Source organism: Pongo pygmaeus, chromosome 14 (assembly GCF_028885625.2).
Source record: "Pongo pygmaeus isolate AG05252 chromosome 14, NHGRI_mPonPyg2-v2.0_pri, whole genome shotgun sequence".
Lineage (NCBI taxonomy): Eukaryota > Metazoa > Chordata > Mammalia > Primates > Hominidae > Pongo > Pongo pygmaeus.
In genome coordinates this window covers 121,418,136-121,490,224 of record NC_072387.2, presented here as the reverse complement: position 1 = coordinate 121,490,224, position 72,089 = coordinate 121,418,136, and positions in this window count along the sequence as shown.

Here is a 72,089-nt window from a genome sequence, read left to right as displayed (position 1 = left end):
TGCAAGGCAGCCCTGAAAAGAAAGAGAAGGAGAGGCCAGAAGACCACAAGGCAAAGCATCTTGAGAGGAAACAAGACCTGGGGATTTTCCCTGCCACATGCCTCCTCACCCTGCAGGTAAGCGCCTCTGTTACATGCCCACAGCCCCTTGCCACAATGACCTGTTCACCATCTCTTTGCCCCACGGGACCGTGGTGCTCCCTGAGAGCAGGAGCTGTGCCGGGCATGTGCAGCACTTTACCTCCAGAGCCTAGCCCAGAGCAGGTGCTCAGCAAGCATTGTGAATGTATGGGCAAGAGAAGCCAGGCCCAGGAGCTCTGTGCTGATGACGTAGAGTGAACCTGGGGGTACCACATACTCCACCAAAAGCTTCTGACTTCAAGAAGAGAGCCGACCCAAAGTAGGCGCTCCAGCCAAAGTTTGAAATGTTTAACTATTATTCATGTTTATTTCTTCAGGAGAATTATATTGAGCCAAGGCAATTATATTCAATTTATATCTTGCTATAGTTTACACTTCAGAGTTTAATATGCCTCATAAAGTTCAGCAAATGCAGATTTTTATTGGAAATTTCTTAGAAGAAAGCATTTCTTAACAAAGGCTTCCTCTCTCTTACGTCCTTTGGAGTTGAGCTCTCTATCCTCCGTCACTCCGTGCACTGCCATCCACTGGCAGCACCCGTCACATTTAGATGCACAGAAACAGGGATGAGCTGACCAATTCCAGCAACGTCCAACCAAATCCAGTCTTTGAACAAGGCCCTTGCTGGGTGTGGTGGCTCACACCTATAATCCCAGCTCTCTGGGAGGCCGAGGTGGGCAGATCACCTGAGGTCAGGAGTTTGAGACCAGCCTAGCCAACATGATGAAACCTCATCTCTACTAAAAATACAAAAATTAGCAGGCCGTGGTGGCACATGCCTGTAGTCCCAGCTATTCTGGAGGCTGAGGTAGGAGAATCACTTGACACCAGGAGGCAGAGGTTGCAGTGAGCCGAGATCATGCCACTGCACTCCAGCCTGGGTGACAGAGCGAGATTCCATCTCAAACAACAACCAAAAAAAATAAAAAAGGCCCATAAGCAGTCATGCGCTGTCTCACACTTCCAGGGGCAAATCCCAGTATGGAGATGGCCCTGAGTTAGGGGACTAGAAACCTAATGTGAGTTTTGGTTGGACCACTAACCATCTTTTGACTTCAGGTTTTTCTGGCCCCATAGATTCATTGGGAGAAAGGAAGGGCTGAGAAGATCACCGTGGCCCTTCTCAATGTTCAAGCTCCATGATTCTAAGTTCGCCCAGACCCCACTGATACCGTAACACAGGTTGGGCTCTGGGCCCTGAACATAATGAAGCAGCTTCAGCCTCCATCCCACGCTGGGATACACAATGGGACTATTTGTCTTTTTGGCAATGTGCCATTATCCAGGGCTCCCTTTGAGGAGCAAGCTTGGAAAGCACATTTTCAGGGGGCTCTGCAAACCTGGAGTTGCTGGTGGCCAAGAAAAACCGCATGTGCAACTATCAGGTTGTGTATCACCAAGGGCAGGAAGAGACTCTGAATTTGAGTGTAGATGACAATGACGTAACCCCGCCAGTTTGCCCATTGGAAATGGCAGATAAAGCAGGTTGAACAGCATTGGAAACTCAACATGCAACGGCCTTGGCGTTCATGAGAGACTGTGTTTGTGACGACCACAGCACAGCACTGAAAAGGGAGTGACTTGTTGGACAAAGAGCATCTTGACACCCTCTGCCTCTCAATACGGCCTCAGGAAAGCTGCATCCCACAATTATGTGCTTCATTCATTAGTACCACATCACTGACGACAACATGAAAGAAATGACAAATTAGCAATTTCGCGGCAACAGCATAATACTATCATTTGTATCACAAAGTCAGCAAAATCCAGCCTCTAATAACTCAGCTCACCATTCTAACCCAAGACTGGCCATCAATATGGTTTTATGTGCCTTGTACTAATCACTAAAGTCAGATAATATGCAAGGTTAATGGCTGCAGACAGTCTGGGGAAATATCTAGGATCTGATAAGACCACCCCTCCTGATTGCAATTTCTGCATGTATATCCCAACCAAGAATCAACGAAGGAAGGAAATCAATGCTTAAGGCAGCCATAATACATCTCCCGGCACAACATATAAATGGGCCCTTCATTTGCCCATTCACGTTTCAGTTAATAAATAGTTCAGACATGGCCACCCTGATGCCGCGGGAGTGTGGTCATTGTGCGCCTGTCACCCCCTGGAGATTTATGCTGCACGGGACAAGGGACCCGGCCCGGCCTTTCCAATCACCTTGCTGGTCTCTTAAAGGAGACAGAAACAATGTCGCAGAGTTACGATGAGGACTTTAAAATCTCCCTATATATCAAGGCCTCGAAACTAGGAGCTGCACTTTCCTCTTCTTCTGCAGCACTTTTATTGAACTCTGACTAGACAAAGCCCAGCCAGGGGACCCTTTGTCCTGGTATCGACTATGGGGGTAAATGGAGAGCCTCAGAACAACTGCATGAACTCACACATTTCCTCTGCCACTGACTCGGAGACGCACAATGGCTTCCCCAGCAAGACCTGGAGAAACTTCTGTCGTTTCCAACATTTCGTGATGATTTTAACGTTCCCCATCATCCTTCAGATGCTCCGGGAAGACTTGCTAGCAAAAAAGCATTGGTTAATTTTGGCATGTTCACCTTGAGAAAGGGAGCACCCATTTGCAAATATAGCTCCCTCGGTGCAATGCACGTATGCCAAGTCATCCCTAAATGACAGATTCAAGCCTTGGCAATGTGTTTCTCCTCCAATTTAAGTATGCATTCCTGTGTCCCAATATAATTACTACAATTTACCTTCCCAAACCAAAATAAAGCATGCTGGCAACGTGTTTAATTTGTAGCTAAAGTACTAATGCAAATGTGGTATTGGCAGCTTGGCTGTGGTAGCATTCGGGGAAGTTTATCTCACCCATGACAGTGGGAAAGACACTCTCCGAGGACCATGAGTTTTGACAGTCCCTCCAGCAAATGAAAAATCATCTCCACACAGCTGCCACTGTGAGGTTTATGCTCATCTCTGGCGAGTCCACTCCGGCACTTGAAGCCGTGCTTTTGCAAGCAAGATGTGAGCAGCTTATTTTCCCGAAGCCCAGAGCTATCGCAGCCCTGTGATTCCAGGAGTGATGACTATGTCCACTCTCTAGGTTTTATATGACATAGAAACTTTGGCAAAAGGGGCTGGGTATGGTGGCTCACACCTGTAATCCTAGCACTTTGGAAGGCCGAGGCGGGCTAATCACTTGAGGTCAGGAGTTCGAAACCAGCCTGGCCAACATGGTGAAACTCCATCTCTACTAAAAATATAAAAGAAAAGTAGCCAGGCATGGTGGTAGGCGCCTGTAATCCCAGCTATTCAGGAGGCTGAGGCAGGAGAATCGCTTGCACCCGGGAGGCAGAGGTTGCAGTGGACCGAGATCATGCCATTGTACTCCAGCCTGGGCAACAAGAGTGAAACTCCATCACAAAAAAAAAAAAAAGAGAGAAAGAGAGAGAGACTGAGAGATGGGGAGAGAGATGGGGAGAGGGAGAAAGGGAGGGAGGGAAACTTTAGCAAACCACACCCTTCAGTTGAAAACATGAGAGAAGCAAAAAGAATAACCGAATGAGCCACTCACAAGGCCTGACTCTCCTGCTGGAGTAGAGTAATGTGCATCTGCTCATAGCTCTCAAGCCCAGAGCCCGGGGTGTCTGCTGTGTGCCCGGTGCCGGACTAAGCTGGGGCCTTCTGCCATCAGCTTCTGAGGCACTCCCAGCCCCAAGCTGGATGGAGCAGGTATCTCAGCAGGACGTGACCCGCATTCCAGCTCCTTCCCAGGGGACAGAGAAGGGAGAAATGAACGCAGCTGGTGTGAGGGAAGGGAGAGGGCAGCGAGGAAAGCTTTCCCAGAGAAACCTGGGATATACTCAGGAAGGGGGCCCAGAGGGAAAAGTTGCCTCACAGCACCGTGCCATGGGCAAGCCAGGAAGTCACAGCACAGACTGGAGAAAGCTGATTCTAATACACACTGCCTGAACCCAGATCCATGGAATGGAGCCAGCCTTACATCGTAGTCCACAGCCTAGCGTGTCTTTAGGATGACACCTGTCACGTATGTTCACAGTCCCCGTTTAATAGAGTGACTGCCGCCATCATGACACTCGGCGGGGACAGTCCTGTTTTCTCGCCGTGCATGTGACTGAACTGCTCAGCAGGCCATGGTGTACCTGCAAGTCAGGTAAGAGCTGAAAACCCACATGCTGGCCAAGGTGCTTTTTGATTCATAGAAAGAGGAGACTTACCAGGTGTGTCCTCGAGAGAACAAGAGAAAAAAAGGAAATTTTATTTTCTCTTTTGTTATAGACTTACAGAATTCTTTATTTATGTAATTTTATGAGGACTCCCTGCCAAACTTCCACCAGGAGAATTTCAGGGCACCCCTTGCCATACCTGCTGGGACACTGCAAATCTCTGATCTGCCTCAGGCTCAACTGGCTGGTTCCCTCAGTTACGCGTCTGTGTTAAACCTGCTCTTATCTGGATAAAAGAGTTCTCCATTCCCACCCTCCCAAATGCTCAGACTTTACATTCTAGAAAATAGTTTTATTGAGATAGCATTGACATCTAAAAACCGTATATATTTAAGATGTACAGCCTGATGTTTTGATGTACGTATCCATATGAAATGACACTACGTTCCAGCTAATTAGCATGTCTATCACCTCTGTGTAGTTATCCTGTTTGTGTCCACGCTGAGAAGATTTAAGATCTTTTTTTTTTTTTTGAGATGAAGTCTCACTGTCGCCCAGGCTGTTTTTTTGAGATGAAGTCTCACTGTCGCCCAGGCTGTTTTTTTGAGATGAAGTCTCACTGTCGCCCAGGCTGGAGTGCGGGGGAGCAATCCTGGCTCACTGCAACTTCTGCCTCCTGGGTTCAAGCGGTTCTCCCGCCTCAGCCTCTCAAGGAGCTGGGATTACAGGCACCCACCACCACACCCAGCCACATTTTTGTATTTTTAGTAGAGATAGGGTTTCATAATGTTGGCCAGGCTGGTCTTGAACTCCTGACCTCAAGTTATCCTCCCACCTTGGCCTCCCAAAGTGCTGGGATTAAGAGCTATCCTTTTAGCAAATTTCAAGTGTACACTACAGATTTCCTAAGGTTTGCTCTCACTGGCCCACACAATGCAACAATTCTGTTCAGACCACATCATCATTGATTCCATTCAATCTTTGCCCCCTCCAAAAAAAAAAAAAAAAAAAAAGGAAAATTGAGTTTCCTAATGGAGCTGAGCAGTAATTCCAACCTAAGAAGATATCACCAATATCTATCTACAGGTGGCCCTTTGTAGCTGGAAGCAAGCCTCATGGCACATTCTTTCTCAGATTAACAATAGAAATGGCCCTTCTGTACAGGAGGCACACAGGTTTTCCCCAGCGGGGAGCAGCCCTGGTATTTCACTTTGTTCCTGTTGTGACTGATGCATTGAGCACCCCCGGTTGCTCAGCCCTAACTGTTGCACCTGGCCCACTTCCAGGACCTTCTCCACTTCCAGGACCTTCTCTGGTGAGGCATGGCCTATGAGCGGGGGGCTGGCGGTGAGGCCCATGCTCACCCTCGGCAGCCCCTCGGGCAGGTGCTTGCTGCCTGGAGGCTGTACTGAGCCCTCCTCCTCCTCTTCCTCTCCCCTCGCCTCCTTGCTCTTTCACAGCTCACCTAGGGCAGATGCAAGAAACAGAGGGTCTCCAGTGCTACCCTTGTGCTGCACAAAGTTTGTCCTGGCTGCCAGCTGATACCAGCCACACACATTTCACAGAAGGGATGTTTTGGCTGCCCCGGTAACTCAGAAATGCCAGAAAAAACAGCAAGTGCAGCAGTGGGCAGCTGTCTCCTCCTTTCTCCTGACACTTAGTGAAGGGACAGAGACGTGTCTGCTTCTCCTCTTACCTCATGGCCTGTATGGCAGGAGAAATGCACCCAGAGTCCTTTTGTCCTTTAAACCAAGTCACCCATGGCCCACCGTGAGTCTCTTTCCAGGGCAGCTGCTTGGGGAAGGCCCAGGTGCCCCTGGGGCAGCTGAGGACTAGCCGGGTTAGGGGAGGGCTGAGCATAGGACAGACACCCCTCACGCTATAGGAAAAGAAGCTCGGGGCTCTGGCCCACACCTGGTAGCAGCTGGCTGTCAACAGAAACTCGTGAGCTCTGGGAGGTCCACCAAAGCCCAGCCCTGGAGTTGACCTCAGCATATCCAGGGAGGGTTTCCCCCCGCAGGTTGTGCAGAGAGAGCGAGAACCACTTCACATGCAAAGTGAGGAAAGGAGCCGCTGTGGGCCAGGTGGGAGGCTTCCTGAGTACCCGCCCTGCCCTCGTGTGTGGAGGAAGCTGTATTTCTGCATCCTCATCACATCTTTGCACAGGAACAGTTAGAAAGCTAGAGCAATGGCCACTGAGCTTCAGCGTACATTCGAACACCTGGGAAGTTAGAACATGGAGAGCTGTGCCCAGCCCACCTGCTGATGCTGCTGCCTGGGGACCTCACTTGCAGAGCAGTGCCCTCAAGAAGCAGCTGTGCTTCCTTACATGAGAAGATGTGAAGGGACACAAATGCACAGCCCGGGAGAGAAAGCCGGAGGAGCTGAGGGGTTTTACTCTGAAGAAGACTTGAAATGGACAGGGTAGCTGCCTTCAAATGCCTGAAGACATGCTGTTATCGAGTCAGGATCCAATGTTTCTGAGCTGGGGCCAAGACCAACAGTCAGGGGACTACAGGGCGATGGAGCCCTGCTTCATCTAAGGAACCATTCACTTATAGATTTCGCCACTGAAAGATGGCGGAAGCTCTCAGGAGGTGGGGGGAATGGACCATCACAGAGATGCTAACAGGAAGAAGAACCTCAGCAAGGGGCTGGCAGGAGGAGAGTCTGAGTCCGATGGCCTTTAAGGCTCAGTTCAACCTGAGGTCTCTGGAGTTTCTAAAACGTGTCTCTGCTCTTTCGTTCCTGCACCATTTTCTAAAGCGTGTTGGCACATCAAGCCCCTCCGTCAACCTCAAGGGTCAGCTCCAGTGCCTCCAGGTTCCTGAGTGGGTGTGGGAGCAGCCATCTAGCGGGGAAGTCCCTCCAGACCCAGGCGCATCCCTGAAGCCAGTCCTGGTTTTCAATGCATGACATTTGAGTTTTTAAATAATAGGTTCAGAAGCAGTGATGAATCACTCCCGCTATGGGAAGACATTGCCGGTATTAACTCTAATGTGTCTTTAATTGGTATCGTTCCTGAAAAAGAGAGATTTTTTTTCAGCGTGCCTCAGCAATAAGAAAGCTTTCAAGAAACATCCCAAATTTTCATACCCCAACTCCTTTCAGCTCTAATTTGTGTTAATTCAATTAAGGGCATGTAATTTGGCTGTCACCAAAATTAAATATAAAGAAAAATGTATATTAATGCAAAGGTTGAAGAGTTAGGCACACACAATCCAAGAAGTTTTTAAAAAGTTCTATTTCCTCCTATAGCAAGAACTTAGTAGGAAAGAGAGGGAGGGAAGAAAGGAAAAGGAAAAAGCAGTGAGCAAACCCTACACAGCCGTGCTTGCAAATTGCTTTATTGTACAAGAAGATGGAAAATCAGACATGCTACAAAATTTAAATAGGCAAATTGCAGTCAGAATTGGTTGTCTCTAACTTCCTAATTTATACATGTAACTCCTATTCTGTGTATCCACAATACCACCATGCTCTTGTATGACAATCCTTCTTATTAAGCACCACACCATATTCCAAAAGTGGACCCAGGGATGACTGGGCTTTGCTCTCGCTGAGCACATGCTCATGCAGGACCAAAACAGGGACTGCCACAAACATGGCCACAAGGATGCCATCCTAGGCTCTTACAGGATGTGCTTCTAGTTAAAAGAGATGCAGTAAAAGGCAAGGCTCACATAGCACAGCTCCCAGAGATGTCACTTTTAGTAAAGTGGCCTTCTGAAAATGCAAGGCGCCTCTGAGTTTCACCCAGGCAGTTGTGGGGGTCCTGGTCCCCCAGTTCAGGCCCAGTGGGGTGGATGCAGCAATGGGATGTGAATCCCCTCGGGGAGGGTGCATGCCACGGTTTTCAGGGTTACCTTCCTGAGTTCACTTCGTTAGTTCACAGCAGATCCCCAACACCAAGAATCGTGCCTGGGGTGCAGCAGGAGCTCTGTAAACTCCAACTGCTAACTGTAGTTTTTATTTATAAAAATAAGTTTAACTTTCACTTTATTCCCATGAGAATTCCCTGACAGCCAGCAGTGCTCTCTCTTACTGATGAGGAAACTGAGCTTTAGGAAGTGGCAGAGCTGAGGGCACTTGCCCCACAGGGATCTGGCAGAGACAGGGCATGAGCTGTTGTGAGGGGTGTGTTAGGAAATCGGGTTTCCTAGCAGAAGCGGGCTGGGAGCTGGACTGGGAGGAGGGACGGTGCTGGGGGCAGGAGGAAGCCAGGCCGGATGCTCAGGGCTCACAGAGCCCAGCTGTTGGCAGTAGCTTCTGGAGGCCAAGACTGACCCGGGTCTGCCTGGGAGGCCTCAAAGTTTGACTTGGCCCTGGCGAAGCAAACCAGGCACGGGCCTGGGCGGAGGCACAGCGGAGATGTTGTTTTGGTGACCTCACAGAAAAGGCTGGACAGAAGCAGGGGGACTACGAGGAGAGCTCTTCAGCAACTCCCGAAAAAGGCACTTGGGGCTGGAATAAGGCAAGTCATACCCCAGAAACACACAAACATACTTTTATAATTAGCAAAACTTCGTGGCAGATCAAATAAAATCAGGGGCCACTCTCTGCACTAACAGGACTCATCCTGTAAACTCAAGTCGCCCAGTGTAAACCTGGGGTGTCCTTGGTGCCCAAGCCCAACCTTAAAGGGGTGCAGAGGGAGCATTTCTGGTGGGTGTCCCCTCACGCTGTTGCTCCCAGCATGGACCCCCAGCCACCCCATGCTGGGTGATCACATGGCCATAGTGTGTCCTCTGAGATACCACTCATGGTCCGTGACAAGCCGCCCATCCCGCACCTGACTCCCCCAGCGAATGCCGGCAGGCTCTGCTCGGTCTCCGTTCAGGCTGTGTTTAGCTCCCCACGCCTGTCCCTTGCCACTCGCCAAAGGCAGCAGGACACTTTAATTTGGAGCCCACCTCGATGACTTTAAAACATGACTCTCGAGAATGCTGTCTCTTCCCTATCTTTTGGGCATAGAACTGTGGAAAGAATGAAAATTAAATTCAAAAATCCGTTTTCCTATGATAGTGCATTTACTAATTTCAACACGAAGCAATCAGGCAATGCAGAAGTCGAGCACTTTATACTCATTATCTCCCCCACACTGCGAGTAGTGCCTATTAAGCCATCATTTCAAATAGTTTAACTTGTGATCGGAATGCCACGAGCCATGAGGATGAATTCTGTTTCCATGAAAGCCTCCGTTTCCTAACTCTAGTGTTCACTCATTCTTAAACTTCTTGCATTGTATATACGTATATTTGGATTCTGAAAATAACTACTGCCTTTTGGTAGAATGTTCACGGGGCTTGAGGAGAAGCTGACGTTGAAATAAATACCCAACTTGCTAAAAACCTGAACTTTGAAATCAGATAAATTAGGAGATAAGGATTCATTACATAAAAAGAATTATTACTGGTTCCTTTGTAAATAACAAATTCCCAATGCTAACTTATTTACAAAAAGAAATAACCTTTAACATAATCACTAAGTGGGTAAGTTTATCCAACCACACAGTAGGTCTTCAAAAATATTTAAAGAGCAAATTCAGAGACACTGAGATGGGACAGTGGGCTTGTGGACATCTTGTTGCGTGGTGTCTTTGTCAGGACATTGTTACCCACAAACATAACACACGTGCCTGCTCCCGCACATGCTCCCCGGCGAGGTCAGCCCCTGCCTTCTTCTTTGTCAGCGGGATTTGTATTCTGAAGTGGAAGCCCCATGAACATGCCACCATCTCTGTCCCCACCGGACCCCAACGCAGAAAATAAATGCCTACTGGCAATACACATGCTCCATCCCCCCAACACTGGGATCTTTGAAACATCAGGCTTTTTTCCCCAAGATTTCAATTAACATGCTTACCTATCACTTATCAGCTGACCATGTAAATAGCCCGCAGCCTAGTAACAAGGCAGGTGGTAATCTGATGGGATAATAGTTCAGGGAAAAATACCCCATTAGCCCTGTCGGACTGCTCGTAGCAAGCAGCCCCTTTCACCCTGCGGCCACGAATAGCTCTCCAGCCAGCCGGGTACTGCCTGCTCGGGAACGGTTGGATGCCTCCCCTGAGACAAAGCCCTTCTCGGGCCCACAGACAGCCCCCAGCCAGGGCCAGGCAGAGCAGTTTCAAAGTAACAACAACTATGGAAGCAGAGATATGCTGCGAGGGGTGAGGGGGGCAGAAAGGCCATCAAAGCAACGCCCTGGGGAGCTGGGTAAGCAGATCTCAGGTCTGCTTGTGTGGGAAGCTGGCCATGAGCAGGAAGAGCAGGGGCTTCTGCTGAGCTGCTGGAGACAAGGAATATGTGTCCACAGTGCGGCTGCCGCCTGTGCGTCCATTTCCGCACCGCAGGTGTCACATGAAGCTCATGCATTTGGCAAACGTCTCCTGGGTGTGCTCCACACTCCAGGCACCAGCTCCTGAGCACCAGGAGTGGGAGGGCAGCTTCTGATCACCACTGCTCCTGGTCTCATGTCTGGACAAAACACAGAGTATCTCCCAAACAATTCCTTTGCCCAGACCTGGGCAGCCATCACGCGCAAGGCCTCTTAGGCCTGGTGTGGGCCCTGCGGGCCTCCTACTCTCAGCAGCTGAACAAGGACCACTGCAGTCAGGTGCCAGCCAGCCCTCCCCCACCGACAGCCTCAACAAGACACTGCCCGTCCTCCTCCACCCCCGCCCCAAGCCTGTTCATTTCCTACCTCCAGATTTCTCAGAAGTAATCCCTTCCTTCTTTCAACCCTTCTAGCTTCAAACATCTATAGACGTGTGACCTTTGCAACTTGATCCTAAGCTCCCAGAGCAGGAGGTGGGTTTGTGGCTTCTCTGTGCCTCACACAGAAGCGTTCATGGGAAATGTGTCTAACGGTCCACATGTCCATGGGGTCGGGGGCTGAATATTTAATTATCCCGGGACTCCATGGATCAAGAATGCCTGTGAAGTCATTGAGCCCTTAGCAGTTGGATTGGGCTTTGCACTGGGTAGGGCTGCACTGTCTAATGGGGTGACCACTTGACCCACATGGCCAGGAGCACATGTGTGTGGCCAGGCCACGTGTGCAATACACTTATATGGAGAAAAAAGAACATAAAATAACTCAGGAGTTTCTTCATTGGTGACATACAGCCTTCAGGTGGCCCAGTGCTGTGACATTCTTCATGTGGAGACCTACTGTGTGCTGGGCACATTGCATGCAACATAAGAAAGCTTCCTGAAGAGACGCAGAAAGCCAAGAGCTGAGCAAGTCCTATACACACCTGGGACCTGCTCCCGGAGACCACACCCCAAGCCTTCCCCAGGCCAGCGCCCCAAGCCTTTCCCGGGCCACTCCTGTCAGGGCTCAGAGAGGAAGCAGGACCCCGGCAGCTGTGCCCAGAGCAGAGCAGGGCCTCCCGTTAGTCTCCCGGGGCTGCCATCACAAAGGCCACAGGCCAGGTGGCTCGCAACAGACATGTGTTCTCTCTCAGTTCTGGACAAAGAAGGCCAACATCCAGGTGGGCTGGCTTCTTCTGGGGTACAAGGGAGACTCTGGTCCCTTCCTCTCCCCATCTCCAGGGGCCCCACGTGCTCCTCATCTTCCCTGCGCTTCTGTGGACACAATCCACCTCCTAATGCTGCCTGAATAACAGACCTGCGGGCGTCTCCAGCCCCCTTTCATCCTCTCCGTAGCAGTCACCAAAAACCACCTTTCTTCAGCTCCTTCACCCACTACTCTGGGCTTCCCCCCGGAAGCTTCTTCTGAAAATAAAGTCCCAAAGCAGTGCACTCCTGCCAAGTCACACACTCCCTGCACCAAGCGAGGTGCATAGCGGCTGAGCCTGGCCCCGGGAGCTGCAGACTCACACCTGCTCAGCCAGCTCCTCGCCCCAAGGCCTGCACACCGCCCCCGACCCCTCTCATGATGGTGGGGGCATGTGTCCCTCCCCTCTTACAGGCTTAGAGAAGGTCTGTGATGGGTGCGAACTTGTGCAGCCTGGCCCAGGGTTCCAGGATGGTGTCTCCATAGGGAAAGGCCAGCGTGCCAGGGAGCAGCATGGTGGATGAAGGCCATGCTGGATGACAGCAACCTCTACGTCATCATGCTGGCCTTTGTTTAGGAAGTCTACTCTCCATTTCTGGCCTTCAATATGCATTGAATGGTTACCATCTTTTCCCTCACAAGGACATAAGGGTTCAGGTGCTACCCAATCTGAAATGACCTCCTCACTCCCCTGTTACATATCAGGTGGTGATAACCCAAGGGTCTGACTCTAGACCCTAAATCTTATGATTTCCTAGCGCCAATCCATTACTAATTAATTGCTAAGATTTATTGCCCAATTTCAAGGGGATCTTAGTAGGCACAGCTCTTGGAGTATCTCATTTAATTCTCCTACAACACCCTGCCATGGGTAACAGGAAGGTGAGTCTGTGGCAAGTCACGACATTTGGATGTGGCTCCTCATGGGCACGGTTCTGGGGAACCCAAGCTGAGAGCTGGTTTCCAGCACTGGCGTCACCACCCCTCCCTGACCGAGGTAGGAGTCACTGTTGCAACCTAAGAGCCAGTGATGTGCTCCCAGCCCAAGTGCCACAGGAAACACAAAGCATTACAGATTTATGATTGTTTAAAATCTTGTACATTTTCTATAACATTTGATTGACACAAAAACAATGACTAATGTGGCCGGGCATGGTGGCTCACATCTGTAATCCCAGCACTTTGGGAGGCTGAGGTGGGAGGATCACCTGAGGTCAGGAGTTCAAGACCAGCCTGGCCAACATGGTGAAATCCCACCTTTACTAAAAATATAAAAATTAGCTGAGCATGGTGGCAGGTGCCTGTAATCTCAGCTACTTGGGAGGCTGAGGCAGGAGAACTGTTTGAACCCGGGAGGCAAAAGGTTGCAGTCAGCCAAGATCGCACCACTGCACTCCAGCCTGGGCGACAAGAGCGAAACTCCGTCTCAGAAAAAAAAAAATTACTAACTGACTAACTGCAGGAGATTTTAGAAAGGGTGTTTCAAGTTTGTAGAAAAGAAGTCCCAGTTTATAATAAGCATTTTACAGAACTCAAATTTCCACACATCTAAACAAAAGGAAAAATGTAAAATAGTTCCTCATGGAAGCACTCAAGTCATGCTGATCTGGGCACAGAAAGTCAAGGTTTGAAATATGCAAAGATTTAATTATGACACGAGGAAACTGACATCCTGGGAGAGGTCCTTTGGAAAGTTTCTCTCTTCAGCTGTAATTGCTTTGGGCTGGTATAAAACGGCTGCCCTGGAAAGTGTTCATAAAATAGAACCCATAGCTGCTCACTCCCACCAGGACAGGTTCTAATTTGTTTCCAAGCCCGCACCTAAAACTCCATGCAGACAAAGCTTCAAAAGCAACCTGAGGGCGTTGCTACCAACAGTCACCATCTCTATTTCCAGACACCACTCGGGGATGCTGAAGCGTAATCCTAGATGATGATGTGACTTCATATTTTAATAACTGGCCATCATGTTTACTCTGGTTTCTCCTGGGGTTTCAGCACCAGCAATGTCCCCCAGTGGGTGTTTGCTCAGCTGGGAAGGGCCTCCAGATCTGCCTTACAATGAGCCAAGCCGGCCCTCTCCTGCGACCGTGTTTACAGACGCTATCACTCATCCCCACCTAGCTGGCCAGCGCCCACCCTCACCACATGCGCATCTTCCCTGGCAGCTGGGCAACGGGGGCCGTCTGTGGGTGAAGCCAGCTCCTTTTTCCCCAGGGTGCAGTTCACGCAGTCCCTGTGAACCTCATCCTGGGAGAGCCCCCCAGAAGACTTTCCTACATCCACTTCCTGCCATCTGGGCTTCTCTCCCTGGCGGTCCCATTCTAATCCAAAGGTGCTTTCGGAGAATGCTTTCTCCTCCTGGTTGAGTCTCATAAACCAGGCTGTAATAGGCCGAGGCGGAATGGGGAGCCAGAAGAAGGGGGGGGCAAAATACCAGAAAGGTGCCCACAGGATGGGAGGAGGATGCTGCACTGCCGGACAGGGCAGCAGGATGGACACCGCCCGGAATGGCCACCACCGTCATTGTCTTCACTTCTGACGACAAGCACCAACTGCCCCTGCTGACATGTTATTACATCATTTTGTGCAAATCCTCTAAAAGTGATGTGTCTGAGTAATCTCTTTCCCAAACACAAGTCAGTCCCCTCCTTTTCTCATGGTGCACACCCTGCCCACACCAGCCTGTTGGTTTGGAAGGAGAGGAGCGGAGGTGCTCCTGGCCTTCGAAAGGGGTTGGGGGGCCTCCTAGGAGGCTTCTCGGTTGTCAGCCCCTGTGACGAGGTTTCGCTGCTGTTTCACAGACAGGTGTCTGGTCTCCTGAGGGGAGCACCGGACCTCAGGAGCTCCAAGTTGGGCACATGTGGCTCACCCGGCCCGCCCAGGGCACCCCCAGCATCTCCCTAAGCCTCATGTGCTGCCACGTGTGCAGGGTAAGGGACACGCATGGGGACATGGGGACATGGGGACACGGCGCCCCAGCCTGCAGGTCTGTAGCCACCCTTCCTAGTTCCCATCTCCACAAGGCTTCTCCGCACCATGAGCAATTTCTTCAAATGCCAGCAGATTCTCCCTTCAGCTAGATGCAATTCCCCTCTAACCCCGTCACTTATGTTTTGATTGAAGTCGTGTTTCTAGTTGCTGAAAGCTCTGCCTGGTTCTTCTTCGAAGCTTCCCATACCTTCTTCCCAGTGGTTTTCATGGACCTCTGTTTCAGTTTCCTCTTGGGAAGGTTTGGGTCTCGTCGCCTCTCTCTGGGCTCTGTCACGTGACGATCCTGCATCCTCCTCCTATTTGACGCACCTGACAAGAGTTCCCCTCAGAGCTGAAAGTGGGCAATCTCTGCGTCACGACATGGAAGACTTGGCAGAAAATTCTAGAAGCCACTGGCTTACCCAGCACTTCTGGAATTTCTCAGAAATGAAGAGAACCGGCACGCCAGCTTCCTCAGCAAATTCTGGGTGAGTTGGTTCCTCCTGGGCTTCGTATCTGGGGAGGATGAGCTCCTCTTCAGCAGGATTCGATCTGCGGGAAACCTGTGAGGTGCGGCCTCCGGGCATGTCTAGGGCCTGCATCTGCAAGGCCTCAGAGGGGGATGCCCCGTCCCGGGATGGCCTGGGTGACTTCTTTTCCGGGGGTCCGCAGGCTGTGCTGGCAGCACAGTCCAGCCAGGACAGGAGCGGAGCTGGGGCTGGAATCCAAACACCACCATCCCCTGTAGTCCAGCCTCCTGGCCACCAAGCACCAGTGCAGAGATGATTTCCAGAATGTGCTTTTACCAAGAATGGAGCTTTTAGCAAAGATCCTGGCTTTATGTTGGGGTGGGGGAAGTGATATCGCGTTCAATATTCTACTTGTTTATTTGGGGAGGATCAAAACACAGGTCTCTTGGTGACTGAGACCACGAGACCAACAACGCCGCCTGCCCCACCCTGGCTGCCAAAATACCGCTTATTTATAAGACCACTCTGATTTTCATTTTTTTCTTCGTCTCAGAACCCTTGGAGATTTTTCCTACTTTCTTGCAAATTGAACTACCCATTTAAAATGTTTGCTGCATTTTATGCAATATTTCTCCTTGTTTAGTAAGGGGTTTGGGGCTCTCTAATACATCACATGGTCAAATACAGAGGTTCCCAGCTACACAGTTGCTAAAAATCCTTTCACATTCCCAAGTCTAGGGTTCTTCACATTTCTTCTCTAACAGCTTAACTGGAATATAACTCACATACCATTAATTCTCTCATTAAAAGTGTACAATTTAATGGTTTTTAAATATATTCACAGGTATGTGCAACCTTCACCACAGTGCATTTTCGAACATTTCCATCACCACAAAGAGGAATTCTGTGCCTTCAGCTGTCACCCTCTAGCCCCCTTCTGCCCTTGCCCTCAGGTTCAAAGCCACCACTAATCTGTCTGATAGTTTTCTGTCTCTATAGATTTCTCTATTCTGGAATTTTTTTTTTTTTTTGAGACAGAGTCTTGCTCTGTCACACAGGCTACAGTGTAGTGGCACGATCTCGGCTCACTGCAACCTCTGCCTCCTGGGTTCAAGCAATTCTCCTGCCTCAACCTCCTGAGTAGCTGGGATTTACAAGCACATACCACCATGCCCAGCTAATTTTTATGTTTTTAGTAGAGACAAGGTTTCGCCGTGTTGGCCAGCCTGGGCTCGAACTCCTGACCTGAAGTGATCTGCCTGCCTTAGCCTCCTAAGGTGTTGGGATTACAGGCATGAGCCACCATGCCCGGCCTGGAAATTCTGTAGAAACAGAATCATATACTAGGTAGTGTTTTGTGACTCGCATCTTTCACTTAGTATATAACGTTTTCAAGCTTCATCCATGCAGCCTGTACCAGCGCTTTATTCCTTTTTGAGGCCAAATGGCATTCCACCACGTGGATACAGCACAGTTGTCTACCCATCCTTAGGGGGCAGACACTTGGGTTGTTCCCCTCTTTCAGCAACTGAGTGACGTGGCTGTGAACATTTATGCACACATTGATGTGTGGACGTGCACTTTTATTTCTCTTGAGTTTCCATTTCACATGTGCCTAGGGACGGACCTGCTGGGTCCTATGGTAACTCCATGTTGAATCATTTGAAGAACGGCCAGATCACTTAGTTCTATGTGATTTTAATCTATTTCCATTTACTTTTTATAAAAAACAAAGAAAACTGTATGTAGAATTTGCTAAATTTTTCTCATTGTAAACCATTATCCCTGCATTTAAAAAATACTGACAAGTATATCATTACTGAAAAACAAATATGCACACAGAAAAAAGTCTTAAAAGATGGTTCACAAAAGCAGTTATCACCAGGAAAAATGAATTTTTATTTTTGTGTTTTACCTCATATGTGAAGTCTAAATTTTTAATAATGAAAATAAATAACATTTGTCATAAGGAAATAAATTAAGAATGGAGAAGATAACTTTCCCGAAAATGGCAGGCAAGTGAGGTTTTGTTTTGTTTCAGGTTTTGTTTTTTTAATCAGAATCTAAAATAAATCCTTCTGTAAGACAATTCGAATGGCGCACACAGAGCCTCCCTCTCTGAAATGGAAGTGGTCTCAGTTAGTTGGGAATTGCAACCCAGCCTGAGGCCTAAGAGACATACACACTCCCATGGAACCAAGAATGGGCAATCTCTATTTCAGGAAACAGAATACGAGAGAAATTTCTAAAAGCAGCTGGTTTTTCCAACACTTCCTGAACTTTTCAAAGATGAAGACAGCTAGCACACCAGCTTCCTGGTGAATCATGCTCTGAAATGTCAGTCAATCTTCCTGCCCTTTGGCTCGCCCTGGCAGGTGGATGTCCAGCTTCTCCCACGGTCCTTTTCTAGGGAATGTGGTTCCATTGGCCAGGTGTGTCAGGTGCTTGAGCCCAGAGCCTGGCTGTCACCCCACCCCAGCCACTCCAGGTGCACCTGTGAACCTCAAGCCCAGACCCCAGCAAGTCTCGCACAGCCAGGGCTGGAAAAAAAAGATTCTACGTATGAGTCCATGCTCACACTGCTGTAAAGAAACACCTGAGACTGGGTCATTGAAAAGAGGTTCAGTCGGCTCTCGGTTCCACAGAGCGTACATGAGGCATGGTGTGGAGGCCTCAAGAAACTTTCAATGACGGCGGGAGGCGAAGGGGAAGCTGGCAGGTCCTACGTGGCTGGAGCAAGAGGAATAGAGTGAAGTGGGAGGTGCCGTACACTTTTAAACAACCAGATCTCCTGAGAACTCACTATCACCAGAACAGCAAGGGTGAAATCTGGCCCCAGGATCCCATCACCTCCCACCAGGTCCTGCCCCCAACACTGGAATCACAGCGCTGAGATTTGGGAGGTGACACAGAGCCAAACCACATGACCCAGGAGCAGGAGTCCCAGACTCAACAACCCCGGAAGGGAAGATTGCTTCTTACCTTAGAGGAATGCCCCCCCCCACCACCACCAAACGGAAGAAAAGAAAGCATCCATCTGGGTTGTAATGTAACTTTAGAAAAAAAATAGCAGAGGTACAAAGATTTTCTTTCCCCCAAAATAACAAAAAAACAAAAAACACTCTGAAAATCTGAAATAGTAAAGCAAGAGGCAGGAGGAACGAGCATTTGAATTTTTTTGGTGTGGTTATATTATCCCTAAAATAACCCTCCAGTTCCAGGACTATTTCAGGGTTTGATTTGGCCTTCAAATTAGGCAGCTAGTTTTCTTATTTCAGGGAGATGAGGCAGGGTGTCACTAAGCCTCCCTCCTTTGTGAAGCTAATCTGATGCCTGGGAGAGGCCTCCTAGGTGAGCAGGCCCCTGGCACCAGGAAGCGGCCATGCTCCTGGAATACCTGGAATTCCTGGAATTCCTGTCCATAGCCCTGGCTGCTGGGCCACCATGCCCAGGCCTGCCAGCAGCATCCGTGCCTTCTCACGCTCTGCAAAGGTGAATGCCACCCGATAGCCGCTGGGCCAGGTGCTAGGGCTTCAGGAAAGGCCTTGGCAGTCCCACCTTCTCTCTGTGTCCACATTCCATGAAGCCTTGGTTCAAGGCTGTCCACTTCCTGGCGAATCTGCTCTTTATTCATGTAAAGATACCCTAGTCAGTTCATCTTCACCGAAGCAATTCATCTGTCCACTAAGACAAGGGCCCACCAAGCCCGTGGGAGGCCGACAGGGCTGGCTCGGCCCTTTCTTAGCTCCTCTCCCTCCTCACTCTTCTGCAGAGCTCACCATGACTTCTTGCTCTTACAGCTCAGACAGTATCTGTTTAAACTTCAAAATGTTGATGGCAGAGGCATTGCTGCTGCCATTCTAGAGATGCAGGAGCAAGATGGACAATCAGGACACTTCCCAGGGTGATCCAGGAATCACAAGTGTGGCTGGGACTTAAGCGCAGCTCTACCTAAAGCCTGCACATCCAGTCACCTTGCCGCCCTCCCAGCCCCCAGCAGCACAGCTCGGCCCACCCTGGGCCACTCTCAGCCCAGAGCTTCTGGAATCAGTGTCAACCCAGTAAATAAGATGACAAGACGTTAATGGAATCAGTGTCACCCACACGCTTCTGCTGGAACAAGTGGAAAAGAGGCATGAAACTGTTTCATGAGCAATGAATACAATCCAGAGACAGTCCCTATTTCTAAGGCAAAGTGGCAAAGCACGGGAATTATAGGGCTTGCGCCCGGGGCCCTCTGCTACCTCCGTCAGCGCCATCCCTCCCCTGTCTCCTGGGGTCCTCTCCAGCCTATGGAGAGTCACCCCAACAGCATCCCTGGTGTGGACGCGATGTGGCTCTGCAGTTATATTAACAAATGTTGGCTGGGCATGGTGGCTCACACCTGTAATCCCAGCACTTTGAGATGCTGAGGTGGGTGGATCACAATATCAGGAGTTCGAGACCAGCCTGACCAACATGGTGAAACCCTGTCTCTACTAAAAATACAAAAATTAGCTGGGCGTGGTGGCACGGGTCTGTAATCCCAGCTACTCAGGAGGATGAGGCAGGAAAATCACTTGAACCCAGGAGGCGGAGGTTGCAGTGAGCCGAGATCGCACCACTGTACTCCAGCCTGTGCGACAGAGTGAGACTCCCTGTCAAAAAAATAAATAAAAATAAATAAATAAAAATGTCATCGCTCTCAGGCAGAACCACGCTGAACAAAGCCCTGTAAAGATTGCCCTGTGCCTGCAACAAATCCTGCACAGATGGAGTCTGAGGTGTTCCCAGAAGCAGAGGAACCTGAGTGCTGAGGCACCACCGTGGGGCCCCTCCCCAGTCCCCCAGCAGCAGCTCCGCATCCCACGCCTGCACTGCAGTGGCCTCCTGCACAAGCGAGGGTGCCAGCAGAGTTGGGATTGCAAGGCAGGCAAGTTGGGGGAGCTTTCAGAGTCAGGCCTCCCCAAGGAGCCCGGGGACCAGGGCTGCCCATATCGGCACACAGGACCACAGCCTTCTCCCGCCCCTCAGCCAAGCCTCAAATCCTAGACAGGACTTCCTTCTCTGGATCCACCTGCCCAGCAGCACATTTATTTTAAGAGGGATTTTACTGACATCTGGTGGCAAGACGAGAAACCTCACTCTTTAGAAATACCAGATCCAGGGATTTAATCAGCCTCCATCAGAGACCATGAGCTCTAGAATAAAAACGAAGCCAAGAGAATAAATGCAGGGCTCCAGGACACTCACGGATCCCGCCTCCCTAACGGGTGCCAAGAAAGTGGGTGAAGCCAGAACTCGCTTGTATCCCCTGGCACCTGCGTCCCAGTCCGGCAGCAACGTCACTTCCATCCACAACAACAAACACCTTTAGAAAACTCCCCAGCCTGGGACAGTGACTCCCTGGAGCCTTGTTCCCAAGCACTCGGGGTTTCCTGACCCCTCACTGGGGCTGCAGCTTCCCTCTGGCGGAGGGGGGCCTCAACACTCCCCGAATTGGCCCCTGTCCCATAGCAGGAGGTCTCCTACCAGCCCCACATCAAAGTCGCAGGGAACAAGCACAGGTGACCTTGTGGTCCAAGCGTGAATGGATAGAGCCTTGTTTCACCCAACGATAACATTAAGATGCAAACTCTGGTGTAATTATAAGAAATTTTCATGCACCCATAGCTTATCAATGAAACACTTTAAAAACATGACCAGGCCTCAGTACCAAGTGCAAATCTACACTCACTAATTAGAATCTCCCCCTAAAAAAGACTAGGTCTTGGCTGGACCAAAGGGTAAAAAGTTGGACTTCTAGGCCTGGTGTGGTGGCCCACGCCTGTAATCCCAGCACTTTGGGAGGCCAAGGCGGGCGGATCGCTTGAGGTCAGGAGTTTAAGACCAGCTTGGCCAACATTGTGAAACTCCATCTCTACTAAAAGTACAAAAAAAAATTAGCCAGGCATGGTGGTGGGTGCCTGTAATCCCAGCTACTCTGGAGGCTGAGGCAGGAAAATGAATTACTTGAACCTGGGAGGTGGAGGTTGCCGTGAGCCAAGACTGCGCCACTGCACTCCAGCCTGGGCAACAGAGCAAGACTCTGCCTCAAATAAAAAAAAAAAAAAAGTTGGACTTCCAGTCCAAAGTGAAGGACTTACTTTTCAGGGACAATATAAAGATTATGCAGTCTGAACACAGCCATTCACACCCACTTAGACACACTCCTAGAAAATGGGCCCAATGTGAACAGCTGTGCTTGGCTGGGGCTGTTGTAGGTAATCACGTTCTTCATGTACTTTCTACATGTGTACTTTTTCCAGGTTGGCACAGCCCCCTGGCCTCTGCCTCATGCCTGCCTGGCCCTGTCTCACTGCAGCAGGCAGAAGGCCTGGTGGAAAGCCCCTGCTCTCAGTCCCTGCCCTGCCCGCACGTGGCCTGCAGTGGTCTCAGGACTGGAAGCTCCTTTGGGTTCCCAAAGTGACTGGAAGCCCTGCAGCCATGGGTCCTGCCTGATTCTCCCCACGTCCCTCGGGTCTGCCCAGTCTGCAGACAAAGGGCAGTTTGGCCTGTTCCATGTCTGCCGCTGCCCACACCAGTGACTGTGCAGGGTTGTGCCAAGTCTGCACCCCCACGTGCATGGCATGTACACAGACATCAGCACCTGCACTCTCGGGGCAGGAAAGGCATCTCCATGCAAACTGCTCGTGGGAAAACACCTGCCTGTCCCCAGCCCTGCTTCCTGACCAGATGCTGATCCGGACAAGCCGGGCCTCCTTCCTACCCACCCCAAGCTTCACCCCCAACCCTGGACCTTCCCTACCCAACAGTCTCTTCCCAGAATGCCACAGGCCACCTTTCAGGAGCTCATTCTCTTCAGGGAGGATCGCTAGAAAATAAATGCATCGTCACAGGTCTCCTGGATGAGCCTTAGACCAGGGTCTGCATCCCAGCTCCTGCGAGACCTAATGTTGGAGTGGGACAGTGGGAACCCACAAAGCCAACAGCCCTAGGAATGCCTCCCTTTCCATTCCCAACAGGGAGTCACATAGGAGCAGATGGAAAATTGTTTGCCAACCTCCTTGCAAAGTGTAGCAGGTACAACACAAGTATCAGAGCTGCAGTATCTGAAATCGGTGGGATGCATTGATTTTCTTTCTCCGTAACTGAAAAGTCACATATTCCACTGACCCACATTTGCACAAATAGCACGAAACTTCATCTCACCCATCAAAGGTCACTTGTCCTCTCCAGACTTCAAGGTGGTCACTGGAACTCATCTCCTTCTCCCAGGAGGCTATCCAGGCTTCAGAATCTTCCATGTTGTCCTTCCAGTTGTCTACAGCCAGTCCTGAGCTGGCCTGGGTCTTCCATTGGCGTTTGCCCCGGGATGCCCCTCACCCTTGCTAACAGCCCTCACCCCATCCCTGCCTGAGGCCGGTGGTCGGTGCCCATGCCCCTTAGCCTATCTCGGAATCCCTGGTTCTGTAGCCCATGTGGCTCTTCCACAACCCCCTGGGGGCTCCAGAATCCTGTGTGTCAAGGCAGGTCAGCAGCTGCCCTGGGGCCTTCTTTGGTCACCATCCTTCACTGTCCCTCCAGGGCTGGGCCACTGTGGGCTTCTCGGTGAGGCTGCACCCACCCCAGGAGACCAGACCCTTCTCTGCAGCCCTGAGCCCTTACCCAGGGCCTCCATGGGTTCACTCCGCCTGGGCTCAGGCCAAGACCAGACCCTTCTCTGCGCCCTGAGCCCTTACCCAGGGCCTCCATGGGCTTACTACACCTGGGCTCGGGCCAATCCCCTCCTGTCACCTTTCTCCTTCCAGGCCCTCTTTGATCTCTGGTGGAGCCAGAGAGTCGCCAAGGATTCCCTAAGCTGTAGTCAGGGTGTGATTCTGTCCTGGACCCTCAGGCAAAGCCACATCCATAGAATTCTTTCCAAGTCTTTTCTCTCTCAAACTCTGGCTTTTGAAAATCAGATGTTTTTAGATATCAGTCTTTAGATACTGCCTGTGCAGTAGCATTTAATGACCACAGTTTAAAATTTAACAGTGAACAGTGATCTCTTTGCTGTGAGCTAGACTCACCTGAGAATCATGTAGACTGGGATGAGGAAATGGAGGCACCCTGAGAGCAAAGCGCAAAGAAGTGCCTGTGCTCAGGGGCCCACGAGGGCTCTGCCGCTGCACTTGCACGGTCCCAAGGGTAAATGCCTCTAGCCTGTGCGCGCCAGGCACCTCCCTGACCTTATGCTGTGCCACCCGTGCCCCCAGGGCCAAATGCCTGTGACTGGAGGAATGGAGTCTCCAGGGAGCAGAGCAAGAATGACTGGGGCGTGGGGCATGCCAGGTGGCATCTAAGGGGCAGACTCTGCTGCCAGAGGCTTCCAGCACCACAGGGACATTGTACCCACGTACAGACAGGGTCTGGAACATGCAGAGATGCATAGATACGTAGACATGGATCTGACACGCATGTGGATCTATAGACGCAGAGACAGGCCAGGACCTGGTCCGTGTACACGCGGTATTGATTCATGTGCGCCCCACACTCCCCTCTGAACTCCTCACTGTGATTTGGGGTGAGGGGGAGGGAAGTGATTGGCCAGTGCACCCTAGCAGGCACATGCGTCCTCTGCTCCAGCCAGCACAGATACTGGGGGTGCTTCACCCGCTTCTGGACAAACCATGGCATCCAACACTGACTGATGTCCGCACCAGGCTTCTCTGGGTAGACCGGAAGCGATGTGGTTTGGGGACAGTGAGGGAGGTGATGACAAGCTTCTGCCATCATTCTCAGGGGACACCTCATCTGAGCCACAGAACCCAGAAAATGACTGCAGGGACTCACCCTTCAATCCCCCCAGGGATGGTGCATTACAAGTACCATGACAGGTGCTCAGGAGAGAGGCAGATTCTGGCCCCATGTGGATGGAGTGGGCACTTAGGGCCCCTGTTGGGAACACCTGTTTGGGCGCCTTCTGGAAGCCTAGGAGTGACCCAGAAGAAATCCCACCTACTTCATCCTGAAGGAAATGCCACGAACAGGGACTTTCACAGACCCCATGGGTATTGAGAGATCAAATTTGCAGATTCAAACCTCCAGTTCTGTAAAATTTAGTAGAGTTTTTGTTTCAGCAACTTTTTTTGCCATAGAAACCATAAAAATTCAAAAGTCATTTTTCAAACATTTCAGATGACATACTTAGAGTTCACATACTCTTCAGAGCAGTATATTTATTATTTTATATGTGACCTTCGATGAAAGGACAAGAAAACGTGCTTTGGAGTGAGTGAAGGGTGGGAGATTAGCCACATGTGTGAGGAGAGATGTATATTTTCTCACCAAAGATGTGAAATTAAACTTCTCCTAAACTGTAAAAAGGGGACTGAAGAAAAGGGCAGGAGAGTCAAATCTGGGTGTTCCAGCTGGAGTCAAACAGGTGGACGGACGCAGGCTCTTGGCCAGGAGCCATGGTTCAAGGCTCACAGTGCGGGGTTGTGTTCAATCCACTGGGCCCTGTCCTGACCTTAGGCAAGTTGCTTCCCCTCTCTGAGCCCTGCTTCCATGACTGTAAACATGAGATCAGCCCCCATTGCTCCACCGTTGCTTGTCTCAAGCACTGAGACAGACAGGCGGCCTGTGCTTTGCATCGGGGCCAGCACGAGTGGGCCTTAAATAAACAGACACTACGCCACGGCAGTACGCTGTGACGGGCAGAAAGCGTGCTGGCTGCAAGAGCGGAGGCAACGTCTCCACGGATTCCCAAACGTCAGCAAAGCAGAACCCAAGTCGCAGGCGACACCCCTCAGTGTTCCACGCGGCTTCACCAACCCCCTGGAGCAGGAATCCCGCCGTTCAGGTGGCACAGAATGAAAGCAGCCAGCCTGTTCCAGCCCCAATCTGCTCACAACTGGCCCTGCTACTGTCTTCCCCTCTTAAAGGAGGTTAGAAACTGAGGCTCAAATGGCAGAACTGGAATCAGAATAAGAAGCCAGTTCTAGTCTCCTGGTGGGGATGCCTGCCATAACCAGGTGTGGGCCAGTGGTCAGGAGGAGCCTGGAAGGAGGTGTCCTGGTTTCTGGCTCCTTTAAGAGGTGAGCATCAGTAGAGCCAGGCCCTGGACCTCACTGTACCTCTGACTGGCCATGCAGCTGTGGGAAGTGGCCCTTGCTCTGAGCATTGGTGCCCTCCTTAACAACAGCAGCACTGGCTCAGAGGCAGCTGGGTCCCCAAAAGACCAAGCTCTGGGATCCCCTCCTAATCTCTTACCTGTAAAGAAACTATAAACCGGCTACGTACAGTGGCTTACGCCTATAATCCCAGCACTTTGGGAGGCCAAGGCGGGCGGATCACGAGGTCAGGAGTTCAAGACCAGCCTGACCAATATGGTGAAACCCTGTCTCTACTAAAAAAAAAAAAAAAAAATTAGCCAGGCATGGTGGCATGTGCCTGTAATCCCAGCTACTTGGGAGGCTGAGGCAGGAGAATCACTTGAATCCAGGAGGCAGAGGTTGCAATGAGCTAGGATTATGCTACTGCACTTCAGCCTGGCAACAGAGGAAGACTCCGTCTCAAAAATAAAACAAAAAAACCATAAATCATTCTATGCTCGTTTCAGACAATACAGTAGGAGGGGGTCACACCACAGTGAGTGGAAGACGGATTTGTACCCAGGCACCCTGGCTTCAAAGTCCTCAAGGAAAATGAGGTTTCTAAAAACAGGACATCAACTCAGAAAGTTGGGAGCTTTGATTTAACACACTGCCACAAACTAGGGGTGGACAGCAGCCCTAGCTGGACTTTCTGCCCACCCAGCCAGCAGAGCCTTAGCCAATGGGCTTGCTGGAAGACGGGGTCAAGGACAGATAGCAGACTAAACGAATGGGCAACCACTGGGGCCTTCACTGCTCTTCCTCCTCCTCAAAAGCCCTCCCCAAGAGACGTCATCTTTAATAGTGCACAAACACGCTATTTAATTTTAAAAAGAGAGAAAAAAGTAAAGCCTCTCAAAATGGAAAATAGACATACACATAGAATAGTGCGAGAAAGCACGAGTGCATCTCGTAGGCACTGTGGTCACTCACCTTCACCTGCACCTCGCAGCCCACACCAGCCATGGGATGGCCAGCACCTCAGTGCTTCACTAAATGATTAAGTGCTTTACACGCAAATGCACCTCTGGAGTAGGGACGCTGCCGGATCTGTGCACACTGCCAACACAGTAAGCCTGAAGCAGATAACAGCCAGGAACACCATAATGGAGCACAATTGGTGGTGTCTAAACTGGAACTTCCAAGAGTAGAAAGTGGCTCAGCATGCCCATGGGTTTGGACCGGCCCACAGCCGGGCCGGTGAGGGTCCTGGGAACATGAGTCCCCCGCTCCTGGCCGGCAGCACCAAGCTCTGGGTCTCTGAGCACCTGGGCCAAGAGGTGATGCAGAGGCTGCTCCTGTGGCTGTGGTGGGACCCCCACAGCACCCCAGGGGGAGCCGAGGAGGACCTGGGCACACAGTAGCTGTCTCAGCCACACACAGGCCACAGGGAAAAGGCCACAGGGTCCCAGGAGCCAGAGACCCCTCCTGTGCTCCCAAGCGTGCCTCCCCATCATGTCTGCCGCTGCATGCCCACCACACAGGCCCACTGTACGCCGACCACACAGGCCTGCTGCACACCCTTGACTCCTCTCCCACCTCATCTCTTCCAATGTCTTACCTGCTTCCTTCCTTCCCACGCCACCCCTGGTCCAGACATTGGTCCCAGCCACCGCCCATCACTTCCTACTACACGTCCTCGCGACCCCCGTGGGGCCCACCACTCACTTGTTCATCATCCACACTGCAGGCAAAGCAATGCCTACAACATAGACCATTTCCCATCTCTCTCACGCTCGTGCACTCTCTCTCTCTCTCTCTCTCTCACACACACACACACACACACACACATTGCTCAACTGTGTCCCTTCGGTCATAGGATCAAGTCTAGACCCCATCACTTGGTCCACAGCCTGGTCTTTGTGTCTCTCCAGCCTCACACCAGGACACTGCTCTCTCCCTTTCCTGCAGCCACCTAGAATACCTGCTGGGAAAGGTCTGACCTGCCCCAGGCCTCGTGGGGGCCACTGTCCTTAGCATAGGATGTCCCCGTCCCACAGCCAGCCTCATGCCCGCCCCTCACCAGCACTCACAGGGCAAACCACGGAGCTCCTGTCAGGCACTGGCTGGACCCTCCCTCCCCCAGCAATGTCCCCTGAACGGCTCTGTAGTGGTTCTTCTGTTGGGACATCTCATATTCTAGTTCCTGTTCAGCACCCCAAGGCAGACGCCCGCTCACCCCACTTACAACACACATTCCAGCCACATCCCTGGAGGAGAAAGACAGTATTATCACTCAGTAAGTGTTTACTGCGTGAAAGGAGGAAGGAGGAAAGGATCATACTTCAAGCAAGGCCCTTTCCTCTTGAGAGGGCACTGATACTGTTCCTGACCACATCGGGTCCAGTCTGAGCTAGAAAGGACATAGAGCATGATACTCCCCATGTGAGAAAAGAGAAGCACACGTGTGTTTATGTGCATGCATGTGTGTTGCCCATCTGTATCCACATCTAGATCTGCATCTACGCTCAAGTCTTCATTCAGACATGTTGGAAGGATTCTGAACAAGTCACAAGGATTAGTTAGCCCTGGGGAAGGAGTACATATGAGGAATTAGGTGGGGGAAAGACTTTTGTTCTTATGTTTCATTACTTGCAACTATTCTGTGTTTTAAAAGTGTGATGTTTAACTGGAAATCCTTGTCAGAGAAATTAGGCAAGAGAAAAAAATAAAAGGCATCCAAATAGGAAAAGAAAAGTCAAACTAACCCTCTTTGCTGATGATGAGATTCTATGCCTAGTAAACCCTAAAGATGCTGCCAAAGGCTCCTGGAACTAATAAACAACTTCAGTGAAGTTTCAGGATACAAAATCAATGTACAAAAATCAGCAGCATTTCTGTACACCAGTAACATTCAAGCTGAGAGCCAAATCAAGAATGCAATCCCATTTATAATAGCCACACACAAAAATACAATGCCTAGGAATACATCTAATCAAGGAGGTGAAAGATCTCTACAAGGAGAAACACAAAATACTGCTAAAAGCAATTATAGATGACACACACAAATGAAAAAAATTTCCATGCTCATGGACCAAAAGAATCAATGTCATTAATATGGCTATACTGCCCAGTGCAATCTGCAGATTCAATGCTTCCTATCAAGCTACAAATCTCATTTTTCAAAGAATTAGGAAAAATTATTCTAAAATTTATATGGAACCAAAAAAAGCCTGAACAGCCAAAGCAATTCTAAGCAAAAAGAACAAAGCTGGAAACATCACATTATCACAAACTATGCTATAAGGCTACAGTAAACAAAACAGCATGGTACTGGTACAAAAACAGATATATCGACCAGAAGAACAGAACAGAGAACCCTGAAATAAAGCTGCACACCTACAGCCATATCATCTTTGACAAAGGCAACAAAAATAAGCAATGAGAAAAGGGAACCCCATTCAATAAATGGTGCCAGGTTAGCTGGCTAGCCATATGCAGAAGAATGAAACTGAATCTCTACCTTTTACCATATACAAAAATTGACTCAAGATGAATTAAAGATTTAAATGTAAGACCTCAAACCATAAGAATCCTAGAGGAAAACCTAGGAAACACCATTCTGGATCTCAACCTTGGGAAAGAATTTATGACTAAGTCCTCAAAAGCAACTGCAACAAAAACAAAAATTTTTAAGTGGGACCTCATTAAACTAGAAAGCTTCTGCACAGCAAAAGAAACTATCAACAGAGTAAATAGACAACCTACAGAATGGGAGAAAATATTCACAAACTATGCATCCAACAAAGCTCTAATATCTAGAATCTATAAGGAACTTAAACAATTGAACAAGCAAAAAACAAATAACTGCATTAAAAAATGGGGAAAGGACATGAACAGACACTTCCTAAAAGATGACATATGAGGTAGGTGGACTCCTTGAGGTCAGGAGTTCGAGGTAAGCCTGGCCAACATAGTGAAACCCTGTCTCTACTAAAATACAAAACAAAATTAGCCGGGCATGGTGGTGGGTGCCTGTAATCCCAGCTACTCGGGAGACTGAGGCAGGAGAATCACTTGAGCCTGGGAGGCAGAGGTTGCCTTGAGCCAAGATCGTGCCATTGCACTCCAGCCTGGGTGACAGAGTGAGACTCCATCTCAAAAAAAAAAAAAGTCATACATGCAGCCAACAAACATATGAAAAAATGCTCAACATCACTAATCATTGGAGAAATGCAAATCAAAACCACAATGAGATACCATCTCACTCCAGTCAGAATGGCTATTATTAAAAAGTAAAAAATAAATAATAAATAAATAATAAACAGGCGCTAGAGAGGCTGTGGAGAAAGGGAATGCTTATACATGGTTGATGGGAATGTAAATTAGTTCAGCCACTGTGGAAAGCAGTTTGGAGATTCCTCAAATAACTTAAAACAGAATGACCATTCAACCCAGCAATTCCATTACTGGGTATATATCCAAAAGAAAATAAATCGTTCTACCAAAAAGACATATGCACGTGTGTATTCACTGCGGCCCTATTAACAGTAGCAAAGATATGGAATCAACTTCAGTGCCCATCAACAGTAGACCGAATAAAGAAAATGTGGCACATATACACCATGGAATACTGTGCAGCCATAAAAAAAGAATGAAATCATGTCCTTTGCAGCAATATGAATGCAGCTGAGGGCCATCATCCTAAGAGGAGAACAGGAACAGAAAACCAAATGCCACATGTTCTCACCTGTAATAGGGAGCTAAATGATGGGCACTGATGGTCATAAAGATGGCAACAGCAGACACTGGGGACCACTAAAGTGGGGAGGGAAGGTCTGGAACACTAGTTATTGTGTGCTCTGCCTAGTGCTTGGGTGACAGGTCACAGGATCGTCTCGTAAACCTCAGTATCACACAACGTACCCAGGTAACAAACCTGTACAGATGCCTCCTGAATCTAAAACAAAAGTTAAAGTTATTAAAAATAAGTAAATAAAGAAAACCATGCTTTTACAGGGACAAGATAATCTAGATAAAACTTCTCTCATTTGAATGTATATACTCATACATTAAAGCCTGGTTAAAATACACACACACCCCACATACAACATTCACCATTACCAGGCCTTGAATACTAGGAAAATCTAGAGGCAGCAGAGATAAGACAACCAATAAATTCGCTAAAAATCATTAAAACCACAGTTTTTACAAGTCGACTGGACAGGTGAATATTTTGCCTGCACACCAGCAGCTAAATTATTGTATTTTACCAATCAGAGAAAAATGCGGCCACATTTCACAACAGTAAATCTGCCAGAATTACTTTCAAGTTTCTTCCTTCCTAAAAAATTTTATCTAAAATCTAATCTTTTGTGATAATTTTACTGGTAAAGTCTCTACAAGGTTTTAAGTTGTAATAAACTAAAAAATGTGAGATTAAAAAGTAGGAATTATAACTCTTAAAATGTCCATGACATTTAATCTCAAATATGACACAAGCAAAACAGTTTTATTGAGCATGATGGTGGGACGCAGAATATTCCTAAGACCACGTTTCCAGCCTCTGTCTAGAAAGTCGGTGCTGTGTTGGGCTGGAGGAGAGACTCAGCTTGGTCCTTGGCAAGGCGGCATGCAGTTCCAGAGGGGCCCATGCGTGTCCTTAGACATGGGACAGTTTTGACATAAAGTGAATAACCTGATCAGTCCTGCTCTGTCCCTAGATCATTTTACAGAGTAAGTTACAAATTTGAATAACTATACATATAAGCATATAACTAAATAAATTTATAATTCTAAATAAAGTGTAAGGCTTTAAGTTAGGAAAGCAAAGAAATGTTTGGGGTGAAATTCACCTAGGTGCAGAATAGAAATAGAGGGAAAAATTCAAAGAGATGCAGACAGAAATAAGACTCCGGGAGGGGAATATTCCAAAAGGCTTGAGGGGTCTGACAAACAGCAGCCCCCTGCATAAGACACGCCAAAAAGTTGGTGACCTGGAGGAGGGCAGAGAGCTACCGGCTATGAAGGAGACTCCACGTGCAAAAACTTCTCAAGGCTCTTCCACTGGGAGGACATGGGTGCAAAGTGCAGCCAGTGTGGAAGAAAATGACACACAGGCGTGTCCATCCAGCCATCCCTAACTACAAGGGTTCAGCCTCACTCATTTAAATATCTATCCACTTCAATTCTGTTTTGGTAAACAAAAGGCTAAAAGCATCACCTTACCGATACACTGGGAAGCAATGAAGAAGGAAAAATTCGAGACTCTGTAACAATTAGTTTTCTTTCTTTGTTTTTTTTTTTGTTTTTTTTTCTTAAATTGAGATGGAGTCTTGCTCTGTTGCCCAAGCTGGAGTGCAGTGACACGATCTCGGCTCACTGCAACCTCCACCGCCTGGGTTCAAGTGATTCTCCTGCCTCAGCCTCCCAAGTAGCTGAGATTACAGGCACCCGTCACCATGCCTGGCTAATTTGTTTTGTATTTTAGTAGAGATGGGGTTTCAGCATGTTGGCTAGGCTGGTCTTGAACTCCTAACCTATCCACCTGCCTTGGACTCCCAAAGTGCTGGGATTACAGGCATGAGCCACCACGCCTGGACTATAATAATTAGCCTAGTTTGCACATTCTAAAAACACAGAAGAAAGCAGAATTTAAACATTTTATTCCACATTCTTCGAAATGACAGCAAGTAAATAGACTGTATTGCAGAGCCTGGGCCATGTAGCATAAGTGGCCTTAGCTCTTTCAGGGCTTCAAGGCTGTAAAGGGCTCATAAAGGACTGAATCCAGACAGTTCCCAAAGGTGGCATCAGTCAAGGAAAGTCAGGAGAAAATGTCACATGAAAGAAAGATGCAGGCTGCTTCCTCGGGCCAAGCAGGCACTCTTTTGAAGAGACCCCACCCCGGAAGGGGTCCTCCTGCCAGGTGAGGAAGCCCCTTATAAATAAATAGCTATTTATTTGGCCCCAGCCTCAGTAGCTCCCAGGAGCACACAGCAATGCTCAAAGATGCCCTGCAATGCTCTGGTGAAGCCATTTGTTCAGACGATGGCTGCGTTTCTCCCAGAACGCTGCAGCTTCTCTCAGTTTGAGTTGTGCTGCTGTCCTCCTACCTGGAGTTTGATTCAAAGTGTAGACACAACACAGGCTCAACCAGAAATTTTCTAGACTAGATTTCACAGATTCCAAATTCTTGAAGGTGCCACATTGTGCTGACCTGACATCTCTAGGCTGGCAGAGAAGACAGGGGTGTGGAAAGGAACAAGCCCGGGAGTGAACCCCTCAGACAAGAGTCGGAAAGCAGCCCGTCCTCCGTCCACACCTGGAGTCTGTATCCTGCTCCAAACAGAGAGTGCGCCCCTCCCATCAGTGTCCAACCCATGCCACTGGCTCCGAGGTGCTTGGGACAGAACTTTGATACCTACTTTCTAGGTGAGAAAACTGAGCCCAGGTATGTGAACTGCAATTGATATCAGAGGCAATTTTAGTGTGCAAGGCAAGCGGGCCTCCCCATTCCAATCCCATTCCAATATGGGCCTTTTAAAAATGGTGGTGAAAGCCACATATACAATTGACCACCTTCGCCAGGTGTAGGGTCACAGTCCCCTTGTGCTAACCCCTTCTCACTGGGCAGCAGTCCTCCAGCACTGACCTGAAGAGGTGGGACGGCCTGCCCTCCCCCTCCTCCCCCCACCCTCCCCTGCCGGCTGTTGTGCAGGGCCTGGTGGGGAGCGAGGCCTCAACCTCTGCCCTGACTCACTGGGGCACCGGCGCACAACCTCTGCTCTGCAGCTCCTTGGGAATGCACCTGCTTCACCACTCAGGACATACCTGCAGCCATGGGGGCTCCTTTATCTGAGAGGAAGCCCTTTCCAGGGCAGGGTTTCCCTAAAGAGCCCACGCTCGGCCCAGAGGAAACAGCCTGTGTCTTTCTTTGATGTGACATTTTCCACTGGCTTTCCTCCTCTGGGTGTCACTACCTTCTCTGACAATGATGTGATGCATGCTTGATGCTTCCTCTCCTCCACTATTGCTCAAGGTCCATAGTTTACCAGTCCCAGGCGAGTGTGCAGGAGGACCAAGTCCAGGTTCTGAGCACCCAGGAACAGCGCTCGCCCACCCAGGCACTTGGCTTACCCAGGCACAGTGCTCACCCCCACAGACACAGTGCTCGCCCAGACACAGTCCTCGCCCAGGCACAGTGCTCACCCAGACATAGTGCTTGCCTGCCCAGGCACAGCGCTCAACCAGGCACAATACACACCCAGACATAGTGCTTGCCCGCCCAGGCACAGTGCTCACCCAGGCACAGTCCTCGCCCAGGCACAGTGCTCACCCAGGCACAGTACTCACCCAGACATAGTGCTTGCCCGCCCAGGCACAATGCTCACCCAGGCACAGTCCTCGCCCAGGCACAGTGCTCACCCAGGCATAGTGCTTGCCCGCCCAGGCACAGTGCTCACCCAGGCACAGCGCTCACCCAGGCACAGCGCTCACCCAGGCACAATACACACCCAGGCACAGTGCTTACTCAGGCACAGTACTCACCCAGGCACAGTACTCACCCAGACATAGTGCTTGCCTGCCCAGGCACAGTACTCACCCAGGCACAGTGCTCACCCAGGCACAGCGCTCACCCAGCCACAGTGCTCACCCAGGCACAGTACTCACCCAGGCACAGTGCTCACCCAGGCACAGTGCTCACCCAGGCATAGTGCTTGCCCACCCAGGCACAGTGCTCACCCAGGCACAATACTCACCCAGGCACAATACACACCCAGGCACAGTGCTCACTCAGGCACAGTACTCACCCAGGCACAGTACTCACCCAGACATAGTGCTTGCCCGCCCAGGCACAGTACTCACCCAGGCACAGCACTCACCCAGGCACAGTGCTCACCCAGGCACAGTACTCACCCAGACATAGTGCTTGCCTGCCCAGGCACAGTACTCACCCAGGCACAGCGCTCACCCAGGCACAGTGCTCACCCAGGCACAGCGCTCACCCAGGCACAGTGCTCACCCAGGCACAGTGCTCACCCAGGCACAGTGCTCACCCAGGCACAGTACTTGCCCAGGCACAGTGCTTGCCTCCCCAGGCACAGTGCTCACCCACCTAGGCAGTGCTCGCCAGGCCCGTGCCAGGCTCCGCAGTGCCGCTCAGCTCTGTGTTCTTCAGAACTGATTCCACAACCACGTGCCCCATCAATCACCTGTGCCTTCTTGGCATTGCCTTCCTTGTGCTCAAAGGTGTTTGCATGTTCCTTTTTAAAAAAGCGAGGAGCTACCTGGAGAGACCTGCCTGGTGAGCCTCAAAGCACACATTCTTAGAAGGATGACAATAACTCATCCTAGCTCTTCATCTCCGCCTTGGTGAAGGGCACGAGATAAACGCAGCACCGGCTTCGTGGCTCAGTGAGTCAGCCACAGCAGCCCACCGGGACGTTCCAGCATCTCCTCACTAGATGGCGACGACCTCACAAGTTCCTAATCCATTGAGCCAGCACCTGTCCCAAGGCCAGCAATTGCTTCTAGCAGTTTCTTTAGGAAAAAAGTCCTGAGCAGTGCCTTGCCTTGTGGCTGAAACCGTCCCTGCACTGGCCCTCACAGGAGAGGCTGAAGCTTGAGCCTGAGCTCGGGGCACGCTGACCAGAGGGGCCTCACCCTGCCTTGCCCTGAGCTGCGGTTCACACTCCTGCATCATCTGTCAGGCAGAGGGAAAGGCGCCAGTGCAAACCACCTTCACCTGCAGTGGAGAAAAGCAAATCTGCTACAGACAGGAGACCCCAGATCCCTCGCTGGGACCCACCCCACCCTGAGCAGCACGGGCCTCAGGAGGCAACCAGGCCCTGAGACAAGGCCTTACAGCAACACCAGTCCAGTGTGGCCAGCAACCAGGTCTCCTCACTAATACGGAACCCCAACTCATGAGTCAGCTTTATCACGTCGCTCATATCCCTTCTCCTTCTCACCCCCTTCCCCTTCTCTCTTCACTCCGTCTTCCCCCTTTCTTCCCTCTTCCCCACTCTTTCTTCTCCCTCTCTCCTCCTCTCTCCCTCTCTTCATCTTCTGTCTCCCCTTCTCCCCCTTTCTCCCTATCTCTCTTCCTCCCTCCTCTTTCCCTCTCCCTCCCCCTTTCCTTCTTTCTCTGTCTCTTCCTCTCCCCTCCCTCTCCTCCTTCCCCTCTTCTCTCTCTCCTTCACCTCTTCTCTCTCTCCCTCTCTTCCTCTCCTTCTCCCTCTCTCCCTGTCTCTCTCTCCTTCCCCCTTTCCTTCCTTCTCTCTTCCCCTCTCCCCGGTCTTCCTCTCTTCTTCTCCTTCCCCCTCCCTCCCCTTCTCTCTCCCCTTCTCCCTCTCTTCTCTCCCTTCTTCTCTTCCCCTCTCCCCCCCCGTCACTCTTTCCCTCTCTCTCTCCCCTTCTCTCTCTCCCTCTCTCTCTCCCTCTCTCTCTCCCTCTACTCTCCCTCTACTCTCCCTCTCTCTCTTCTCTCTCCTCTCTCTCCCTCTTCTTTCCCTCTTCCCCTCTCCTTCTCTCTTCCCCTTTCACCCTCTCTCTCCCTCTTCCCCTCTCCCCCTCCTCCCCTCTCTCTCTCACACACACTCCCCTCCTTCACTCCTCCTTTCCCTCTAAAGCCTTCATGAGTTATTTCAAAAGGAACACAAGGTGAAAACAGAAAACATGCTCTTCCCTTTTTCTTGTTCCCTATAACGTTTTTGTCAATCACTTCTTATATGAACCTAAGGTTTTTTACCCATGAAATTTGAAAATCTTGGTTTTTGTGTGTGTGTGTGCCACATATGTACACAGGATGTGTAAATCTGGACTATAAATATAAAATATAAATAACTTTTACAGTTGATTGATAACTTTCAGTATCAGGTAAATAACATGAATCCCAGGAGGTCACGCCTCCAAAGGTTCCCTGCATCTGCAGCCTCAGGCTGGCCGCGGCCCTGGCATTTCCACCTGTGTCCTTCCCAGTTCCTATTGGTTCCCCAAAATCCCATTCCTCCCATTCAGGACCCTCATGGGATCCACTGGCCATTCTGGGTCTTCACAGGGGAGACTGAGAAAGGGGCTGCAGCCTAAATCGAGTCTGCTCATTACAGCTTTATCCACAGAAGCAAAACACACCCACACTCCCAGGAAGGAGGTGGCAAAGGACAGAGCTGCCAACAGCGGAACAAGGAGGCTGGCCCAGCACGGTGTTACCCATGAACCAATGGGGCCAACAGGTGCCTTGCCCCTCCCGGGAGGCACACCCACATCCTGTGCAGACTTTCCGTCCAGACCTCCCCGTGTGGCCCAGTCAATGCAGGGAGGGTCTTCGCTGTGCAGACCCCAGCAAGGCGGACACACGGCCTCCGTGGAGCCGGCTTCCCGTTCTCTGTGCACCTGGTACAGACGGGGTTCCCTGCGCACCAGGGACTCCAAAGTACCTAGAGGCAGCTCTGGCTGTGCCAATGGGGAGTCAAGAACTAGCGAGGGAGACTAAAGGGTGCCTAACCGCCGCCAACCCTGAGGTCCTGAGATTTCATAGGTACTTGATGCTGGGTGCTAGGAAGACAGGCACCAAAAAAGACCCTCCACATTTAAAGGCCATTAGGATCCTGGATCCCAGGTACCAGAGTCAAATGCAGGAGCCAGAAAATCCCCGCTGACTCTGTCTTACACAGACTCCAGGCCCTACACTAAACAGTAATGCTTAGAAAGAGATGCCAGCAACCTGTAGTCCTGAAAGCATCCCAGGTGACCAGCACCAGCGGCCCCTCAGAGCAGCCTGGGCAAAGGCAGGCGCTGGGGCCAGGCCTGGAACCTGGGGCAGGAGCCTTCCTCATGGGAAGGTTGGTTGGGGTGGGACAAGCTAAGGACTGGCTGCTTTCAGTCCTAGTTACTGAGTGATTTCAGTGGGCTCTGGGGAATTGGGGCTGCCCCTAAGTGTCTGGTACCTGTCCTGGAGTGACCATGGCAGGGGGCCAGTGGCCACTGCAGTGTGAGCCATGTGAGTGCCCAGAGGAGGAGATGGTGGGGCGTGGGCTCCGGACTGTGGGTTTGCATGGGATAGGCACGTGCATAGGTGAAGTGCTCACTATCAAGGAATTGGCCAACCCCACGAGGGGCTGTCCCTCCAGGCTCAGCAAAGTCAAAGACTCAGAAATTGAGAAAAGAGAAAGACCCAGTTACTACACCCCAGGCCACACAGCTGGGAAGCAGCAGAGCTTGGGGAGCAGCAGAGCTAGGGCTGCCTGTGCTGTGGGCCCATGCCTCCTACCCCCAGCACCCCGCCTCCATCAGGAGACAGCCAGCCCTGGTGCTGCTCCCCTGCATTCTGAGCCATGAGCACCAAAGGACCCCTGAAGGTCACCAATGCCCCATGGGCCTTGTCTTGAGAACTGCCAAAAACATGCAACAGAGGAAAATTCAAAAGCTCCCACTGTGAGTATTTAGATGAGGAATGGCAGTCACTACAGCAGCCAGGGAGTTCCCTGCGAAAGAACAGCACAGCACCCTACCTCCCCGCACATGCTGCAAGGAGGCTTTACAATGCCAGACAGTCGGGAAAGGGCGGTGAGTGAAGGCACTATTTGGAAGTCGTTAACCCAAGAGACAAGAGTGTAATTAGAATCAGTTTCCATGAATATTAGGAGGGTACCCTCAGAGTTAAATTGCTGTCTTCAGTACACATACATAATCCCAAAAACACTAATTCAGGGTCTCTGCAAGTAGTGTAGATGCTTCAAAGAAAAGAATGAGAGGTATTCTAACAAAAATATTATGGAATAAGCTCTCCATCTCTCCACTTTCCCTGGAGTTAAGAGCTTCCTGGGAGCTCATACAACTGTAGATTTAACTCCATGTATCAGTGGAGAATTGTCCTGATACCGACTTTGATTGATAGCATCTATCTCTGATAAAGGGTGCGCTTCAAGGTACAGTCAGCAGTCACACAGAGACAGAAGAGCCCTTTCTGCCCCATGAAACCAGGGTCACTGGGGGTAGACAAGCGGGACATCAACTGAGGCTTAAATTGTTGACTTTTCTTTCGTGAGCTCAGGGGACAATATCCCCTTGTTTATCATTTGGTGGAATCCACGATGCATTTGTAAGTTGCATGCAGTCATTTGCTGCACCCCAGCACCAGGCTGGTGGGAATAGGGGAATGGTAGCGCGTGACAGACACCCCAGGCCAGTGTCCAGGATGAAGCCTGCTCTCAGGGAGCATGGCTCCCTCCTGTGGGTCCCCCTCACCATACAGCAGAAGCTCCCTGGGTGGCTTCTTCCACACTCGCTGGAGGTTCTGCAAGGGAGGCTTTGCCCACATTGTGGTCACCATTGAAAGAAGGCCTACAGGCGCAAGTCTCATCAAAGGCTCCCATACACAAAGGTCTCCATTTTGCATCCTGTATTCACCTCTTGAGAGGAAATCAAATTATTTCACCGTTTCTTGCATGTAGGTTCAAAGGCTGGTACCTGACGTTCCAGAGCCTCCCTTGTTGCAGCTCACCTGCAGGCACATGGTGCCTCTTGGCACCGAAAATGAAGGAAGCCTCCATGGAAATGGATGGAAGTGGAGATGTCACGACACTCTTAGGCACGACACTGCTGAGACATGCACACAGTGACAGCAATAAAGGGAAAGACACCAACATAAAAGAGTGTATATGGCAGTGGCTCACCCAGAGCCCACCAGGAAGGAGGCGGCAAAGAACAGAACTGCCAACAGCCGAACAAGGAGGTGTCAGCCATGCTGGGTCGTTTCTGTAACTCATTTAACTGCCTTTTCTATGCATCAGAAACACCTCAGAGGGCCCTCAATAAATGCTTCCTGGATGAAGATGGCCTCCTTGCAAAAGCTCAATCATGTAACTACATTTTTAAAACCCAGATGCATTTCAAAAAAATGAAATTTCAACACTGAACTACATGTGCTTCTGGTAATCATGTCTTGTTCCAAATACTGTAAAAGCAATGAAAAGTTTCAGCCTCAAACAAATAGTATTGAATGACCTTTGAGGATCAAAACATGAGTGCCTTTCTGCTCCACCATAATCTGTACAGGAGAAACTACAAGTTTCTGTACTGGATGTACAGTAATCTAAATATTTTGATGGGGTGGGGAAGGAAAGTGAAAGAAAAGTACCCTTTATTGAGTGCACCTGATACATCAGGCCCTGCACTACATGCATTAAATACATTGTCTCACTAAGGTTCTGCCTGAGGCATTTCTCTAGAGTTTTTTTTTGGGGGGAAATGGAAGAATATATTTTTATTGAAATATAATTGGCACACAATAAATGGCATTTACTTAAATTGTGTGACTTCAGGTTTGACGTAAACATATGCCTACGAAACCATCACCACAATCAAGACAGTGAACACATCCATCAGCCCAAAGCTTTCTCATGCTCCTTCATCACCCTTCCCTCCCTCCCTCCCATATGCCCCTGCCCTACTTTGTCACTGTAGATTAGTTTACATTTTCTAGAATTTTATATAAATGAAAGAATAAAGGATGCATCCTTTTGCCTTCTTTTGCTCAGCATGATTATTTTGAAATTCATCCATGTTGTTGTAAGTATCAATATTTATTCCTTTACATTCCTAAGTAGTATTCTATTGTACATGTATTAGTCTGCTTTGTGTTGCTATAAAGGAATACCTGAGGCTGGGTAATTTATAAAGAAAACAGGTGTAATTGGTTCACAGTACTGCAGGCTGCACAAGCTTGGCACCACCAGCATCTCCCCGGCTTCTTGAGGAAGTCTTAGGAAGCTTCCAATCATGGCGGAAGGCAAAAAGGGAGCAGGTGTGTCACACGGCAAAAGAAGGAGCATGAGAGACGGGGAAGGAGGTGACAGACTCCTTTTAACAGCCAGCTCTCCTGTGAACTAATAGAGTGAGAACTCACTCGTTACCATGGGAAGGGCATCAAGCCACTCATAAGTGATCTGCAACCATGACCCAAACACTTCCCAGTAGGACCCACCTCCAACATTGAAGATTAAATTTCAACATAAGCTTTGGAGGGGATGAATATCCAACCTACATCAGTACAAATATGTCACAATTTGTTTAGCCAGTTGCCTGTTGAGGGGTGCTTGAATTGTTTCACTTTGGGCTATTACAAATGCTGAGCATTTGGCTGGGTGTGGTTGCCCACATCTGTAATCCGGGCATTTTGGGAGGCCAAGGTGGGTAGATCACCTGAGGACAGGAGTTCAAGACTAGCCTGGTCAACATGGTGAAACCCCCACCTCTACTAAAAATACAAAAATTAGCCAGGCGTGGTGGTGGGTGCCTGTAATCTCGGTTACTCAGGAGGCTGAGGCAGGAGAATTGCTTGAACCTGGGAGGCAGAGGTTGCAGTGAGCAGAGATCACACCATTGCACTCCAGCCTGGGTGACAAGAGTGAAACTCCATCACAAAAAAAGAAACAAAATGCTAAGCATCCATGTACAAGTCTTTGTTTGGACATACAAGGTTTTTTTTGTTTTTTTGTTTTTGAGTAAATACCCATAGGTGGAATGGCAACCTTATGGTAAGTGTATGTCTAACCACTTAGGAAACCACCAGCTTCTCATCTGCATATCTTAAGAGTCCCTTCGATATTCCAAATATATGTTCTTTATTAGACGCATGGTTTTCTCCTAGTCTGTGCTCTGACTTTTCATTCTCCAAAAAACATCTTTTGAAAAACTGATGTTCTTAATTTTTATGAAGCCTAATTTGTCAATTATTTTCTTTTATAATTGTGTTTTTTATAATGTGCCTGAGAAATCTTACCTAATCCAAGGTCATAAAGATTTTATCTTGTGTTTACTTCTTGAAGTTTTACAGTTTTAAGTTTTACATTTATAAGTGTAATCTATTTTGAGTTCACCTTTGCTTGTGGTGTGAGGTATGAATTAAAGTTCCCTTTTGTAAATGGATATCCAATTTTTCTGGAATGATTTATTGAAAAGACTATTCTTTCTCTACTCCACTGCCTTTGTACCTTTATCAAAAATCAATTATCCATATATGTGTGATTCTATTTACATGCTCTCTATTCTCTTCCTTTGTCTGTCTCTCTCTGTACACCAAAATCACATTGTTTTGATCTCTGTAACTTTATAATAAATCATAAAATAGAAAGTGTAAGTCTTTCAAATTTGTTCTCTTTCTCAAAATTGTTTTGGCTATTTTAGGTCCTTGGCAGTTCTGTATAATTTTCATAAGCATCTCATCAATTTATACCAAAAAAGCCTGCTAGAATTTTAATTGGTATCATGTTGAATCTTCAGATAAATGTGGGGAGAACTGACATCTTAAGACTATTAAATCTTCTGAGCCATGAACATGGTATATCTCTACATTTATTTAGAGCTTCTTTAATTTCTCTCAGCAATATTTTATAGTTTGCAGTGAACATTCTACATATTTTTGTTGGATGTATTTCTAAATTATATTATTTGCTACTTTCATAAATAATACTTTTTGTTTCTATATGTTAGTTTCTAGTACCTAGAAATTTGATATATTTTTGCATATTGACCTTATATCTTGCAACCTTGCTAAACTCACTGATTAGTTCCAGTAGCTGTTTTTGAGAATCCCACTGGACTCTGAATGAAAGAAACCAGACTAAAAGGAGCACATACTCTATTATTCCACTTTATGAAGCTCTAGAAAATATAAACTAATCTAGAGTATTTGATGGGACAAGGGAGTGAGAGAGGAGGTTACAAAATGAAATACGAAAACTTTTAAGAGTGAGAAATTCATTTGTTCTTTTCATTGTGTTGATGGTTTCCAATTTCTGTACATTTATCAAAACTTATCAAATTATACCCTTTAAAGATGAGCAGTTTATTGTGTGTCAATTAAGCTTCAAAAAAGCTGTCTTTTAAAAAAATACTTTGAACAAGTTAGAACTAAACATCTTACTTTTCTGATATTATTGGTCCTAAAGAATTTATATCAAAGTTCATAGATTGCAGATCTGATCTTATTATAAATCATGTCACTTCTATTCCACAAATTGACTTCACTGTGGCTTTTCCACAACTGTAAACGTGTTCACCAAATGCAGCAGCATGTTCCTGGAGAGTTCTTCCCAGATAGAGAGTTGCTCTGAAATGGCATCTTCTAATAGAAACACCAGCCTGTCAATTACATCTAGAGAAAACACTCACGCACATTAATTTCTATTCCATGCCTGGACAGAAAACAGCAGAGAAACCCTATGTTCTGAGATTTCTTTCTTTTTAATGTAAAGTTAAGGACATTACTTTCTTCATTGTAGGAATCTTAAAAAATGTTAGAGTGAATGTTGACATTGGAATAAGGTTTAAAAGGATGGAGAATGGGGAGGTGTATTAGTCTGATCTTGAATTGCTATAAAGAACTATCTCAGACTGCATAATTTATGATACAAGAAATTTAATTGACTCACAGTTCCACAAACTGTACAGGAAGCATGACTAGGAAGCCTTGGGAAACTTACTATCATGGCGGAAGGTGAAGGGGAAGTGAGCATTCTTCACAAGGTGCAGCAGGAGAGAGAGAGAAGGGAGAGGTGCTACACACTTTCAAACAACCAGATCTCATGAGAACTTCATCACAAGAACACAACGGGGAAATCCACCCCCCAATCTAATCACCTCCTATCAGGTCCCTCCATCCACACTGGAAATTACAATTCAACATGAGATTTGAGTGGGGACACAAAGCCAAACCATATTAGGAGGGAACCGTACTGGGATCCAGCCATGTGTCAGTGGCTGCCAGCTGGGGTGTGGGCTTCACCCCATCTTACCCCTGAGGAAGCAGCCACACACTGTGAGAGCCTCTTGCACTCACACTCTGTTAGGCAGCAGTGCCCACTGCAGGACCAAGTCTGAAAGTATCACCTGTACCCTCCTCCTACCTGCTTGTCCTGACACAGAAATGGCTTTAATGAAAGGCCTTAGAAGGGGTCTGGCACAGCGCGGTGGATCCATGAACGCAAGCTTGCATGTGTTCCTAGGCGCAGCGCTTTCTTCCTCAGGCCTCCCAGCTCCCTACGGTGTATGGCGCAACACACTTCCCTAAAAATTATCTGCTAGTTCTGTGTGGTGTACAAGGCCTATGTTCAATTAATATTTGACTGTCAATTTTATCTAACACACTGTGGGAGATGCCAGCTAAGAGAAGATCCCTTTTCTTTTGGAATTTATAAGTAGGAGGTTGGAAATCAGAGAACAGGCTCTAGGACAATGAAAGGGAAGAGAGAAATCACTGAAATATTTTGTGTGCAATAATTATAACAATACCACTTTAGGGAGCGTTTGGTATCCTCTAGGAACGATGCTAAACACTTGATATATCTGTTTTTCTATCCTGATGTGGTTTGAAAAAATAATCACACAGTATCAGCATTAGACCTTAGAAGCCAGCTTATGCAACCTCCCATCAAAAGCAAGATTCTGTCCTCTTTATAGGACACTTGGCAGTAGGTTGTCCAGCCTCTGATGAGGCATCTCCAGCAGTCACGTATGGAATAGTGAGACATGACCTGTGAAATCTGACCACAGTCTTCATGCTGAGAGAGAGGGCAGCAGCAGCAGTTATTAAATCACGGAACTCGTAACAGTGTCCCAAAAAGCGAAGTGGACAAAACGGGAGGGAGTAGGCAGCTGTGGTGCCACGCGTGGACGGCACTTGCTTTACCTATCACCTCATTCTGTTGCTCCCTTGCAGAGCGTTAAGTTCCCAAACCCAGTGCAGCATCTGGTAACATGGCTGCTCAGGAAAGATTCACTCACTGAATCAGTGAAACCTAGGCAGGGCCATTTGGAGGAGGGTGCATTGGAGGAGGGTCGGAGATGAAAGATTGCTTCTCTCAGATGTTGTCCTAAGACATGTCCCCAGGAAAAACCAGTCCCAAATTCTTCAAGGTCAGAGCCCTATCATTTTTTGGCCACTGCACAAGGCAACTAATGTCAGATATTGATCTTTGGAAAACTACTGCACATTAAAAAAATCAAAGATGGAGTAACAGATTGGCAACATGGCTAATGGACTGCTGAATGCCCGATTGTTGCTGAGACATAAAACATTCTGGAAATGAAGCACAGAGAACAAAGCCCGAGTGTGTGGCGTTGGGTTTTGTGCCAGAAAACACAGAATCCAACTGACTTCTGGGTCTATTGCTGGCTGGCTGCTGACGGAGACCTTTGTTGTTTCTGATGCAACAATAGGAAGGGTTCTTTCTGTTTGCATACGGGTTAGTTAGCGTCTGGGATGCAGGCGGAATGTACAAAAGGAGCTTGCTGGCTTCTGTCCTTTCTAGACAAATGACCGGGATATTACCCATGCCTGTTAAGTAGACACACAGAGAAATTAAATTAGTTCTTCTGGGCCATGGAGAGCCATCCCATCTCTTTCAAATCCAACTCACAGATTAACACAGAATAAAAAGGCTGAGTAGGGTTTGTGACGATAGTCACACCTTCACAAACAAAGAGCCTCCCACACTCAACTGTCCACCTCCAGCCAATTCTGAGCAAACACTTGGCCACGGCGTCCAGTACAGCCACACAACAGGGTCTCTTCTGCCATCTCCATATCTCACTTCCGAGTAATCATAAAAATTACAAAGGGGCCATTTTTGAGCATTTGCTATCAGTTACTGTGTGTGGTGTATGTGTATGTGTGTGTGTGTGTGTGTGTGTGTGAGAGAGAGAGAGAGAGAGAGAAAGAACTTAATTGGAGATTTTGAAACACAGTTTTTTCTTTGTAGAAAAGTTACAAGAATAAAATGTTTCAGGAATGGAGAAATTCTGTACAGACAGTGAAGGCTTGAGGCACAAAGACAAATTTTCGTTTTTAGCCACCCTGAACTGAGATGTTTCTGCATGGTTGGGTTCATTCACTATTAAATACATCTCTTCTGAGGCCTCTCCCGCTCACATGTTAATGTCATTTTCTCATTTGACAGACAATAGAACAGATATATGTCTATAATAAATTGTCCAGAATGATGCAAATATTCCATAAATATCCAGGTTTTTGTCCGGCCAGGATCCACCAAAGATTCCCAACTATTTCCTTCTTAAAGGGCCAGACACCAAATGCAAGCCTCAAACTGAGCCACGGAGCAAGAATGCCTTCCAGTGTCCTTGGCCTATGACAACATTCAGCATTTGCACTAGCTGTAGCCAGGGTGGAGTCCCGAGAAGCCACATCTACTCTCAAAATAGCCCATCAAACCCAACTGGCCAGGAACACCTGCTATGTGCAGGAGGAATATGGAACAGAAAAGACGAGAAGGACATCCCTGGACTCATGGAATTAATTAGCTGGGAGGTCAAGAAAGCATGATCATTTCAGTAATAGGAGAGACATATACTGTGACATGGGATGTGCGTGCTTCGCTGGGAGCAGCGTGAAAGTTGGGACAGCTAAAGTTGGGAGATGGGAGAAGAGTGATAGTTGCTGTGGAATAGAGAGGGGAGGGCCTTCCTGTCAGTGCGGGGAGGGGGCGAAGCATACACGTAGGAGGAACCAGGAACACCCTGAGCTGGGAGGAAGGAGGAGGCTGAGAGCACTGAGGCTGGCGTCAGCATACCAAGGGGGACACACCTGCACTTGCCCTGTGGCAGGAATGCAGGAAGCCATGCCAGGGCAACATGAGCCACTCATGTCTGATGAGCAAGGGAGGGACCAGACGTTCCAAGAACAAGGGACTCTTCCTGATGGACAGGAGCACACCTAATAATTATCAAAGAGTAACCACCTGGGTGAAGGGCAAAAGACACCCCTCACACCAGTCCCTGCCATCTGTGGGTCAGCCTCATGAATCACCATCACTCAGAGTTTCTTAAGTGACAGTTAAACCCAAGATACCACGCTAAGCATTAGAAGGATTTCTTTTTTAAATATAAAGGGCATACTGCATTGTTCTCAGAGAACTTATTATTCAATTGGGGAGAGTACAGTGGAAACAACCATCATGCCACAACCCAGAGACAATGCAGCCCCTGTGATGCATTTTGTGCTGGCAACTGCAGAACACGTCACAGGGCCAGGAGGGCCAGGAAGTCTCCCCTGCACTCCTCCTCCTGTGCATAAGGCCTGGAGCAGCAAGTAGCGCCTGGTGGGTGGACCTCAGGTGCCTTCTGAGGCTGCACAGGGGAAGGGAGGGAGTGGGAAGGAGGCCTCTTCGAGCCATTGGAACAGCCACAGGTCACTCCAGCCCCAGCCAGCTGAGCATCACCCAAGTGCGAGAGGTTGTGGCAGTGCCAGGCGTTCCAGGTGACCACACCCACCTGGAAAGCCTCGTCATGGCCCTGTTCCCATCGTTAATTTGGAGGCTGGTGTCAATCCCTCCACAGTTAGAATTTCTCACGAGGCGATACAAGGTTTGGTTTCAGAGATAGAAACTGGAATAGGATCAGATATAAACGATGATCAGAGACTTCCCCATAACCTCAAACAGCAGAGACAATGTCAGGCTGTGGGGCTGGCACCCACCTGGCCCCCAGCCACGTCCTCTCTGTAAATCGAGCTGCTTCTCCTTCTCTCCCCTCTGGCTGTGGCAGAATCGTACATGGGGAGGTCGAGCCACATGTGGCCAAGAGTGTGAGCTGAGGCATCAGGGCTCCTGGTCTCCACGGGACCTGTTGCACACCACATCATTCCCTCTGGGCCTCAGTTTCCCCATCAGGCAAATGGGGTTGTCAGTTCTGCTCTGAGCCAAAGAGACCATGCGAGACCCCCAGTGCTTTGCCTCCCACACTTCGGTCCCCTGGACATCAAGACACCACATCCCACCTGTTCCCTGAAAGTCAGGCTTCCTGCCCACATCACACAAAACCCTGAGCAGTCAAGACAGATGTGTGATCCCAGGATGCTGGTGGCAGTGTCTGCTGTCCTCTGGGAGACCTATCTTCACCTAACTAGATGAGGCCCACATTATGGAAGGCAATCCCCTTTACTCTAAGTCAATTGATTTAAATGTTAATCTCATCTAAAAAAATACCATCTCAGCCACACCTAGGCTGGTGTGTGACCAGATATCTGGATGCTGTGACCAAGCCCAGCGGACACTGAATTATCTGCCATATCCATCGACCTCACCAGCCCTCTGTCGTCTAGGGCACCATCCTTCCAGCTTTGGCCCTTGACACACCCCTTCTTCTCACATCAATGCTCCAGCCATGCTGCAATTCCTCCATCCGTCTTCGTGCTGATGCCCTCCCTTGTCTTTGAGCCTCTGCACATGCTCTTCCCTCTGCCTGGACACTGTCCTTCTGCTGAGCTATTCTCCAGATCCCCCTTAAACACCACTCCTTCAGTGAGCCGTCCTCCTCCCCATGCCCCTGGATGACTTTCAGTCTCCTTGCCACAGGCCCTCATGAGCCTCTATAACCTCTCATGGTCACGCACAATGCAGTGATTCTTATCTGTATTATTGCCTCTCTTCCCCACTCAACTCCACACTCTGCAGGCAAAAACCATATCCTTTCCAATAACTGCTGTATCCGCAAGTTGAGCACAGAGGTGACACGTAAACATTTATTGCACTTATCAATTGTCCCAAACTAAAGATTGAAAGAGACTTCTGGAATTCAGGATGCCTATATTGTCACCTAACTTCTCCAGGTCAGGCAGTTTTCTGGAAAGGGAGATGCAAAAGTTACCCCTAGAAGTGGTTCCTCTTCAGGTCTCTGACCCCAGTAAATCAGGCTGGCTACATGGGAGGCACACATTTTCTTTTGCTTCTGTGGTTTAGAGACTAAAATCAGGCAGCAGCCTTCTTAGTCTGCATCTTCCAGGATTTTACCATATCTTAGTCCTCTAGAGCAGGTTGCTCAACCTCAGCACCATCAACATTCAGGACCAGAGAGTTCTTGGTTGGTTTTGTGTATCTTAGCAGCATCACTGGGTATATGTCAATAGAACACCCCCCAAGCCCCGACACATACACACAGTGTGACAATCAAAACTGTCTCTAGATATTGCTAGGCATCCCCTGGGCAAGGGGCAATTGCTAGAATTGCCCCTAATTGAAAACCTAGATTTCTAGATTTTTAAGATTTTGCCACTCTGGTGATGAGAACAGAGAACAAACAGAAAAGTAGACCAAGGAAGAGAACACATCCCCCAACACATGAAGCAACAGGAGTAAGCCAAGTACTCTGATCATCTCTTCTCCAGCGTGCCACCTTGGTGGTCCAAGAGTGAGGGGACAGCAAGAAGGATTCCTCCAAGCTGCATCCTCAAAATAGACCCAGAAAGAAAGACTAGACAAAATGGGGAGAAAATAATCCAAGATATAACACAAGAAAACATCTCATAACCACAGAATATTCTGCCAACAAGTGCCAGCAGAATGAGAGAGAAATCTCAGAATATCAAAGATAAAGAAAAGGTCCTAAAAACTTTCAGGAAAAATTAACAGAATTTCTACAATTTCCTGCTGGTGCCACTTTCTTATCTCAGTTGCTGTAAAGGCTTTAAGTAAAGGCTTAAAGATATACTTTCAAGCATGCAAATACAAAGAAACTTGACTTAGGGTGTACTGTTTTAATAGAACAAAAACAAGAATGTATTACAGAAAAACAAAGCAGTAAATCAACGACACAAATTCTGGTTATGCTCATTTGTTTTAATCATCCACCCTCTCCCTTCCAAGAATCTTCTTGCATTGTTATGCTGGGTTTTTGGGGGGAGGTAGGGGATGATATATGTAACACCAAATCAAAGGAGAACAGAAAAGGACAAGAGATATAAAGGTTAGGAATGGGAATATAAATTTTTAAAGAATTTAAAGAAAGTATTGGAGAAGCTGATGGATAGAAGAAAGTAGATAAGAGAGAAAAAAAGGTTTTTTAGAAATTTGTCATAATCTCCACAGCCCCAGTGTGGTGTTTGAGATGGATATGTAAAAAATGTGGTTATTTTTAAATTGGCTCTTCTTTGGTGGGATATCTTCTTGTGACCTAAAGCTTTTGAGACTAGACCACTTGCATGTTTTAATAGGACTACAACAACAATAATCTCAGTTTCAAACCACAGATTACATCATCAAAGCCTAAGAAATATGATGGATAAGCCAGTGAAGAAGGGCATCTGATATAGATGAAATCAAAGACCTTTCATTCTTTTAACCAGAAAAATGTAGTTTACAGGAGGAGGTTTAGAAAAACTTAGAGGTAAAAATAACTTCAGAAATATACATGCTAAAATAATGAAAATGAAATGATCAAAAGATTAAAACAGTAACAGAAAGCATAAAAGAACCCATAAAACAAGACAGAAATTAAAAATGTTCCATATTTTTCTACTCCTAGAATAGTTTTTACGGTATCAAATTGAACCATTTTTGAAATAGGATCTCTTCTCAGCAAGCTCTCCAGGTGACTATCACGCTCCCTGAAGCCACTCTTCCATCCAATGCAATACTACTTGAAACTGAAATAAGAAGTGTCCATTCTAGATAGTGAAAATTATATCACTATTTGCAGATAGTAACATAATTGTATGCTTAAAACAGTCACCAAAATCAACAATAACTGCCAACTAGCACAACAAAACTATTTTAATAAGGAATCAATGAAGTAAGTGAAGTACCCAGATTCAAAATAAACATACCAAAATTAATTAGGCAGTACCCAAGGCCACTTTGCCTCGTATTTTTGATTGTCCACTGTTCTCATATTCTCTTATTTACCTCTTTTCAATCTCCTAATCAGCTGTACAAAATTATGATTATGAAAACACCACCACCTACCACTTATCAAGTACATACTATGTTCCAGGACCTGAGTGAGGTGATTTATATCATTTATCACATAGAATCATAACAGCTCTCCATAAGGCATTCTCTTCAGTGCGTAGATTAGAGTACTAACGTGTGCAAGGCTAAATGTGTCACACAACATTGCACTTATAGTGAATGGAAAACCTGGATTTTCAGTCCATGCTTCCCTGGATACAAAGTCTGTACCTGCCACCGCCATAACTTTACAACCTCTCCTAGGTAGATGACATTTAAATGCTGGTATTAGTGAGAGCTGGGGGCTTCAGTCCAGCCTTCTCACCCTTAGAGTAATAATTTTGTTGGCATGGGGTGTATTTGTGAGAAGGCACAATCTTAAAAAAGTGATGGCATCTTCACAAAGACTGAGCCCCAGCACCCCACAGTAGACCTGTGAATCTGGCACAGAGATCTGTGAAGCTCAGTCCCATTCGTGGTGATGTCTTCCCTCCAAGAATAGACTTTTCCAGCACCTGGGCTACAGTTTCAAAAGATTAAAATGCACATGCTGCCTCAGTGATCTCCAATTCAATGGCTTTCTGACGACAATCAGCAGTATTTACTTGGAATATTTTTCCAGTCATTTTATTTTTGTCCTCATCCAGCTGACATTCTATTTTTCACACATTTTTATTTAGTTTCTTTCACATTTTGTATTGTTTTCGGGTTCTTATTTTTGTTCTAATTTTTATACTCACTTTAGCGAGCGAGAGATGCTCAGCCCTTTGCTCCTTTTAGCATCAGTCCCCTGTCCTCACATGGGGCTTGAAGATTCGGCTCAGTGTCCACCGTCACCACCAACTGTGCAAATGACAGCAGATGGCTGCCAGGGTCTAGGGCTGGTACTCTATGTGCTGTGGCAGGGGCTAATGTGGAGGGGAGAGCTCACGGGCAAAGGGAGAAGGCAGGACAGGAAGTCCAATGGGGAGTGCTTGGCAACCAGGGCCTTCACTTTTCTCTACATTTAATAAAGGGAAGCAATGAGTAGGGAAAAGATGAACAGAAAAGCCTCTAAATTCCCTCCAGCAGGTCGCCTCCACAGACAGCTGAGCATTTTCATAGCTGCTTTTGAAATACTGACACTAACAAAGCTATATCCATCCCCACCCACCAAAAAAAAGGTAAATTTATATTCTTAAAAAGGGACTGTACACATGAAAAGATGCTCAACATCAATAATCATTATGGAAATGCAATAAAAAACACAATGAGATACCACCTCATACCCATTGGGATAACTATTATAAAAAAAAGAAAAAGAAAAAAATAGCAAGTGTTGGTGAGGATGTGGAGAAAAGGGAACCCTTGTGCACTGCTGGTGGAAATGTAAAGTGGTGCAGCTGCTATGGAAAACAGTTTAGTGGTTTCTCAAAACATTAAACAAGGGAACAACCACAGGATCCAACAATTCTGCTTCTGGGTGTGTGTTCAAAAGAAGAGAAAGCAGAGGCTTGAACAGATGTCTGTATGCTCAAGTTCACAGCAGCATTTTTTGCAATAGCCAAAAGGCAGAAGCAACCCAGGTATTCATCAACAGATGACTACGTAAACAAAATGTGGTATGTACATACAATGGAATACAATTCAGCCCTAAAAAGAAATGAAATTGACACGTGCTACAACATGGACGAACCTTGAAGACGTTATGCTGAGTGAAAGAAGTTAGACACAAAGGAACAAATATTATGTGATTCCCCTTGTATTAGCTCCCTAGAGTAGTCAAATTTCTAGAGACAGAACGTAGAATGGTAGGTGCAGGGACTGGGGAAAAGAGTTTCCATTTGGGATATGAAGAGTTCTGGAGCTGCGTGTTGCTGATGGTTGAGCAGCAATGTGAGTGTGCTTAATGCCACGGAACTGTACACTCAAAAATGCTTAAAATGGCAAATTTTTATGTTATATATATTTTACCACAATTTAAAAACTTAAAATTTATAAAGGGGGCATTAATTTATTCTGGTGGCCTCCAAACACAAATTCCATGCAGACAGCATCACTAGGTATTAGAGTCATGCAGGCAAGTGAAGAGGCCAGGAGAGGCAGAGCTTAACCTGAGTGAGGCCTTGTGAGGTCACTCTGCAATGAGTTGGGCTATAGGGATGCAAGAAAAGGCACTAGAGGCAAAAGACATGAAGATGGAGGGTGTGAAGGTGAATGAGGCAAGCCATTGTGTGTCTAGGCCTGCCTCCTGCCACCTCCAACAGCACTGACCTCTCAGACTATGTGAAACCATCATAACCAAGCTGGGATGTGGGAGGAAAACATGAGCATGGCGCGCACACACACACACACACACACACACACACTCAGGCACAGCCTTACAAGTTCATGTGGTCAGCAACGTCCTACTTTGAGTTATCTGTTTCACAAGTGGGATCAAAAAGCAGGCTGACCTGCACTAGGGATTTCATCCTAAGATGGTGCTTTGTGGATGTAGAGTTCAGTGGAAACTTCAAAAATAGCCTTGCCTTTTACCCACCTTAATCATATCTACCTCCCATCTTGTCCCCCCAGTCCAGAGCTTTCACTAATTCCAAATAAAGAGAGTGGAGGATAAAAGGAGAGAGGCTCACTGGCATTCAAACTGCCAACATCACCGTGACCTACTCAGTGTCACATGCAGGGCCAGGTCATCTAAAAATTAAGAGTCACTTTACAGTGGAGAAACCTGGCAGACACCACCTTAATCAATTTACCAAGCTAACATCACCAATATTGGAACAAATAGATATTTCGTGCCTCCTGATAGGGCGCACTGAGAAGAACACAACATCACTTCTTTGATGTTCTGCAATCTGCAAAATAACTGGCCTGACCTCCTCAAAAATACCAAGAAAGGCCAAAAAAAAAAAAATGTGAAGCATTATTCCAAATCTAGGAGATGATTCTGGACTAGGAAAAGAATGCTTACAGAGGACATGATTGCAACAACAGACAAAATTTGGACACAAACTTAAAAGGAATTGAATTAAAGCTAAATGCATTGATTTTGGTAATGATATCATCACCATAATGTGTAAGACACAGAGAGGAGCCCCATGTGAAGATAGAGGTAGAGATGGAGCAATGTGTCTACAAACCAAGAGGTGCCCAGGACAGCCAGCTGTCACCAGATGCCAGGGACAAGGTCTGGAACAGACTCTTGCCCAGAGCCTCCAGGAGGAACCAACCCAGCTGACACCTTGGTCCCAAACTTTCAGCTCCAGGCTGAGGTGATAAATTTCTACTGTTTAAGCCATCTTGTTTGCAGGCCTTTGTTGTGGCTGCCCCAGGACACCGGTACTCACCCCATGCTCAACTCCACTGATGTCCATAGGTTCCCCAATCCCTGAAACCTTATAGGATGCCACTACCACACTCTGAGCCATGTGACTTGGTTCAAAATATCAAGCCTGAGCCTCATTCAAGATGAGATCTTGAGAACATGGGAGCTGAAAAGCAAGACCCACATGTGGAACAATTTTTCATATTCCTTCCTTTAGTTGACAGATGCCTACTACACACCATCACATGGCAGGCACTGTGTAGTTGCTTAGGATGGACACATCTGAAAGCAATGGAGATGAAAGGCCTGCCCTTGTAGAGATTAGAATCTAGTGACAGGAACAGATGCGTAATAAACACTATCAGTAAATAAATTACACAGTCTGCTAGAAGGCAATAAAGGCTGCAGGGAAAATTCAGCAAGGTAAGGACTAAGGGAGAGTGAAGGGGGAACACTGGCATCACTTTTTTTTTTTTTTTTTTTTGAGACAGAGTCTCGCTCTGTCGCCCAGGCTGGAGTGCAGTGGCGCAATCTCAGCTCACTGTAACCTCCGCCTCCCGGGTTCAAGTGATTGTCCTGCCTCAGCCTCCTGAGTAGCTGGGATTATCACACATTCCACCATGCCTGGCTAATTTTTGTATTTTCAGTAGAGACAGAGTTTCAGCATGTTGGCCAGGCTGGTCGCAAACTCCTGACCTCAGGTAATCCACCCACCTTGGCCTCAAAGTGCTGGGATTACAGGCATGAGCCACCCACCACACCCAGCCTACTTCTAAGGAGAGTGGTTGAGGTGCCTCCTTGAGAAGGCAATGTTTGAGCAAAGACTTGGAAGAGGTGAGGGGCATGTGTGTGGATGTACCAGGAGGAGGTAAGGGGCACGTGTGTGGATGTCCTGGGAGGAGGTGAGGGGGCACGCATGTGGATGTACTGGGAGGAGGTGAGGGGGCACGCATGTGGATGTACTGGGAGGAGGTGAGGGAGAAGGTGAGGGGTACACGTGTGGATGTGCCGGAAGGAGGTGAGGGGCACGTGTGTGGATGTCCTGGGAGGAGGTGAGGGAGAAGGTGAGGGGTACACGTGTGGATGTGCCAGAAGGAGGTGAGGGGGCACGCATGTGGATGTACTGGGAGGAGGTGAGGGAGAAGGTGAGGGGTACACGTGTGGATATGCCGGAAGGAGGTGAGGGGGCACGCGTGTGGATGTACTGGGAGGAGGTGAGGGAGGAGGTGAGGGAGAAGGTGAGGGGTACACGTGTGGATGTGCCGGAAGGAGGTGAGGGGCATGTGTGTGGATGTCCTGGGAGGAGGTGAGGGAGAAGGTGAGGGGTACACATGTGGATGTACCAGGAGGAGGTGAGGGGCACGCATGTGGATGTGCCAGGAGGAGTTGAGGGGGCATGTGTGTGGATGTGCCAGGAGGTGAGGGGCACGCGTGTGGATGTGCCTGGAGGAGTTGAGGGGCACGTGTATGGATGTCTGCAGAAGGATGCTCCCAGCAAAGCAGGCAGCCAGGGCAAAGACCCCAGAGTAGGGGCATTCCTGGAACGTCTGGGGAGCTGCAGAGAGACCAGAGGCTGGAGATGAGAGAGCCTGGAGAAAGTAGTAGATGAGGGCAAAGAGGTGGCCTAGGCAGATTGAAAACACATGGAGTCTTGCTGGCCACGGTAAGGGCTCTGGGCTTTGCTCTCAATGAAATGGGGTGGAGGCATTGGCAAGTTTTGAGCAGGGCAGAGCCCGGAGTGACATTTTAAATGGATCTCCCTAGCTTCAGTGTTACTAAGAGGCTATAGGAGGAAGAGGCAAGGAAGAAGACAGAGAGACCAGCTAGCAGGCTGGTCATTTAGGGCAAGAGAGGGTGTGGTTAGGGGCTTAGAGCAGGGTGGCAGGGATAGGGAGGTGGGAAGGGGTGGGTTCTGAGTATATCCTGAAGGTAGAACCAACAAGATCTTTGGATGGAGTAAAGTGGGGTCTGCTGAAAGGTTTGGTCTGAGCAACTGAAAGGATACAGTGACCTTCACCACAGGCAGGGAGAGCTGCAGGGAGAGCTGCAGGGGGCAGGTTTGGAGAGCTGCAGGGAGAGCTGCAGGGGGAGTTGCAGGGACAGCTGCAGGGGGAGCTGCAGGGGGCAGGTTTGGAGAGGAAAGCAAGGAGCTCTGCTTTGTACAGGAGGAGCCGAGATGTCCACGAACATCCAAACGGAGCTGAGCAGTCAAGGTTTCTTTCACTTACACTAAGCGGGCCGTGGAATTTCTCCGCACTTCTGGTCCAGGGGCTCCACAGCTGCAGAAACTGCCTCCCTGCTTCCATGCATTGAGATGCTTCCCAGCATATCCATGTTCTCCAAGGGCGACTGGTAGTGTGCAGGCGTCAGCGGGATGGGGCTGTGAAGGCCGTTCCCTTCCTCCTCACCCCTTGGGCCAACTGAATCCTTGCCACCTCCCTGCCCTCTGTACCCAAGAGGCACCCACATCTCTCAAAAGGGTCTTGCCAGCCTTGGAAGTGTCCCACCCCTGCTGTGGGGTTCCAAAGAAAAGAGGAACGGAGGAAGGGAAACACCATCCACCTCCCTCTGACCCCTCCCCAACAAAAAGCTCCACCGATGTCTCCATTATGCCACAGGAAGGGCTGTGAATGCCTAACTCGCCCCTCTCTACAGAGGCTGGAGGGAAAGCGGGAAACAGCATGGGGCACCTGGCTGACTGCACGTATCACATAGCACTTTCTTCCAGGGTGCCCAGGCATTGGGCTGATGAGCCTCAACAGCGTGCGGGGAGAGCTGGGCTCCTCATGCTCAGGAGGACAGCAGGAGAAGGAACAAGAGGCTCAAAAAGCCCAGTCCTCACACAAACCAACCACTGTGCCACACGCAGAAATTGTGCCCAAGAAAATGTCATTTTCATAACATAAGCCCAGCTAAGACATGCGTCCCTCCCAGTGACCTATTGCTAAGTGCCAAAACTTCAAAAACAGAATTGTAGAATCTCTAAGCACAGGAAAAAAATCAGAAGTCCAGCAATGTGCCTTTCCCCAGGTGGGAAGTAGATTGAATATTGGAAGAAACAGGAAAACATATTTCTGTGTAGAGGGAACTGTTCTGGAGAAAACTTGTCATCAACAGGGGAAGTGCAATTTAGAGAAATATGAATCCACGGAGAATGTGTTTATAATTGGCGACTCATACAGGCTCATTATGCTAATCCAAGAGTTAGGGGGAGGCCAGGGTCGCCTGTAATGACTTCTAATCGGGTTAATTGGAGGCCGTAGGCTCCTTTCCCTCAGAGAAGGACTGCACCACATTCAGTGGGGGGATGTTGATGGGGGGAGAGGATGGGCCCCCACTCCTGACTCCAGCCAGCCATCCCAGACCTCCTGAGTCTGCAGCTCAGCCCAGAGCAGAGGACCACAGAGGAGGCTATGACTTGGCCAGGCAGCAGCTCATGGAGCCCCAGACAATGAGGCCTGGATTAGCAGGGCTGCGAGTCGAAGAGCTGGTAGAAACAGGACCCTCCACAGGCCCCTGCCCTCACCCGGGTCCTGAATGCAAGAGACACTTAAGTCTGCCAGTGAGTGCAGTCCTTCTCCAGAAACCACCTCTTGTGTAACCAGCTTTACTAAAATCACTGGTTCAACTGATTAAGACATGCGGGTCTCCCAGGCACACTGTTACAGGTGGCCAAGCCAGACATCCACACGGGCTGCCACAACCACAGCCCGGGCTAGTGCTGGCCCTGGGCAGGGACTCTGCTAACTGCTCGCATACCCAGCTGATGTCATCCCTGCAACAGCCCTCTAGAAGTTTCCACAGTTATTACCATTTGAAAGAAGAGGGAGTGAGGTAGGCCTAAGTCACGAACTGGGTCAATGCCCAGCCAAGGTGGGGAACCCACATGGGTGACCTCAGGGCCACGCTCCTGGCTACTCAGCCTCCTCCTGCCCATGAGGCCAAGCGCTCTAGCCACCTCGCCTTCCGACATATTGACCCAGTTACTCTTCAAAGAGCTGCCTGGCCCCAAGCCCCTCCCCTATCAGGGCAGGAAGGTGGTGGGCTGCCCGGTGCCCCTGAGAGCTGTCCCTAGAGGGGCGATGGCTGCAGCAGTGACAGCAGTGAGACTGCTAAAAGCCGGACACCGGGGAGCCCCAGGGAGCATCAGCCCTTAAAGGGAAGGAGCCCGTGAAAAGTCGGAGGAGGCTGGAAGCCCAACGGGCACAGGCCTCAGCCCCGAAATCACCAGAGTGGAGGAATAAATGAATGGTGCAAAGGAAACCAGCTCTCTGGCCTGATTGTGTGTCAGAACCCCCGGAGGCCTGTGAAGACCCTCCCAGGATTCTGACTCGCGGGGGTGTCAGCTTTCTATGGCAGTGCACTGATTGCCCCAAAGCCTAGAAATTGAAACCACCACCGACCCTGAGCATCTGTGGGTCTGAATTCAGGAGCGGCTTCGCTGGGTGGGTCGGGGGCAGGTTCCACGAGGCTGCCGTGGAGCTCGGCCAGAGTCTTGTGTCCCAGGCTCGGCTGCTATGCCCTCAGCTCCCATTACCCTCAGCTCAGCTGTCATGGGGCTTCCCCAGTTCCTTATGTGAGCCTCTTCCCAGGGCACCCACAAGGTACCAGCCACTGTCTCCACAGTGAAGAATCCAGAAGATTAAGAGCCAAGACAGAGCCTGTGCTGGAAGCAGGGCCTTTTTCCGATCCCAGGGGTGACACCTCCTCATGGTGTGGATTTTCTGAGTCCCACAGACTGGTCCTGGTAGATGGGAAAGCTCTCCCCAGGGCGGAAGCAGGAGGTGGCAGTCCCTGGGCCGATGTGGAACTTGTCCTCCCATGTCCACACAGCTCCAGGGGAGGCAGGCGAGGCTGGCCTGGGACCACACTTTGGGAACTTGTGGACCTCTCTTCCCTGGGGGTGTGGGAAGTTGAGGGAAGGCCAAGGTCTCCTGTGCATCGGTTCCAAGCAGAGACTTGAGGTGAATCCAGCAGCCTAGGGGTCAGGGGTAGTGACCAGAGCCTCCAGCTGGATAGTCTCAGCAGGTGGGGTCCCTGGTGCCCTGGGAGCTTCATCTGGGCTGGGAGGTGTCCGGGGCACCCCCGCGGCAGCTGTGGCTCCCCTGTCCTGCAAATGGCTAGCTCAATTCCATCTGGGACGTAAAGGGGCCCCAGCTGAGGGAGAGTATCTTGGCATCAGCACTTGCCACTTAACCAGCCTTCAGAATGCTGCTCAGTCTCTGGGCAATGGAGTCTCCCCATCTGTGAAATGGGGATAATGAGATGACCTGGAGGGAATTCCACAGGAGTGGGTGGGTACAAAGGGCCTCTGTAGGTGTTCAGTATTTAAGGACACATTTGTCATCCTCAGAAGCTCCCAGGCTTGTAGGAGAATCACAGGTGAGTTAAACATCCTATAGCCAGGCCTGGAGGGGAGGGGCTGGGCCTCCTACCCTGTGCACAGGGCAGAAGGAGAAGGCGGCCTTTCGGAGGAGGTAAAGGGGCCTGTGCTCTGAGGTGTCTGGGCAGCTCCAGGTCCCGCATAAAGTGTACATGTGCGCTCAGTCATGGGAGGGCAGAGAGAGGGAGAGAAGCAACTAGGTAGGTTGAGGTCAGGCTCTGAAATGACTTAGTCTTCTGAAAGGAAATGTTTGTATATAGGGAAGGGAGGTGTCCAGCTTCCTGCTTCAAGTAGTGCCTCTAGAAGAGAGGACATCCGTGCACCAGACCAGAGACAGCGAGGACACGCATTGACACCACAGCAGCAAAGAGGAAGAGGAAGGATCCAGAAGGCAGAGGATGCTACGGAAGAGCTTTCCTTCCTCACTAGTGTGCTGAGCGTGAGGCCAGCCCCTGTCCCTCTCAGTATGGAGCAGCCTCCCCAGCACAGGAGGCCGAGGCTGCTCTGTCTCGATGTGCAGGTCAGGGCTCTGGACTCAGGAATCACGAAGCTTGCTCAAGATCTCACAGGTTGCAAGCGGCTCAGATTCACCCTGCACCCTCAGAGTCCACGCCGAGACATCAGCTGGAGGGTGATGCCCTGGACTGGAGGTGGGGGAGCGAGGCAGTGAGGAGCAGGGGTGCCGAGTAGGATGGGCAGGAGTGCGGAGGGGCATCCAGCCACGTTCTCCAGTGAACCAACGCACCAAGGAAATGAACACCCGTTTGGACACACTTAGTGTAGACAGCCTAAATTTTAGAACATTCAGCAGAATACACCCAATAGGTAGTAGGAATCAAGGTCTAAACCCTGGTCTCTGTGCCAAACATCTGGAGGGAGTGAGGGTTCAGATTACAGGGGAAGGTGTGGGGAGGTGAAGCAAGAAATTCAGAGGGTCCAGCTGGACCCGAGCGGGGAGCATTTCAACTTTGCTGTAAATCAGCCCCAGAGGCCAAGGAGTCCCTGAATAACCTCAGCTTTGCATTCGTTTCCATTAATAATGTATATCCTTATGTTGCGTTAATACGTAAGTGATCTTTTCCCTAATCAAATCCCAGATTTTCAAGAGACTATTAATGGTAGCAAGGAAAATTGTTATCTTTAAAATAGAACTTTCAGAATATTGGGACTACATTAAATAAAAAGGCTTTGATATTTAGTGATTATAATATCCTCTCTCAAATCCGAGAAAAGACAAAATGAAGACTTCCAAATGACCAGAGAGCAAAGCAGGACAGAAGTGGCATCACAGCTCCACCCCCTTGAGCAGAAACCATCACCTAAGCCAATATCTCCATGCTGGACGGCCAGTTACCTTGTGTGGACTCAGGAAAGAGCCTGAGTTTGGAATCTGAAGCAGCATCAATTCTTTGGTATTTAAGGAAAAGGGAGAACTCTGACCTGTTCACTCCATGCTGCTAATACTACAAGATGTTTCATAAAAATTGTGGCCAGGAGCCTCCGCACTGCTCCATCCACAGCCTCTGTGCAGATCTCCCCGACCCCCACGGTGTTTCCATGTCAAAAGTTCACACCTTTAACTCTTCGGTCAGTTCCTTTCTTCCACCATGGCCTCCCAGTCACTGTCCTCAGGGCTCTGTTTTAAATTTTCCTGCCCTCTTTGGCTGCAGAGTCACTCATGGCTCTTCTCTCAATCTCCTCACACTCAACCAATCACCGAATCCCTTTAATTTGGTTTCTAAGTATTTCTAAATTCTGATCACTTCCCTCCACCCCAATTGTTTTCCCCATGTAAGACCGCTGATCTATCCCACCTGTTCTTACAGTAGCCTTTTCACCTATCTTCTGCCTTCAGCCTCCTGGCTCTGTTCCCAACCTCCCCACTCACATCTACCTACCCATTCATCCATCCATCCACCCACCCACTCACCCGTCCATCCAAACATCCACTCACCCACCCACCCACCACCCATCCATTCATCTACACAGCCACCCACTCATCCACCCATCCATCCATTCATCTGTCCATCCATCCATCCATTCATCTTCCCACTCACCCATCCATCCACATATCCACTCACCCACCCACCCCCCCCCACTCATCCATTCATCTACACAGCCATCCACTCACCTACCCATCCATTCATCCACCCATCCATACATCCATCCATCCACCCACCCACCCACTTACCCATCCATCCATTCATTCACACATCCACCCACCTATTCATCCATCCATCCACACATCCACCCACCTATTCATCCATCCATCCACACATCCACCTACCCACCCATGCATTCCTACATCCGCCCACCTACCCACTCACTCATTCATTCATCCACCCATCCATCTATCCACTCATCAATCCATCCATCCATCCACACATTCACCCACCCATCCATCTATCCACTCATCAATGCATCCATCTATACACACATCCACCTACCACTCATCCATACATACATACATACATACATCTACCCACTCATCCATCCATTCAACCATCTACCCACGTATCTATCCATCCATCCATCCATTTATCCACATCTCCATCCGTTTCACCCACCCACTTACCCATTCATCCACATATCCACCCACCCATACATCCATTCATCCATACACCCACCCACTCATTCGTCCATCTACACATTCACCCATTCATCCATCCGTCTACCTATCCATCCATCCACACATCCTCACACCACCCATCTATCCACCCATTCATCTGCCCATCCATCCACCCACACATCCACCATTTATCCATCCATCCACACACTCATCCATCTGCCCACCCACACACCCATCCATTCATCCACCAATCTAGTAGCCACACCATAGCCACTGTGCTCCATCTAGTGGGAAGGCACATAGGTTTTCCTGCAATGGCTTACTTTTCAAGCAATAGACAAGGTCCTTGATGGTCTGATCCTTGCTTACTTACTGTCCTTATCTCATGTCCTGCTCTCCTTCCACCCTTTTCCCTCCAATCTCCACACAAGGAACTCATCCCATTCTCGAGCAGGTCATGCTTCAAGTTCCTCACTCCATCTACGTCTCAACACAACCTGTTATGAGATACCGTCTCATGGAACAGACTCAACCACCAAGCCCTTTCAGCCTTCAGGTCTTAGCTTAGTAGTGACTTCCTTCAGAAGGATTCCCAAAACACCCCCACACCCCAAATCTGAGGGGATAACAAGCATCTACCTCAGAGGAGTTTTGTGGGCACTAAGTGAAATTATGCATGTAAAACACGTAGCATAACACCTAGTACATAAATGTTTAAAACCTGCCAGCTCTCATGATCATCCTGAGTCCCCTCCATGAAACCAATACCCCCTTAACAAAGCCTTTCCCAACCCTCCAGATGGTCATCCACAGCCTATGTTCCTGACCTGCCATGGGTTTTTACTGTAGATGCTCTGTTTTTAATGTGTGTGCCTCCCCACTTCTTTCCACTTACCTAAGCCCTTCAAGAACAAAGGCTGGCACAATTCCTCCCTGGAACACAGGCACTCATGAATGTGATGAATATCCTGTGCATATTATTATCATTGCCATCTTAAAGATGAGGAAAATGAGCCTTGGAAAAGTTAAGGAACTCACATCCAAACTTACTTTCTTACTAAGTGATTAAACAACATCTGCTCACTGACAAATTCCAGTGCAAAAAGAAGTACATCTTATGGGTAAAAGTCTGCCAAAATAAAAAATAATAAAGGGGTATTACTGGCCCAAGGAACATACATGAAAATTTCAGAACCATGAAAGGACAAGGTGATGTGGGGGCTTGAAAGGTTTTTGTGGCTGGGGTGAAGGATATATGGGCTGGGGCAGAGGGAGATAAGACCAGGAGTAGGATGAGGTCCACTTGAAAGGGACATTGTCCACCAGAATAAGGCAGAATAAGGGGGTCTGAGATTTATTGTATACACAACTGGTAGCCAGTAGAGAAATGTAGGGCCATGAAGAAAGTAGACTGGAGGGAGGAGGGTTGTGGGGAGACCCCTGACCTAGAGTGGGTTACAATGGTGAAGGCATAGGGCAAGTCTGGTGCAAGGTCAGACTTAGAGTCACACAAAGGACTTGGGAACATGAGGTGAAGGGGAAGTTGAAGGAATCTAGGAGGATGGTGATGCCATCAGGTGGGAAGACATAGAACAGCTTATCAGAGACATCAATCAGGGTAAGGTGGAAGAGAGATGACAAGTCCATCTTGGAGCATGTTGAGTTTGAGGTGCCAGTGAAACATTTAATTGGAGATTTATAGAAGGTTTTCAGGGATCTGGCCCTCAGAAAACATGTCTAGGCTTGACATACAGTCTTGGGGGTCAACAGTGTGCGGACAATACCTGGAAAATGGATGAAAAGTTTGAAGAGTCTGCAGAGCAGGAAGAAGAAAAGAACATGATCCAAATGCCACATGGGAGGTGGAGCTTATGTGGGAAACATAAGCAGCATAAAGAGATGGTCAGTAAAGAGGGAGGGAAGGGCCAGGCACGGTGGCTCACGCCTGTAATCCCAACACTTTGGGAGGCCAAGGAGGGCAGATCACGAGGTCAGGAGATCGAGACCATTCTGGCTAACACAGTGAAAACTTGTCTCTACTAAAAATACAAAAAATTAGCCAAGTGTGGTAGCACACACCTGTAGTCCCAGCTACTCAGGAGGCTGAGGCAGGAGAATCACTTGAACCTGGGAGGTGGAGGTTGCAGTGAGCTGAGATCACGCCACTGCACTCCAGCCTGGGTGACAGAGTGAGACGCCGTCTCAAAAAAACAACAGAAAAAAACGGGAGGGAGGAAGAAAAGCAGGAAGAAAATTTAAGGTCAGATGGAGGATGTCCTTGAATGTAAACTAAGGAAGTTGGATCACTTTTAAGTGAACTACCTAAACCTTATTTCTGTGATTCTATGCATCTAAACTCTGTTTTTCCTAAGAATCAATAGCGTTCTAGAGTAAATGCCTACACAAAAAACCTTCAACAACATAGCTCTGGTGTTAAGATACACATTTGTGGAGCATACCACATATGCAATGATGGGAGTTTAATAAATGTTTCTCCACTTGTTTTTTTTTTTTTTACTAACTTTAGAAGCTTCTGATTGTGATGCAATCACCATCCAAAGAGAAGAGAGCGTGGGACAGATCAAAGCAGTTCCTTCTATACCAGATGCTCTTCCACATAAAATGTCCTTGTCTGCTTCCTGCCATTCAGGGCACACTGTAAAGAGAACACCTGCACGGATGTCTGGACGCTTCCAAAGCACAGCCCACATGCACGGCCCGACCTTGTTGCAGTGCAGTGTGTGGTGCTTGCCAGTGTGTGAATGATCTCTTTCCTGAAACTTCCTTTGGCTCTATTTGCACCCACCCAAGGAAGACCCTTGGCCCTCTACCCTGTGCTGAAGATGCCCTCCAAGGCTTTTGGTCTTCCTTCTTGCCTTCCTTTTAAGATCTTTTCATATTCTTCCTGCTGGTTCTGTTTGCTTCTTTTTATGCATTTTACTGTGACATCTGGAACACCTTATTTTCATTCCTAACTTCACATCTTTCTTCAAGACCCACTTCAAATTGAGCACTTTCAATGGTTTACTTTAGTCATTAATGGGGCCAAAAATTGCTAACTCATTGAAAACAACATTTCTATCTACAGTAGACTTTTCATGGGGGGCCAATCTCATGGTCAATCCCCAGTCACGGGGGGCCAAACATGACTCCAGAAAGAGATTGCCCAAAGGCTTACAGACACATTTCAGATTCAAACTGTAGCAAATTGTCCACGAAAAACCAATAAAACAACAACAATGGGCTCAAGTTTAGTGGTGGTGGTAATTATAAACTATTTAAAAGTACCTTAATCATAAAAACAAATCACAGAACAACTTCTCCTCTAGTGGAGGCAGTCTGTTCAGGTTAGGCCCTCTGTGAAGGGAGGGAATGGATGTTTTAGAGTCTATTTAAAGTAGCTGATTTCCTAGCAGCTGTCATTAGGTGACACTCTTCTGTGTTCAATTCTGTTATGTAACCTCTTTCCATCATGCTAGGGAATCATTAAGTTCTCATCCAGCAGAGCCTTGTTGAACATTTGCTGTGTGCCAGGTAGTAATCTGGGTGGGAAAAGATGATTAAAAGACAGAGACAATCTCTCAAGTTGCTAACAGCCTACTAGGAAATAGTTAATGTAAACAAGAAATTAAAGTCTGGTCGGATGCATGACATAACAGAGGTGGGTGTCAAAAAGCAGTCAAATGCTTTGAGAGAGGGCAGAGAAGGACACCATCAATAGCTACTTGAGAGCTTGGCTTGGCCTGCAGGTGGTCGTGTCGGACAATGGGCATTCACCACGCCAAAAAGGGGAGGGGAGGGGTGACCTGAACAGAACCAAAGAGGAAGGAGGAGGAAGGGGGCATGCTGTGCTGGGCAGCTATGAGCAGTTCAGGGTGGACAGAGCAGCGGGTACGCTGGAAAGAGACACACAATGAGGCTATGGAGCCCAGCGTGGGCCTCGCTGTCAACCCAAGCAACCTGCCTTGTTCCATCTGGGGAGACATGAAGAGCTCTCAACAGAGAGGCAAAGCAAGCAGAGACCTGCATTCCACAGAGACCACCCGCGGCAGAGGGAGGTCGTCGGGGACGGGATGAGTGCAGCACACCTGGTCCAGGGAGACTGATTAGGGGACCAGTGGAATGGCCACAGCTAGAGAGGAAAAAAAAATAAAACAGCAGCTGTGGGAAGAGAAAAGATGTGAAAAGTACTAAGAAGATGGAGGGATTGATAGGATGAAGCCAATCTTGAATTTCCATGTATTTTTTAAGGAAACAAATCAGCAAAAGCCACAAGGTTTATTACACACATGTCCATAAGGAGTCCGGAGGCTGCCTAACCATGGAGGAAACAGACAGCAGAGGAGGAAGAAACAAACCTCCTGGGGCCAAGGATGCTGAGTTAATCATCACACAGTTGATCAGTAAAACCTGCCTCTGATGACAAACAAAAGTTTAAATTTAAATTAACTCTATTTTCTACAACAAACACTTTATAAAAAATAGATTTCTAACACACACATTTACTGCTCAAAGTTACCCTTCAACAATCTTGGAAATAGTAAAACAAGACTTTCAATAAATGCAGAAAAGGGCTTTGCTTCTCCTCATAAACAGATTTAGACACTCAACTTCATGATTATAAGATACAAAATGCACAGAGTTTTAACTTGAATTTAACACTCACCAGCATCTAACAAGACACAAGGACTATCCCAAGATTTGCACTTGGGGCACCACAGCTTTCCACTGTTGCAATGACCTCCATCAGACTTCAAGCAGAATTACCATTTCTAGCCAGAGCTGAATTAACGCTTCCAGGACTTTGAATATCACGTGCCTCATAACATATGAAGTTTGAACACGTGGAAAGAGTCTAGAATGAACCCAGGGTTCTAGCTTGGGCACCTGCGTACACCATTAACTGAGCTAGTTCGTGGAAGAGGAACATCACGCTGGGAAGGGAGCAATACCTAATTCAAGTTGCTGCCTGTGGACATTCAAGTGGAGAAGGCACTCCTCCGGAGTGGAGGAGCTCTATGGTGGGAGCCACTGGGAAGAGCGAGGGGCAGCAGCCAGAGGGCAGGGGCAGCCCTGGAGTGGGCGGAGCCACCGAGGGGGGGGAATGCTCTGGAGAGGGGCACGGGTGTGGGAACTGGGAAGGCACCGTCAGAGAGCAGACCGAGGGCATTGAAGACGCTCTGCGCTCCCAGCTTCATTAGCCAGAATGTCTCTTTCTAAGGTCAAGGTCCAGGTTTTTCAGAACTGTACAGGCTTAGCTCCAATTGCTGGCTGCCTATGACCTGGGGCCACAAGCTTGTCGGATAATGTCCTATGCCACAATGTCCCATCAGCTCCCCCAGCGGCCAAATCTGGAACGATGCAGGCATCAAAATGAAAGATAATTCTGCTGGATTATATATAATCCATTGAATAAAATGAGAATGAAAAAGACTGGGCCGGGCACAGTGTCTCATGCCTGTAATCCTAGCACTTTGGGAGGCCACTTGAGGTCAGGAGTTCAAGACCACCCTGGCCAACATGGTGAAACCTGATCTCTACTAAAAATACAAAAAATTAGCTGGGCAAGGTGGTGGGCACCTGTAACCCCAAGTACTCAGGAGGCTGAGGCAGGAGAATTGCTTGAAGCCAAGCAGCTGGGGTTGCAGTGACTTGAGATCATGCCACTGCACTCCAGCCTGGGCGACAGAGTGAAACTCCATCTCAAAAAAATAAAAAAGACTATGTAGATGTAAATAAATAAATAAATGAAGGAGAAGAGAAAGGTCTCCCTTATAAAAGAATGCCTATGTCTGTCTCTATATGTTATATTTTATGTTGTTATATCTTATGTATCAATAATACTTATTATAATATCTAAATAATATAGAAGAAATGATGAAGTTAGGGAACCACCAGTAGATGCTAAAATGAGGAATAGGATATTTCCATACTCTCAGTGTATGTCCCCACAAATTACTAATTAGAATAAAATTTTCAAACAAAGAAACATAATAGACACCACACTAATCACAGGATCAAAGCTGATGTCACCAGTGCTGAAGCAACCAACGCCAGGTGGCCCCTGAAGTGCAGCCCAGAAGGAATGCAGTGTGGCTTCAGTGACAGTCCCACCCCAGGTGCATGGCTCGAATCCCATCATACACAACACCAGACAAATCCAAATTAAGGAGCAGTCTGCGAAAGGATGGGCCTGTCTTCTTCAAAAACTTCAAGATTAAGAAAGACCCAGAAAAGCTGAAGAACTGTCCCAGATTGAAGATAATTAAAGAAACATGACAACTAAGTGCTATGTGGATTCCTGGATTTAATTCTGGGCAGGAAAAAAACAAAAAACCTAGGACTGATGTTATTGAGTCAGTTGATAACATCAGCAATTCCACAACCCTAGCTGTGTCAGAATCACCTGGAGGCGTGTAGAGGGAAGGCTGTCGGGCCCCATCACCAAGGCTTCCATCCACAAGGGGTTTCCATGGCCCACAAGGTCCCAGAGATGCTGCCACAGATCTGGGGACCTCACTTTGAGAACCACTGGATTAGAAAACATAACTGAGCCAAATGTTAACATTCCCAATTTTGATAGTTAAGTTGCATAAATGTATAAGAATATTTTGATCTTAGCAAATGCACACTTAAAGGGGCTTGACTTAATCTCGGATGGCTTGAAAAGTGTGTGTGTGTGTGTGTGTGTGTGCACGCGTGCACACAGATGGAGTGATAGGCAAATGGTGTAAAAGGTCAATAATAGTTGAACCTACCTAAAGGACATATGGAAATGTATTAGGCTGTTCTTGCTGTTTATTAGCTTTTCCTTAAGATTGAAACGCTATCAAAATTGAAAGTTACAAAAAATATTGAAATAAAATATGACCCCTTTCCTGCAGTTCTTACGAATGGTGAAAGGTCCTTGTTCTCTGGGACTCCACCCATATGGATGCTAGCACCTGCAAAGGGGTGCTAGGACTTGGTTTTGCGGATCTCCCACTACAGAGAAAGTGCTCTTTGATACTGAGAGCTTCAACGAGTCTATGAGCCCTTTCATTTGCAAGCAAAATGGAACGTGTGCATACCTTTCTCCTGGGAATGGGTCCTTAACTTTTGAACCACTGAGGAAAAAATAAGCATCACTGCACTACAGAAAATACTGTGAACTCCAAACAAAACTTAAGCTTTCCCTGCCGTCCTCAGTAGGGTCAGGGAGCCCCAGGCAGGAAGGCTGCTGCGAGCTTCACACTCCTGGGCGCTCACTGCAGTCACCCTTCCTGGCTGGTGGGTCCCGGGCCTGCTGGTCATTATTTAGAACATCACCCAGCATGTAGGCTGCCAAATGTATGCCAAGGGAAAGAACAAACGAATCTTTTTCTACACACAGAAGTCCAAATAGCTAAGCAAAGACTTTGTTAGCTTCAAGTGCACAACACAGACACAGATGTGAGGCAGCTCGACCTGAATGGAGGCCAGTAGGGTCCCAGGATAGAAAAGAGAGTGATTCCTAAAGTCCTCCTTTTGAGGCGAGGCCATTCCTGAACCACACAGGAAAGGATTAAACCTGCTGTTACCACCTCTGCATCCATCCAGACCTGGGTTCTGCAATTACCTGGGGAAAGGAAGGACATCAGACCAGTCTGAAGGACTCAATACCTTCAATACCAGCTCAATACATTATAAAAGTGCTTGCAAAACACAGCATTTCTGTAATGATTTACAGAATTACCCATCACAATAGCTGCCTTTTCTGATCCAGAAACTCTGGAGCCAGGCAGGGAGAGGGGCTGAGAGGGGCTCTGTCCTCCCTCCTGAAGGCCACGGCTATACAGCTTGGCCATTTTCCACGGTTGGAGCAGACACTTGGAGAAACAGGTTCTTAGTCTACACAGGTTTCCACTTTATCCCCCTCCAAAAAATAACTATGTAACTCTATTCATTACCAGCCCTGTTTTTTTTCTGGCAATAAATGAGGAGAAATCCTGCTAATTAAATATGGGAAAACGACCTGGTCCCCGTTTCCTGTGCTGGATTCCACCACCTTCTCTCTGCTACTGACGTCACAGAGGCAGTGAGGAGGCTGAGATGGACCTTTTAGGAAACAGGGAGGGAGATCTGTAGCAGGAACAGTGACGTGTCAAAACCTGGTATCAACGCTGGATGGAAATCCGAGGCTACAGAGCCTCAGCTGGAAGATCCAAACAATTCTCTCGTGGTGTCGCTGAAAGTCACGGGAGAGGCACGTGCCGGAAGCCCGAGTGTCTTATTGTTCCTGGGGAAGTGTGAGGGTTGCTCGGGACGCTCACCTGCCTTCAGGGAGAAAGACCTCTGGGCCCAAGACCTGGACCTGACACCATCACTTCCTGATGAGGGACAGTGGGCAGGTTGTGGGATCTGCCTCAGCCACTCGTTCACAAGGTAGAGGCGGCCGCAGTGGTTCCTTCCCAGTCAGCTGTGCTGGTTAAATGAGACAGTGTGTGGCAAAATGCCAGGTGCGCGTTAAACACGCCATCAAGTTCAGCTATTACTTTTTTTAACTGGGAAAGCCTGACCACCTATCTCTGACTTCAGTCTCCTTCCACAGCCACGCGGGCAGAGCATCCCATAGCCGCCAGAGGCCTGTCCAACCCCCGAGCACCCACAACGCTCCACTTTCCTTGGTCAAAAGTCTGAAAACCTCTCAGGCGAGCTTTCATTTGGGATAAAAGAGTCCTTTTTCAAATGCTCTACCAGCAAGCAGAAGCCAGAAGCCCTGCAGGAGAGGCCGAGAGTGAGAGATGGGAGAGGGTCACTTTAGAGAGGGAGGCACTTCTGGGTGGGTCAGTGGTCGTCTTGGGGCAGAAAGTGCCAGGGAGGGGCCAGTTCCCAGAGAACAGGACCCAACCAGGGCTGCAGAACTTGCAGGAGGGGCCTGGCAGAAAATGCCTGCCCACCCGGGCACTGCAGGCACCATGCCTCGGGGTCCTTGGAATCAGATGAAGGAGCTCCGGGTATCAGGAGAAGCAAGGAAACAAAGGATGGGAAGCACCCCCGGCGAACAGCCCTGCCCTCCCTCCCCCCCTGCGCCAGACCGGCAGCTCCCGTGTCCAGCCTGAGCCCGCAGCACCTCCTCATATGAGCCACACTCTCCTGGGAGAGCTGGGAAAGCCACTTGAGTCCACAGCTCACCCCAATCACAGACCATTCACCAGGGACCAGTCGTAGAAATCCACACTGTCCAAAACAGCAGCCACCAGCCACCCATGACAAATTAGACTTAAATACATCAAAATTAAGTAAAATTTAAAATGTAGTTCATCAGACACATAAGCCACATGGTAAGTGCTCAGTGGCCACACGTGCCCAGCGGCTGTAGTAGTGGACAGCCCACAGAAGAACATTTCCACCACCACAGAAACCTCCGTCAGATGGCACTTCCATAAAATTACAGAAACAAGACATGACACGCTGCCCAGCTGGAGGGACAGGGCAACTGCTGGAAGAAGGTGACTCACGTGGTGTCAGGAGGGACAGCAGCTGCGAAGATGCTTCTTCGGCTTCCAACTCTTCTCCCCTCAGGATTTAATTAGTTTTGTTTGTTTGTTTGTTTGAGATAGAGTCTCACTCTGTCGCCCAGGCTGGAGTGCAGTGGCGCGATCTCGGCTCACTGCAAGCTCCGCCTCCCGGGTTCACGCCATTCTCCTGCCTCAGCCTCCCAAGTAGCTGGGACTACAGGCACTCACCGCCACACCCGGCTAATTTTTGTATTTTTAGTAGAGATGGGGTTTCACCATGTTAGCCAGGATGATCTCAGTCTCCTGACCTCGTGATCTGCCTGCCTCGACTTCCCAAAGTGCTGGGATTACAGGTGTGAGCCACGGCGCCCAGCCTTAATTAGATTTTTATGTGTATGTTTTTTTCTGGAGGGTCAGAAAAATAATAGGGCATAAGGGAATCTTTTGAGGGGCTGTCTTTGGCCAGACATTCCCACATACAGTGGCTTCTCATTGCTCACAGCAGGTATATTTGAGGAAGTTGCCACAAATGATCAATTAGTGAATCCTGAACCACCACTGCTCAGGAGACACAGGGCTAGGTTCCCGCGAGCCTCCAGTCACATTTTTGTCAATGGACCAAGGCGTAGCCTCGTTTTGTGCGTAGTCCTGTTGAAAGGCACCTGATTTAAGAGGCACTGACTCTGGGCTGGCGGTTTCGTCACTCACACCTGAGTGAAGCTCATCTCACACACGTGTTCTTGAGAAAGGGCCTCCCCTGCCCTTGTGCTTAGGACATCAGACAGCACGTCAGCACCACGCTTGGCCTGTTTTAAACACAAGATGTGTGACCGTGAAAAGGATACTTGTTCACAGCCTGAGCCCTGAAGCAAGAAGGCAGTGTGGCCTTGTTCAGTCTCAGCTGGGAACATGTGTAGGAAAAACACACACGTCTGGCGACTCAATTTTTTTCTCCCCTCTGTGCACGTCCTCAAAAGCTCTGCAAGTACTGACTTTGGAATTATAAATAAATTTTAGTGAGCAGGCAAATTTGCAAGTACAGATTCCACCAGCGGTAAGGATCGACCATTTGCTATCCACCCCTCCTAAAACACAGTGCCTGGAAGGAGCCAACTCCAAGCCCTGGGCTCCTGGAATCCACACTCATGCTATTTCCACCAACCACACCTGCTCCAGAGAGGGCTCTTGCGTTTCAAAGCACTTTTCTTGGATCCTCCAAGCAAACTATGAAATATGCAAAGCAGATGTTGTTATTCAAATTTTTTAAATGAAAAAACCAA